The 72,089-nt window shown below is 42.6% G+C and overlaps 1 protein-coding gene across 1 annotated transcript; it reads left to right on the top strand.

Moving 5' to 3' along the window:
- Window positions 1–33,786: 33,786 nt before the first annotated feature.
- AQP1 (aquaporin 1 (Colton blood group)) lies at window positions 33,787–53,552 on the top strand. Its single transcript, XM_054389927.1, has 4 exons — window positions 33,787–34,257; window positions 51,028–51,192; window positions 51,531–51,611; window positions 53,356–53,552. Exons 1-4 carry the CDS (start codon window positions 33,868–33,870, stop codon window positions 53,533–53,535), a joined length of 816 nt encoding a protein of 271 aa, XP_054245902.1. The 5' UTR covers window positions 33,787–33,867; the 3' UTR covers window positions 53,536–53,552.
- The last annotated feature ends 18,537 nt before the right edge of the window (window positions 53,553–72,089 follow it).

A 72,089-nucleotide genomic window follows, 5' to 3' on the forward strand; every position in this document is an offset into this window, starting at 1 on the left:
TTGTTTAAACAAATCGATAGAGGATGGACTCCAGGTTGTGCTGGGTGTGGTTGCTGCCCAAAACAGGGGAGGTTGCAAATATATGTGACTTTATTAATAGCAATGTCCTGATTATTTCCTGTGTTTCTGCATTGCTGATTTTTGGAACATCCCAACAATACCAAACTTCAGGTTTTGTTGTTGTTGTTGTTAAAAGAAATTATTCAAGTTAAGAAATTAGTTTGAGAAATTATCTGTATGAAGTTGTGGCCTTGTGGGTAAAAACCCAATCAATCACTTCACTCTGTTGCAGTGACTGCTGAAGGTTCTCCTGATACCACCAAAAAAAGGACTACTTGTATCACAAACCAGCAACAGCACAAGTAGTGATGTTTTTTATAGCTGAAGTTTAATGAGGCAAACACATAAGGACACAGCATGTGAATACTTCATATCGATAATCACAGAATCAACCAGGTTGGAAAAGACCTCAGAGATCATCAAGTCCAACCTATTACCTAATACCTAACACCTGCTGACAACTAAACCATGGCTCCAAGTGCCACGTCCAAACCTTTTTTGCACACCTCCAGGGATGGTGACTCCACCACCTCCCTGGGCAGCACATCCCAATGGCAGATCACTCTTTCTGGGAAGAACTTTCTCCTCACCTCCAGCCTAAACTTACCCCTGGTGCAGCTTGAGACTGTGTCCTCTTTTCTGGTGCTGCTGGGAGAAGAGACCAAACCCCTCCTGGCTACAACCTCCCTTCAGGTAGTTGTAGACAGCAATGAGGTCTCCCCTGAGCCTCCTCTTCTCCAGGCTAAACACCCCCAGCTCCCTCAGCCTCTCCTCACAGGGCTGTGCTCCAGACCTCTCCCCAGCCTCGTTGCCCTTCTCTGGACATGTTCAAGTGTCTCAATGTCCTTCTTAAACTGAGGAGCCCAGAACTGGACACAGCACTCAAGGTGTGGTCTACCCAGTGCTGAGTACAGGGCAGGATGACTTCCCTGCTCCTGCTGGCCATATTATTTCTGATGCAGGCCAGGATTCCATTGGCCTTCTTGGCCACCTGGGCACACTGCTGGCTCATGTTCAGTATTTTCCACTCACAGCTTATGGGTTTAACAGGTTTCACACCAGGCTGTTTTCTGGAACAAATGTCCCTTCCAGTAGATTGACTGAATGGCAAAAGGAAGTGAAAGGAAAAGTTGTCAGCCTGGAGTTTCTCACACACATAAACTGCACAAGGAACACAAGTAGTTCATCCTCCATTTTGCCCTGAGAATTTATTACATAATTCATATTTATTTACAAAATTAAGAAAAATAATAGAATCATAGAATTGTTTGGATTGGGAAAGACCTATAAGATTATCAAGACTAATCTTCATCCCAGCACTTCCAGGTCACCACTAAATCATGTCTCTCAGTACCACATGTACACAGGTTTTAAACACCTCCAGGGATGGGGACACCACCATTGCCCTGGGCAGCCTGTTCCAGGGCTTGACAATCCTTTCTGTGGAGAATTTTTTCCTAATGTCCAATCTAAAGCTCTCCTGGCACAAGCTGAGGCTGTTTCCTCTTGTCCTATTGTTTATTACTTGGGAGAGGAGAGCAAACCTCACCTCACTACAGTCTCCTTTCAGGTAGTTATAGAGCCAGAAGGTCTCTCCTGGGCCACCTTTTCTCCAGGCTAAACAATCCTAGCTCCCTGAGCTGTTTCTCATAAGACTTGTGCTCTACACCCATCATCATTTTGTCTGGAATAAATCATTGTGGTAGCTACATGAGGGCTGGTTATTCAGGTTGTGGTGCTGTGACTAGGTTGTGTCCATGTGAAACCTGGATTGAAAGAAGTTTTACTGACCAAAACCTTCCCTTTCTTTGACCTATGTTTAATGCATCTGTTCCTGTGCCTGTGATAATGTCCTGACATCCCCAATAATTTTCCTTCTTTCTACTTCCTCTGGCAAAAAAAATATTTAGTCTCTCAAGTAACAGTTCTGTCTTTAGCTATCCAGTAGGAGTGGCTTCCTTTGAGATTTAACTCCCTCCACATCTGCCTCAGTGACCACTGCAGTCCCACCTAGCCAGGAGTCTTGCCTAACTCACAGTGAAGCCAACAGGATCCATTTCACAGTCTTCAGTGGCCAGCTTTGATTAGCCTCTGAAGACTAGAAGACAAACATAAATAAAAATGTCAAAGTATCACCCCATTAGCAACACAGAGTAAAGCATCAGGAAGGCATTTATTTCACATTAAGGATAAAACTGTCAGGGAGGCCAGAATCATTAAATCTGACAGAACACTAACAGCTAGAAATGATTTGGAGGAGGTTGTCAGGGAAATCCCAAGACTGAAATATAAATTGTGTTGAAACGTTGCCGAGTCAGTGATAAGTCAGTGCTCAGACACAAAACAGCTGTGTGCTTTCCTCAGCCTGATAAGTCCTGAAGCAATCCCACATGAAATTCCAGCTGCTTATATCGAGCCATCTTTCGTCTGATGTCCATCCCACCCTTGGAAGGGTTTTTAATCAATGCACAGAGAGAACTGGAACAACATCAGAAGGAGACTTGAGGGCAAAATCCACATGTAGTGGGGACAGAAGCTTGTTTGGGCCCTTGGCAGTCTGGTGGCAGACCAGAGGCTGGAGATAGATGGGTCAATGTGGGTGCACTAGAAAGAAAGCCTGGAAAGAAGACAAATATTGTTCCTCTGCCTCATGACTTTTGATTGTCTTCATCCCTCTTTTACTGATTTTTCCTCCTGAACTTAGTGAGGAATTAATAAACAATGTCTTTGTTAATGACAGGGCCCAGATCTTACCAGCAAACCACTATGGGTAGCATAGAATCATAGAATCATAGAATCATAGAAGCCAGAAGGTTGGAAAAGACCTCAGAGATCATCAAGTCCAATCTATCACCCTAAACCTCATGACTATCTAAACCCTGGCTTCAAGTGCCACGTCCAAACCTTTTTTGAACACCTCCAGGGATGGTGACTCCACCACCTCCCTGGGCAGCACATCCCAATGGCAGATCATTCTTTCTGGGAAGAACTTGCGCCTCACCTCGAGCCTAAACTTCCCCTGATGCAACTTGAGACTGTGTCCTCTTGTTCTGCTGCTGGGTGCCTGGGAGAAGAGACCAACCCCCTCCTGGCTACAACCTCCCTTCAGGTAGTTGTAGACAGCAATGAGGTCACCCCTGAGCCTCCTCTTCTCCAGGCTAAACAGTCCCAGCTCCCTCAGCCTCTCCTCACAGGTCCGTGCTCCAGACCTCTCCCCAGCCTCGCTGTCCTTCTCTGGACTTGTTCAAGTGTCTCAATGTCCTTCTTAAATTGAGGAGCCCAGAGCTGGACACAGTACTCAAGGTGTGGTCTAACCAAGGCTGGGTACAGGGTATTAATTACTTCCACTCTTGGATCTCTCATGGTGAGAGGTGAAAAGTTTCTTGGTCTCACTGGGTTTGGGAAATTTCACAAACTGCTATAGTCACTCCCCAGCTGTTTTCTCATTTATGACTGTTAATAAACTACTCTGAAAAAGCTCAAGTTCAGTATTTCAAGGAATTGTGTTCACTGCTTCCCCAAGGGAATGGCTCCCTTGGGGAGGTCTTGTGAGTAACACAGACCACAAGTTCACAATGGGTGCTATGGATAAGGCCACTTTGGGGAGCTGAAGGATGATGAAGGTTTTAGCTAGGTGGCTTAAAAGTTTGGCCATGTCTTCTGCTGCAAATGGTCTCTAACCTCTCTGTTATTCACTGGTGTGGATGTGACCAGTGAAGGCTTGCAGGATCCATATAAAGTCATGGGCAGAGTCCATGTTTGCAGATTAGAGAGGGGCATACCGAGAAAAGTTTAAAATAATGTGATACAAATAAATTCCTGATTGTGTTTTTTAACATATTGTTAAGCCACACACCCCCCAAGGCCCTGCATAGCTTGGATAAATAATTGGCTCTCACAAGAACCTTATTAATATTCAGTCATTTCTCCATCTTTCTTCTAGTAAGTCACCACAGGCCCACCATGGCTACAAAAATAACCAGGTCTGAGAGGACCTAAATTCAGTTTCTTGCTCTGCCATATTCTTTCCAACAGAAGCTGAATATTCATCTTTAGTGCTCTTCATTCCTTGTCAGTGCAAATGTTTTGGAGGCTTTCCCACCCCCCTTTAGCTGTCTCAGCTTTATTGAGATTGAATCTTTGTGTTACCTTCCTGTCTCTTTTCTTGCCCCTGTTTAGAGAAAATCCTTCCTGACTTTACTTTTTTGTGTTGGTAGACTTTCCCTGAGCAGCCTCCCTGAGCAGCAGCTTTTAAAGGCTCCCATTTGCTTTTGCCTCTTTGACTTTCCCGCATGAAGTTTATCCTCAGCAAACACTGACAGTTCTGGCCAAAAAGCTGCTCTTCTAGAAGGGAGCAAATCTTTCTTGTCTTTATTTGTAGCATGTTTTTGGTACAGGAAACACTTTATTCCCTCACTCCTGATCTGATTCATCCAGTGGCTTGAAAGAAAAGAACAGCAGCTGATTGGAAAGGAATGATGGCAATTTCTGCCTGGTGTGCTGCAGAAATTTTGCACTACCTTTCCTTTCCTTTTGACAAAAACTCTGAAGGTTTCTGTGTGGGGAGATACTGGCAGGTTGTTTTTGTGGTCAAGCTGAGACAGCAGTGTGTGGGTGGAAGAGGATTTGATTCAGTGCTGGGAGGTGGAGGTGGGGGGAGTGCTTAATCTTTACTCCAATATACTGCTTCTCTGCTCGTTGGGAAACACTTGCTCCAAGTGAACAGCTAAAAGTCTCTGAGGGCAGCAAGGGGCTTAAAAATCTTGGTCAGCTTCCAAGGACAATGCCCACAGTGTGTCAAAAACTATATTCTATGCCTGAAAGCCAAGGAGAGAAAAATGTCTGAAAGCTCTAGCTGCAGAGATAAGCTTTGCATTTCCATTATTAAACTATCTGAATCAACATGTAAATAGTGATATTTTAACTAGAGGACCATTGGTTGGTCATCAACTTCCACTTTATCCTGCCCAATATGCTTAGACTGGGCAGGTCCCAAATCCCTCAGCTGGCTCAAACTAACCAGGGGGAATCTGATTCTGCATTCTCCTGTCTCATTCATATTAGACACATGGAAGTGAATGGAATTCTTCATCTCAATAAGCAGTACCAGGTTTGACCTGATTCAGGATACCTAAGTTTTTTTTTTAGTTTGTGACCAGAAAAGATTCTGATGATACTTCTGTTCAAGTGCCTCTTGGCTTCAGAGAAGAGAGTGTAAGAACTTGACTAAAAGTAATGACTGAGAAAAGTTGTGACTGTTCTTTGTAATTACTTTGAGGGAAGGTGAAGGAGAGAAAGAGAAGAAATATTTGAGGTGAAGCATGGCCATGAGAATAATGAGGATTATTTGAAAATAACACCTTGTAACAGTGTGAGAACTGAAATCCCCGTCCCACATTGACAATGACCAGGCTAGCTCAGTCTGGAAGCAAATGCAAGCTGTATTTACAAGCAGATATACAATCTATGCTATCTATATGATGAAATGCAATGGATCTGTACAAATAGACACAATTCACAACATTTACAAATATATACAATCAACAGAAAAGCACAACCAAGCTCCCTTTGCTTCCCCCAAGGGGCCTCCCTCCCAGCCAGAAGGAATCCCCCCAGACCCCCTCTGATAGAAGGCGGAGAGTCAAGAAGCAGAGAGGCTGTTATACTTATCTTGTCAAGGTCAGTGTGTTAGCTTCAGCCAGAAAAGAATAAGAAGCAGCCAGACAGAAGCCCAGCAAGCCAAGAACTCATACTCTGACTGCCACAACTTTGTTTTGAGTAGTGGTTCTTAAACATTTCTCTCTCTCCAATGGAAGTGTGTAGAACAATCATTATTTTGCTTTCTTACACCCAACAGTGACTTATTTACATTCTTTCGCTTTCTCTGCTTGAACTTTGAGAAGAAAAAAGACAGTTTTAAACCATCTCACACCTGGAATACTGTGTCCAGTTTTGGGCTCCCCAGTTAAGAGACAGAGACCTGCTGGAGAGAATCCAATGGAGAGCCATGAGGATGATTTGGGGACTTGAGCACCTCCTCTATGAAGAGAGACTGAGAGACCTGGGGCTGTTTAGTGTTGAGAAGACTGAGAAGGGATCTATGCATTTTGAAAGCAGGTGTTCCTAGCCATGATTTAACTAAAGTTTGGGGACAGCACTGTAATGGGAGAGAGACCTGCCTGCTTGTAAGATGTGTCGTTAGGTATTTATTGAAGCAGGAATATGGTATGGATTCTTTTTAACAGTGGGGAATTGAGTTTGCTGATAGAAGAAGTCATGCAGCTAACCTTACTTCCAAGAAACAAATGCTGACAAAACCACACATCCTCTGTGCATATGGGCTAGCCAAGATCTTGTGAATGCTGTTCACATCCAAGCAGAGGAAGCACACGGAATGAAAAACTATCATCTCCTTGATTTTCTCTAATATTGGTGCTCCAGGGGTGAGATGGCTTAGCAGATTAGGGACAGGATATGGAAGATTTCAGCAGAAGACAGCTTCTCAAATCAGGCTGTAGTTCTCATCAAAGGAAGAGGCTGGTTTATGTGCAATAAAATGATATAGTTATTTCAGTCCAATTTATGGGGATGCATAGCTAAGACAATTCCTTCCTGTTTATTGCTTTCAGCAAAGTCAGAGCCCTTTATTCAGTTACATCATGAATTCGAATTAGTGGAGTCAAAACTGGAAGCAAGTTATAGTTTATCCCATTGCAAAATCACACTACTCCTCTCTGTACTAGTGACTACTGGCCAGTGCCAAGAATGGTGCCTTTTAAGTCCAATTTAATACAGCAATTCCTCTTAGGGTCTTCATTTGCTTTGCCTGAGGGATTCCAAGCTGCATTTGATTTCATTGGCTTCCAAGGCCAGAAAAGACTCTAAGATCATTTATTCCTGTCTCTGCATGATACAAACCCTTTGATGTCACCATGGGAATTTTTCTGGTGCTTGCTGATTGCATTTCTACTTTTAACTGGCAGGCTTCTAGTATATACTATATTCTACTATATGGTAGTATACTTCTAGTATATACTATATTCTACTATACTACTACTGCTACATTAATCCACCATCGGAAAAAAAGTCAAAAGAAGTGATATTTTGTCTGCATTTTACAGTGTGAAAACACTTTTGATTTGTGATTTTGAGCACAGAATACAACAGGAAGATAAAAAACCTGGAAATAATATTTCATGCCCATCCCACTCTCTTTTTGCCTGTCTCCCTCTAATGCTCCACTTTGACTATCTCAGTTAACAAGTCTAAGTGATGAATCAGCCAGGCATCAAGCCACTTGATCTTACTACCTGATACTTCTGTTACATAAAAGTAAACCAAAAAAATGCAGAAGTCTTGTGGCCAAGCCAGTGAACGGAAATGGAAAAACACAGCAGGCTACTAGGAAAGATGAGAAATTATTACAGTGCAGTACAGCATAGCTTCTTCCTAGGAGCAGTTAGGAGTAAGCCTTTGGGGCAGGAGTCACATCATCTACCCTCAACTGCAGAAGTCATGAGAATCCTTTAAATCAAATGTCTGCCCTGAAGATGCTCATTCATCTCTTCTGCTGCTGATGCCATCTTGGTCTTCTCACTGTGGCACAAATGCTAAAATGGGGAATATTTCATATCCTAATGCCTGTGCAGGTGAACTAAAAGCAATCCTACTGAAAGTCCACTGAGGAGTTCCAGGTACCTACTGCACCACCTCACCTCCTGTAACAGTATCTTTTGGACCCAAGTGACTGAAGTTGTCTGTGTTTGTACTAAAATCCTGACAGGGTCCAGGGGCAGGGTATACCTCCAGCACACAACCATTTATCATGGAATCATAGAATGGGTTAGGTTGGAAGAAACCTTTAAAGGTCATCTAGTCCAACTCCTCTGCAGTCAGCAGTGACATCTTCAACTAGACCAGATCCTCATCCAACTGGACTTTGAATGTTTCCAGCCCTGCATATAAACAACAGAAAATAACAATGTATTGTCTATTGTGTTTTCTCTTCATGTTGTCAATTAGTGTATGAAAAGCTCGTCTGTATGGTCATTACTATGTGTCAGCACATGGTATCTGTTCATTGGCACTGATAACTCAAGCAAGATCCACACTTTAATGTCTTTTTTCATTTTTCCCCCTCTAATTTACATTAAATGATTCTATCTTGAAGAATTTTCAGGCTTTACTTCTCTGTACTGAATCAATGTATTATTCATCAGTCTAGAAAACAGCACTTGAATTGTCGTTTTATTTTAGCGTATCTGACTTGTGCTTTTGTTGACTTAGCATGCTCAAAATATGAACAGAGTTTCTGAATGCTTTTGCAGGAAAAATACATGTTCAGAGCAGTGAAGATTGAAGTCTTGGCCATTGGATCACCCAGGAGAAGCTCTAAGAGATCTGTGGTTCCATGAATTGCTTTTATAAGAAAGCCTTGACCCAAGACACAAGGACACAAGGCCTGGCACACTGCAAAGTCCCATCCAGACCAAAGTGAGAAATGTGCCTCTGCTCACCTCTCCCTTCTTTTCCTTGGCTACACAAATTCCCAGGGGTTTCTCAAGCCATTTGTATTTTATTTTAAACACAAAGCTCAATCAGTCAATGACCACTGAAATTCTTCCAAATACCAGTTAAACCCCAGCTTGAAATACGCTATTCTTTTCCTTCTTTGAAACCTTCAAAACAATGCAAGAAATCTGCTTTCACTCTGTATCCTCAACAAGGGCATGGAACACTGATTAATTTCTGCTTCTCATTTTCTAGGACCCTTTTTTTCCCTTCTCACATCCTATTCCCATGCATTGTCATCAGAGAAATTGCTATTGAGACTATTTTGTTCTAATTTAAAGTGCAGAAAAATCAAGGAGTGTTTTTCAATGAGTTGTTAGAGCAGTAATTTAAAATAAATGATATGACACCAGAAAATCAAATTTGTCTTCCTAAACCTGAATTCTTGTGACCTTGCACAAGTGGAGTTCTGCTGTGCTAGGAGACACAAAGCAGAGGGTGGGCTTGCCACATAGCAAGGAATGCCTCAGTGTATTATTTGCATGGTGTGGTGTTGCCCTAAAGAAAGTTTATATGTTATTTAATCTCTCTAAATATAGGCTTTGCTGTAGACCATGTCCTGCTGTGGTTAGTGGCAGAATAAACTAACCCTGAATCTGCAGTTTGTAGTGTACAGGAGAACTGCACTGGGAAGGAGCATCTCTGCAGAGTGCTTCCAGGCTTGAATCAAAGGGTCAGGGCCAACTGCAGGCAGAGTCAAGCTGACAATCACTTGGAAAAGAACCAGCCCTTGGAGTAAGTTGCTGTATAATAACCCATTCATGAATGTTCTGGTTTGTAAAGAATTGATTACAGCATCCCAAATACAATGCAAGAAGGACAGCCTGACAGCTCCAGCTGCTTTCTCCAATGACAATGTGTTTTCTCTGTTATTCTTTCACAGTACCCCAACACAGATAGCTTCATTGTATTCTTCTCTTGGATCATTTCCATTTATTGTACTGGGAAAAATCTGTGCTGGAAAATAATATCACCTGGAGCTCCCAACTTACTATTCTTACATTCTATATGTTCTCACTTTTGACAGCTGTCACTTGTTCACATTTCTTGCTTATTATGTGCAGTTATTGCTTATTATGTGCAGTTATTGCTTATTATTTGCAGTTATTGCTTATTTACAATTGGCTAAACAGGTTCAAAATCGGACCTAGGGCAGTTAGCTTCACATTTTCAGGTGGTAAAGGAAAAATGCAGCCGGAAACTGTAAGTTCACCAAGTTTATATCTAGCCGATTATTTTATTCTAAATTTAACCTGTGGTAAGCAAAAAGAAAATAAAAAAAAATGAAAATAGACCTGGGTATTTTGAGTTCCCTGTGGTTTTGTTCTTATGAATAACTGGCATATTGCTTTGCCAAATGGCACTGTAAATCCATGGTGGAAAACATTATGCAGAGCCTCTCATTTCTCTTCAGAATAGATACAAATCCTCATGGAAGAGAACACTTGGTTGGAAACTGATGCACCTCAGAACTGAGGGCCTTAGACTTAGTGTTTGTCAAATACCGAAAGGTAGGAAGTGAATGGGAAATATCACTCAGGCTTTACTTCCCTGTACTTAATCAATGCATTATTTATCAGTCTAGAAAACAGTTCTTGAATTGGCATTTTATTTAAGCACATCTGACTTGTGCTTTTCTTGACTTAGCATGCTCAAAATATGAACAGAGTTTCTGAATGCTTTTGCAGGAAAAATACACGTTCAGAGCAGTCAAGATTGAAGTCTTGGCCATTGGATCACCCAGGAAAAACTCTAAGAGCTCTGTGGATCTGTGAATTCCTTTTATAAGAAAGCCTTGACCCACAAGGCCTGGCACACTGCAAAATCCCATCCAGACCACAGTGAGAAAGGTGCCTCTGCTCACCTCTCCCTTCTTTTCCTTGGCTACACAAATTCCCAGGGGTTTGTCAAGCCATTTGTATTTTAAAATAGAGACAGTGAACCCACAGAACGATTATTAATATTTTAATACTTAATAGAATCATAGAATCATAGAATCAAGAAGGCTGGAAGAGACCTCAAAGATCATCGAGTCCAACCTGTCACCCTAAACCTCATGACTATCTAAACCATGGTACCAAGTGCCACGTCCAATCCCCTCCTGAACACCTCCAGGGATGGTGACTCCACCATCTCCCTGGGCAGCACATTCCAATGGCCAACCACTCTCTCTGTGAAGAACTTTCTCCTCACCTCCAGCCTAAACCTCCCCTGGCGCAGCTTGAGACTGTGTCCTCTTGTTCTGGTGCTGGGTGCCTGGGAGAAGAGACCAACCCCCACCTAGCTACAACCTCCCTTCAGGTAGTTGTAGACAGCAATGAGGTCTCCCCTGAGCCTCCTCTTCTCCAGGCTAAACAGTCCCAGCTCCCTCAGCCTCTCCTCATAGGACTTGTGCTCAAGGCCTCTCCCCAGCCTCGTTGCCCTTCTCTGGACATGCTCCAGCAATTCAACATCTTTCCTAAACTGAGGGGCCCAGAACTGGACACAGGACTCAAGGTGTGGCCTAACCAGTGCTGTGTACAGGGGTACAATGACCTCCCTGCTCCTGCTGGCCACACTATGCCTGATGCAGGCCAGGATGCCATTGGCTCTCTTGGCCACCTGGGCACACTGCTGGCTCATGTTCAGCTGCTGTCAACCAGTACCCCCAGGTCCCTTTCCACCTGGCTGCTCTCCAGCCACTCTGACCCCAGCCTGTAGCTAGCTCTGCATGGGGTTGTTGTGGCCAAAGTGCAGCACCTGGCACTTGGATTTGTTGAATGCCATCCTGTTGCACTCTGCCCATCTGTCCAGCCTGTCAAGGTCCCTCTGCAGAGCCCTTCTACCTTCTGACAGATCAACATCTGCTCCCAGCTTGGTGTCATCTGCAAATTTACTGATGATGGACTCAATCCCCTCATCCAGATCATCAATAAAGATATTGAACAGGATGGGGCCCAGCACTGATCCCTGGGGGACACCACTAGTGACAGGCTGCCAGCTGGATGTGGCACCATTCACCACCATTCTCTGGGCTCGGCCCTCCAGCCAGTTCCTAACCCAGCACAGAGTGCTGCTGTCCAAGCCACAGGCTGACAGCTTGGCCAGGAGTTTGCTGTGGGGGACAGTGTCAAAGGCCTTGCTGAAGTCCAGGTAGACTACATCCACAGCCTTTCCCACGTCCACCAGGCGGGTCACCTGATCATAGAAGGAGATCAGGTTGGTCAGGCAGGACCTGCCCTTCCTAAATCCATGTTGGCTGGGCCTGATTCCTTGGCTATCCTTCAGGTATGCAGTGATTGCCCCCAAGACAATCTGCTCCATGATTTTCCCTGCAACTGAGGTCAGGCTGACAGGCCTGGAGTTCCCAGGTTCTTCTGCTCGTCCCTTCTTGTGGATGGCTGTCACATTGGCCAGTTTCCAGTCTTCTGGGACCTCTCCAGTGAGCCAGGACTGGTGGAAAATGATGGACAGAGGCTTGGCCAGCTCATCTGCCAGCTCTTTCAGCACCCTAGGATGAATCCCATCAGGTCCCATGGACTTGTGAATATCCAAGTGACTCAACAAGTCTCAAACTAATTCCACATGGATTTCAGGAGTACAACACTGCTCCTTGACCCCATCAACCAGTTCAGGAGGCCAGTTATCCTGAAGTCCTCCTGCCTTACTGTTGAAAATGGAGGCAAAGAAGGTATTTAGAATCTCAGCCTTCTCCTCATCCTTAGTCACAATGTTACCCTCCACGTCCAATAAAGAGTGGAGGCTCCTCCTGCCCCTCTTTTTAGCATTAATATATTTATAAAAATGCTTTTTGTTGTCCTTCACAGAAGCAGCCAGTTTAATTTCTAACTGTGCTTTTGCCTCTCTAATTTTTCTTCTACATGATCTAACAACATCCTTAAACATATCACTAGTTGCCTCCCCCCCTTTCCGAAGGCGATAAACCCTCTTTTTTTCCCTTAAATCCTTCAGGAGCTCCTTGCTCATCCAGGCCGGTCGTCTTCCCCGCCGGCTCGTCTTACGGCATGTGGGAACTGCCAGTTCCTGTGCCTTTAGGAGCTCCTGTTTGAAGTAGGTCCAACCATCCTGGACCCCTTTGTTCTTAAGGGCTGTTACCCAGGGAACTTTCTGAATAAGTTGCCTGAACAACCTGAAGTTTGCCCTCCGAAAGTCCAAAGTTAGGGTTCTGTTACTGCTCCTCCCTATTTCCCTGCATATTGAAAACTCCACTATCTCATGGTCGCTGCACCCTAGACAGCCTCCAACCATCACATCTCCCACCAGCCCTTCTCTATTTGAGAACAGCAGATCAAGCAGAGCCTTGCCCCTGGTAGGTTCACCTAAGAGCTGCATCAGGAAGCTGTCATCCATACACTCTAGGAACCTTCTGGACTGTCTCCTCTCTGCTGAATTAAGTTCCCAGCAGATGTCTGGTAGGTTAAAGTCCCCCACAAGGACAAGGTCTGATGATCTTGAGACAGCTTCCAGCTGCTTATAGAATATCTCATTGGCCTCCTCGTCCTGGTTGGGTGGTCTATAACAGACTCCAACCAGGATGTCAGTTTTGTGTGGCCTCCCTCCGATTTTAACCCACAAGCATTCAACCCTTTCTTCTGCAACCTCAAGTTCTGAGGTATCAAAGGATTCCCTAATATACAGGGCCACCCCTCCTCCTCTTCTCCCTTGCCTGTCTCTCCTAAAGAGCTTATAACCCCCCAGTGCGGTACTCCAATTGGGAGAATATATACTTACATAGAGCACTGTGGATGGAAAAATTATTGTGGACTACATTATTCTAATTGTAAAACATCTAGATGGAGACAGGCTGGAATGAACTCACTGAAACAAGAAATGCTTAACATTTATAAAAGAAAATAAAAAGAAGGAATTTTTACAAATAACCTTATCTGACAATAGCTGAGGGGCCTAAGAATAATTAAAGGAAAAGAAACTTGGTGCCATTAATACAGTGGAATGTAATCAAGAGGATGGAACAAAATGGAAGAAAAAAAGTAATTTAAATGTCATGAAACAAACAACTTTATAATAATGAGATCTGACCAATCCTGGCACCATTTTCCAAGGGTAGGAAATAACAATTAAGAGAGCTATACTCAGGTTGGATAGAGGAGTACAAAAATACTGTAATATGTAAATGTGCAATTGATGTATAAAAATTATGATTAAAATAGTCTTATAAACGGCTGAAGTGAAGGTATGTATTTTCTCCATGCTTGTATCCAGGTATTATTTTTGAGAAGTTTCTTGGAAGCAGAAATAAACTGACCCTTCAAAATGACTCTTTCGGTTTCGTATGTAATTGGAATCCACCTGTAACATCTGGCTGTTGAACAAAACCTAATATATACTGATTGCACTTTCCTTGGAAGGTCTCCAGAACCTTCTGCTTCAAAAAAAAAAAAAAAAAAAAAAAAAGAAGAAATGCTCTCCACAACAATGTGTATTTTTCTTTTCTTTCTGTTACTTGAAACTCAATAAATACGATGGGACACGGACAGCAGAGTTGTCAGGCACTGGAACGGCTGCCCACGGTTGAATTGCCATCCCTGGATGTGTTTGAAAGCCATATAGGTCTGGTGCTTGGGGACATGGTGGAGTGACAGATTTGGTGGAGTGGGTGAAATGGCTGGACTTGATGATCTTGGAGATCCTTTCCAGCCTGGACAGTTCTATGATTCTATGCTGGGTTTCCCCTCTGAAGCTAAGGCACTTATAATTAGATATCTGTGTCCAGTTCTGGGCACTTATAATTAGATAACTGTGTCCAGTTCTGAGCCCCTCAGTTTAGGAAAGATGTTGAACTGCTGGAGCATGTCCAGAGAAGGGAAACGAGGCTGGGGAGAGGCCTTGAGCACAAGCCCTATGAGGAGAGGCTGAAGGAGCTGGGACTGTTTAGACTGGAGAAGAGGAGGCTCAGGGGAGACCTCATTGCTGTCTACAACTACCTGAAGGGAAGTTGTAGCCAGGAGGGGTTTGGTCTCTTCTCCCAGGTACCAGCAGCAGAACAAGAGGACACAGTCTCAAGCTGCACCAGGAGAGGTTTAGGCTTGAGGTGAGGAGAAAGTTCTTCACAGAGAGAGTGGTTGGCCATTGGAATGGGCTGCCCAGGGAGATGGTAGAGTCACCACCCCTGGAGGTGTTCAAGAGGGGATTGGACGTGGCACTTGGTGCCATGGTTTAGATAGTCATGAGGTTTAGGGTGACAGGTTGGACTCGATGATCTTTGAGGTCTCTTCCAGCCTTCTTGATTCTATGATTCTATGATTCTATGATACGCATCTAGATGTCTACATAGAACAGTTCCCCATCTCCCACTGCAATCTCTGGATGTCCAATCAGTACAATCAGTGAAGTCTAGAGAATAAGCCAACTTGTCAGATGGCTCTACTGGTTTTGCAATTTGGTTCAGTTGCCTAAAGATAGAGTCTAGTGTCATCTGGGATGAAGCTACACAGGAGTGGTGGCCCCTAGGGAGAAGCTACAAATTCATGGACTAGTAACAGATTATGAAGTCAGAGAAGGAATCACAAATGACCTTGACACAAAAATGTGTCACCTTGCTGCTTATATTAAGCTAACTGAATTAAATTCTAGATCTCAACTTAATGTAATAGGATCATAGGCATCTAGTTTACATGAACACTGAGTACAAGGTCATACACATGGGTCAGGCTAATCCCAGGCCCGAATGAGATCTGTCCTGTGGATGGACAGAAAACATTTCTAGCAATATATGAACTGAAATAAGGTTGAGTGGCTAATGAAAATGCAGCCTTTCCCAGTAACATAGAAACTTTGAAAATTATGAAACTTTACATTTTATCTCTAGTTGCTCAAAGTGAGGTGAAAAGAAGAAGCCACACCGATCAGGATGAGAATTCAGAGTGAACAGGTCTGTATTCCACCTGCACAGGGGTGGCAGCCGGAAAATGAGACTGTGTGAGTTAAGATGTAGAAGGGGAAACATGAGGTAAGTGTTGATGTGAGTCATTCTGACACACCATTAATTATGTTTCCAACCCTGGAATGAGATTGTGTCAGTCCTGTGTGTTTGTCAAGGTGGAAAGTGCTAGCACAAGCCTCTGTGTGTGTCAGAGAGGCTTCCAAAGGGAATTAAGTGAAGCTGAAGAGATTCCTTATGGCTTAGTTACACTTTATCCTCTCCTGGTAAGAAACTATTGGACAAATGATGACTGAGTGTGATGTAAAGCTTAGGATTCACCTTGCCTTTACCAGTCTGAAAACAAAGGAGCAGGTTCCTCTTCAGGGATCTGGTTCTTAAAGAGAAAGGTTTGTGTCCTCTCTTGAATGTTGTGTTGAGACAGGGTGGATTACCAGCTGACCATGGCACTCTTTGTCTATTGTCAAAGGAGGCCTACACAATCCCTGTACACCTGGGTGTTGATCTTAACTTCCCACATGTGGCAATTAGCCATTTAAGGCAGGAAACTGTTTATCATTGGGTAGCTGAGATAGCCACATCAGGCTGGAAGATACGGCTGAGAGGCAGCACAAGAAGACCCCATCAGTTCTGCCATGGCTGCTGGAGGGCAGGCAAGAGACTGAGGTGCACAGCATGGGGCCAGATAGTAAGTTGAGGCACCATACACTGGTTTGTATTGGTCTAACTCCTCAGTCTCCCATGACAATGATGTCTAAATCCATTGCTCAGTATGAAGATTCCATGCACTGAGTTCCTGATAGAAATCTGCAAATCCACCAGTATTTTTCTATCCCTGCATCCACTCAAGCTGGGATTGCATCACAGTGACTGATGTAGAGGGATTCTATGTTTTTTTTTATAATAACATTACAAAGATAATTGTGTTTCATATCTTGTTCCACACTTATCCTACAGAATTATCTCTCAGAGACTACAAGTGTGGAAGGTGGTCCTAAAGCATCAAAAGTCTTTCACAGGCTTTATGTCCTTGAAAACATTCTCAGCTGTAAAGAGAAATGAGGCAGATCACAACATTTTCAAACCAGAATCAAGGACAGTGCTGGAAAACTTTTGGTTTTCTCTTCACCTCTCTAAACTGGATACAGTGATGCACTTGAGTATGATTTCCCCATCTGCTACTGATGGGAAACATATGTGCAGAAAACAGACTGGAGAAGCAGTTCAAGAACATGTTATTCTAGGAGACACTGTTTATGCAATCTTGCCAAAGATATTAAGACCTCAGGTGATTGGCAATGCATGTGGTCTCTGGGAAATTCAGTACCCACCACTGTGCAAGAGAAAAGTGCTTAAGCATTAAAGATTGCTCTCATTAAGTGCCATTGATCCCCTCTCTCTTAGAGTTTATGGTTAGAATGGGCCACTCACAGCATTTACCCTGAAAAATTCAAATGTGCATTTTCAAACCCAACAGTTTCAGCTGGGCTTCAACTACATTGTAAGACCCTGAGTCCCAACCTCTCATGCCCTCATTCCTGTCCTTACCATGAGTGAAACCCATAACGCTGGAATTGCTGGAAAGTTCTGAAGTGTTGCTGAGCACATGGGAAGAGAGGAGTATGAGCCTTCAACTCCAGCCATTCCCCACCCACTTTCCAGATGATGTGCACACAGTGCAGTAAAGCAGAGAAGTAATTTCACCAGTGGCTTGTTCTGCAAGTCTGGTTTGTAACTACAGCTTCTGGTTTAAAAGCTCATCAAGAAAATTTTGGGAACTTCTGTGTGAGTCAAAGTGTTTCTCTTCACATCCATAACCTTGAGGAAACCAAAGAGTCCAGGTCTCCATGAACTTCTGGCCACCTTGCAAAGAGTATGAAGGGATGGTGTAGAGTTTTTTGGGTTTTCCCAGTATTGCTGCAGACTGCATGAGTCCAAAAATGTCAAGAGATAAAGGAGCCTATGGAATGTACATTAGGAACTTGAGAGTTGGAAAAAACAAAGTATATCTTCAAAATCTGAAGCAATAAATAAAACATTTAAAGAGAACAGTCTGCAAGAACCTGCTGCAGAAAAAGTTACAGACATGGATATAAAGGAGAGCAATGAGAAACTGTTTAGCTTAAACGCAGTAGACATCAGACAAAATGATAAAGGACTCCAGAACTACGAAGGAAAGACAGATTACCCTGGTACTACTAATAAAAATTATGTAATCACAAATGGGAAGGCTGGGCAGAATGCTGTTCAGTGAGTCAAGAGCAGCACAGTTATCTGTTCCCTTGATATGAAAATTAAGGACTCTGCATCAAGAATAAAGAAGATCATATGGTCAGCAAAAGGGACTTTTTTGGAAGAGATTTATCATGTCAGTCAATGACTACATCACCCAGTTTTTCAGGGGGTTTTCAATTTCTCAGGGCTTTAGGGAAGCACTGAAGGGTGAAAAAGCTCAACACAGTCTTGGTCCAATGCTATCTAACACTTAGGGACCACCCCATGTGAATGTATAGCTTTGTGAGTTCAGTGTTCTGGTATCACAGCAATGGTATAATAATAACTAATCAATAGGACATGAATGACTAAATATTCACAGTCCAGACAAATCTGTTTTAATGAAGTCAGTCTGAGGGTAAAACACCTGGGAAGAAAAGACTATAGGTTCTATGTGAGAGAGGAGAGAAATTTATCTGAGAAGTGGACAATGAAGCATCAATAACTGTCTCAACATGCACTACTGGAAAAAAAAATAAGTAAAGAGCAGGGCGACGTTTGGATGCACTCAGAGAACATTCAATAGATGATGGGAAGTAGCCTTGCCTCTAGAAACGACACCATGGCAAACATTTGTTAAACGATGATGTATCCAGCTCTGGAGTACACAGTTCAGAAAAGACAGCCAAACAATGGAGAGAGTTCAAAGGAGAACTGCAAATACAATCCAGAAAAACAAATCTTTCACTATGCACTCTAAGAAGCTTATTTTTATTATTATATTTATTTCTTTTCTTCAACTTGTTGCAAGGAGGGCTAAGGCACAATGCCATCTGATGGAAGCAACTCCTGGTTCATTACCTCAAGCTGTCCCAATGATTTTACTTGGAACTATCATCTACTCTCTCAGGGAAGGCTGGAGAAAGCTCATAGCAGGCTTCATATGTGACTCTGCAGTAGATGAAAACAGAAACAGAAAATAAACCCTGGTATAGAATCATAGAATCAACCAGGTTGGAAAAGACCTCAGAGATCATCAAGTCCAACCTATCACCCAGCACCTCATGACTAACTAAACCATGGCTTCAAGTGCCACATCCAATCTTTTTTTGAACACCTCCAGGGACAGTGACTCCACCATCTCCCTGGGCAGCACATCCCAATGGCAGATCACTCTTTCTGGGACGAACTTTCTCCTCACTTCAAGCCTAAACTTCCCCTGGTGCAGCTTGAGATTGTGTCCTCTTGTTCTGGTGCTGGTTGCCTGGGAGAAGAGACCAACCCCCACCTGGCTACAACCTCCCTTCAGGTAGTTGTAGACAGCAATGAGGTCACTCCTGAGCCTCCTCTTCTCCAGGCTAAACACCCCCAGCTCCCTCAGCCTCTCCTCATAGGGCTGTGCTCCAGACCTCTCCCCAGCCTCGTTGCCCTTCTCTGGACATGTTCAAGTGTCTCAATATCCTTCTTAAATTGAGGAGCCCAGAACTGGTCCCAGTACTCAAGGTAACACTGTGAAGTGTTTGAGTTCAACTATGTTTTGGGATAGTATGAGGCATCAGAAATTTAATTTCAAATCTCACATCTTATTGGAGAGTCAGGCTGTCCAAATGGCAGGAGATATTCTGGAGACAAGCACCTACTCTACTTCTTTCTGTGATCACAATACATCCCTAGCATCCCTTGCTTGTTAGGAGTAGACGTCAAATATAAACACAATAATGCTAACTGCCAGTTCTTCCGAAACCTATCTGGAGGGAAACACTGTAACTAAAGATGAGGAAAAGGCTGAGGTTGTAAATACCTTCTATGCCTCAATTTTCAACAGTAAGGCTGGAGGACATCAGGATAACTGGCCTCCTGAATTGGTAGATGGGGTCAGGGGGCAGTGCTGAGCCACTTGGATCCTCAGAAGTCCATGGGACGGGATGGGATTCATCCTAGGGTGCTGAGAGAGCTGCCAGATGAGCTTACCAAGCCTCTCTCCATCATTTTCTACCAGTCCGGGCTCACTGGAGAGGTCCCAGATGACTGGAAGCTGGCCAAGGTGATGCCCATACACAAGAAGGGCCGGATGGAGGAACCTGGAAACTCCAGGCCTGTCAGCCTGACCTCAGTGCCAGGGAAAATTATGGAGCAGATTGTCTTGGGGGCAATCACTGCATACCTGAAGGATGGCCAAGGAATCAGGCCCAGCCAACATGGATTCAGGAGGGGCAGGTCCTGCCTCACCAACCTGATCTCCTTCTATGATCAGGTGAGTGCCTGGTGGGTGTGGGGCAGGCTGTGGATGTAGTCTACCTGGACTTCATCAAAGCCTTTGACACTGTTCCCCACAGCAAACTCCTGGCCAAGCTGTCAGCCTGTGGCTTGGACAGCAGCACTCTGTGCTGGGTTAGGAACTGGCTGGAGGGCCGAGCCCAGAGAGTGGTGGTGAATGGTGCCACATCCAGCTGGCAGCCTGTCACTAGTGGTGTCCCCCAGGGATCAGTGCTGGGCCCCATCCTGTTCAATATCTTTATTGATGATCTGGATGAGGGGATTGAGTCCATCATCAGTAATTTTGCAGATGACACCAAGCTGGGGCAGGAGTTGATCTGTTGGAGGGTAGGAGGCTCTGCAGAGGGACTTGGACAGGCTGGACAGATGGGCAGAGTGCAACAGGATGGCATTCAACAAGTCCAAGTGCCAGGTGCTGCACTTTGGCCACAACAACCCCAAGCAGTGCTACAGGCTGGGGACAGAGTGGCTGCAGAGCAGCCAGCCCCCAGATCAGGACCTGGGGGTACTGATTGACAGCAGCTGAACATGAGTCAGCAGTGTGCCCAGGTGGCCAAGAAGGCCAATGGTATCCTGGCCTGGAGCAGGAATAGTGTGGCCAGAAGGAGCAGGGAGGTCATTCTGCCCTGTACTCAGCACTGGTTAGGCCACACCTTGAGTACTGTGTCCAGTTCTGGGCTCCTCAATTTAAGAAGGACATTGAGAGACTTGAAGGTGTCCAGAGAAGGGCAATGAGGGGAGAGGCCTCCAACAGAAACCCTACGAGGAGAGGCTGAGGGAGCTGGGGGTGTTTAGCCTGGAGAAGAGGAGGCTCAGGGGAGACCTCATTGCTGTCTACAACTACCTGAAGGGAGGTTGTAGCCAGGAGGGGGTTGGTCTCTTCTCCCAGGCAACGAACAGCAGAACAAGAGGACACAGTCTCAAGCTGTGCCAGAGGAGGTTTAGGCTCGAAGTGAGGAGAAAGTTCTTCACAGAGAGAATTGTTAGCCCTTGGAATGTGCTGCCCAGGGAGGTGGTGGAGTCACCATCCCTGGAGGTGTTCAAGAGGGGATTGGACGTGGCACTTGGTGCCATGGTTTAATAGTCATGAGGTCTTGGATGACAGGTTGGACTTCGATGATCCTTGAGGTCTTTTCCAACCTTATTGATTCTGTGATTCTGTGAAATATTATTGTTGAACCTGCATTTAATTAGTGTGATACAGTTCAATTTGCATATTTACTGCCCAGCACAGTCCTGTTTCAGGCTCCTCATATTGCACAGAGAGAAAGGGAAAAAAGACTGAGAGCTGCATTTGGTGTAACTATTATTTGAAATAACTTGGATCTGTGTCAGTCCCAGCCCCTGTGTTATCTGGGCAAGGGGGCACTGTCCTCGTCAGCTGTTACAAGTTGTTGTTCATAAAAGCCCAAACAATTTTAACAAATTGATGACCTCTGCATGATTACAGAATGCTGGGTACCCAAGCCATGGTTGGGATTGATGGTCTTAGAGGTCTTTCTCAGCTGAAACAATTCTATGATTCCGTATGGCCCTTAAAGGACTGTAGTCAGGAAGGTGTGCTTGGGATTCCCAGAGGGACAGTGCACTGCTGCTTTGGGGAGCAGCTGTTTAGAAAAGACCTGCTGAACTTCTGCTAATGTTTGCCTCTCAGATAATTTGTGCTTCAACAGCACTAGCCAAAACTGTCTCCATAGGCGAGCAACAAAGTCCAGCTGTTCTTTTTTTTTTTAATTAATTAACTTCCCCTGAGGGGAAATAAAACCTGGTATTTCTTTCCATCATATTCAACCCTAGCATTATTCTAATAGGGAGCATACACTGCTGAGCCAAATCTTGCAATGATTGTTTGCCTGGTCATTAGCTTTCTGTTCCTAGCTCTTCATTTGTCTGGCTCGGTGGTGGTGGATAACCAAAGAAAACAGGGTCACACCCTCTTCCAGATCTGCATATGCTTTGCTAATAGAATTGCCACTGCTCTGTGACAATGGCAAGTGTCCCTGACTTATAAGGAATCCATCTAAGGAGCCTGGGAGGCTTTGAATTCCAGCACAATTGATGTAAGAATCCCTCATAGGTACTCTTTACATTCATGCTGTTGACCCTCTTGTCCAAACTATGTGCTTGCTTACTCAAACCTGCCAAATTCTATCTGTGTCAGCTTTCAGAACACAGAACATCGTCTGTGGTGAAGAGGTTTAGACTGAATATTAGGAAAAAATTCTTCACTGAAAGGGCTGTCAAGCCCTGGAACAGGCTGCCCAGGGCAGAGGTGGAGTCACTATGGCTGGAGATATTTAAAAGCTGTGTGGATGTGGCACTGAGGGACATGGTTTAGTGGTGGAATTGTCAGGGAGATCTTCACAGTTAACTCTATAAACAGGTATCCAGAATTTCGATTTATATGCTGACTGCTGACTTGATTTTACTTGGGTGTGCCTTGTGAGCCTTATTAGTCTGGAGAAGAGACGGCTGAGAGGGCATCTGACAATGTTTACAAGTACCTCAAGGGTGGGTGTCAAGGAGATAGGTCCAGTCTTCGTTCAGTGGTGTCTAATGATAGGAAGAAGGTCAGTGGATACAAACTAGAACACAGGGAGTTGCACCTCAATATGAGGAAAAATTTCTTTACTGTAGGGGTGACAGAGCCCTGGAACAGGCTGCCCAGAGAGGTTGTGGAGTCTTCTCTGGTGTCTTCCTAAGCCCACCTTGGATGTGATCCTTTGCAACCTGCTTTGTCAGGGAAATTGAACTAGATGATCTCCAGAGGTCCCTTCCAACCCCTACCACTCTGTGATCCTGTGATTCTGTTCCTCAGAATCTCTTCTTTCCTTCAAAGTAATCTTGTGGCATGTGGCAACATTCCTGTTTTTAATTTACTTCCTGGGAATTTAATAGACCAGTGCAATAATTATGTGTCTATGTGTTGTAATTGGCTAAACAGTAATGAGCACACACAGAGATAACATTTGAACCACTCACAGGTAGCCTCAAAGTCCTACTGGAAGAAAAAGCTTGGAAAACTGCATGGTGCAAACACACAACTTCACAGCAGAATATAAGTACTCAGTCTGGAATTACTGAGAGCTCTGCAAACCCTGATGGGGGGCAGGGGGAGGATGTTGTGTAATTATCACAGCCTTCATTGAACAAAGGGAATGACCACACAAATTAAAGGTGTGGCCAGCTGGCTCCATGCCACATTAGCCATAGTGGGTTCCTCCCTGGCTGTCTCTTACCAGTCTCTAAAGGAAAGTTTCTACCCAGCTAGCTGAGGCACACCACCACACGATGTGCACGTTCATCATTCATTTCTGCCCAAGCTGAAGAGTTTAAGCCACTGCTTTGTGAGCAAGTTTGGATCTCCTCTGACCACAGTTTACATTTGGGATGGGGACTGTCCAGTCCAGGAGTGGCACCTGACGTAAGCATGTACAGGTGTGTACAGGCAAGCTCATTTTATGCCACTTTCTGAAAGTGATTCATGTCATCTTGATGTGTGGCAGAGGGGAGGCAGATCTTCAGGGTGGAGGTCATTGGATTTCCTCTAAATCCACCCTCCTGATGAAAAGTAGCATGAAGAATTTTTTTCATTTGTACATCATGAAGGGATTTGCAGGAGGCCAGATATGTGACAAGTGCCCATGCCTTCTTCTGCCATGGTCCTGCAAGCCCAAATACTACTGAATGCAACTAGTATGAGACTCAGTGTGAAAAAGTAGAGATCTTAGCAAAAGGCTTTGCAGGTGTTTGGCTTCCATGTGCCTGCATACCTGGGCCACAGAGGTCTGCACTCTGCTAAGTAACTTGACAACAACATCCTTGAGGTTCAATAACATACTGGTGTGTGTGTGCTGGTTAATCATGTGGCTAAATATAGAGCTTCCTGCTGAAATACAACTCCCAGGAAACTGATTCAGCCTGTAGTAGTTCATGTCCACACGACCCTAATCCATTCCCAGTTGTTTTTGTTACAATCAGAGCAGACAATACTGAGAGATATTCCTACTGCTTCCCCACTGCCAACCTGCCCTACACTTGATCCTGGAGAAGCATGGTAGGTCTTGATAATAACCTGTGCCACAAACATGAACAGTAGCTTTAGGTATCAAAGTTCACTTTGGAGTAAAGATCTGGTGACATGGTCAGTGATGTCTCTGGTGTCATACATCCAAAGTGGATGTATAAACAGTCAGTGAGTCTAGTGCCAAGACTGCCTGGTTTTTACCACTGACCATGAGGTGCAACTAAAGTGATGAAGTTGGATGAGGTGAAAGCCACTATTGCTAGGGATTCAGCCTTGTTTTAAGGGCCATGCTTAGGTGAGTTGCAATAGATGTTACCTTCTGACCTTAGTCTAACTGATTTTTCTGCTCTTGTAAGCAAATGAGGACAATACTAGCCAGGATTATGAAACTACAGTAAGTTACTGACTGTTGGAAAAGTACAGCTGAGAGTTAGTTAGTTAGCAATGGCTCATGGCTAAAATTGAGGATGCTATTGAGATGGTGGCTTTGCTAGGATCTTGTTCTGGTGTGTTGGTTTCAATTTTATGTCTCCAGTGATGGAGTTCTGAATTGGTGTAATGCTGCAAACATTACTGAGTTAGAAGGGGCATCAACACTGTGGAGGTGGAAAGGTAGAATTTAGGATGAGCCTTGTGAATTTGTAAAATTTTTCTGAAGTACAAAGGAGGTTATCCTATATATAAAAAAAAAATTATCTGTCACAGTCATACAAACACCAGATAAAGAACTGTATTAATAATAGTCAAGAAGACTTAAGGAGGAAAGTTTGTCAGAAAATGAGCTGATAGTCTAGGAAAAAAACATAAATAAAGACTATTAATCTTTGAAAAGCTCACACATTTTGGGAGGTAGGGAATAAATTATGGCCCAATATGTATGTTTTGGGGCTTCAAGTGCAACAATGGAGATTTGGGCAATTTGGAGGTTAAGAAACCTTTCTAATGATAAGCACCAGAATTGATCATCTAAAGGGATACAAGTGTCACCATCCTGGAGGAAGATCTTTAAGACAGTCCACATAAGATGTTGTCAGGAAGATTGTAACTGTAATTGGAGATGAAGCAAAGACTAAGTTCCCAAGATGATCCATGTAGTATGAAGTTCTGGCACAGCATTCTGTAAGGCATGCAAACACTCTGTCTGTGGCTGCTTTTGTTTTATTGCTTAATTTCTGCAGCCTGTGTTCAGCTGATGAGTCCCTTTGCTGCTGCAATGTGATCTCATAGATTTGACAAGTCCAGCTGACACTTCACAGACTGTGGTTTTGTGATAAACCTGACAAAGTTCACCACAACACTTTTTCCTGCTTGGGAAATAGGTCATAAGTTTCACCTCAAGGTCTCTCTGTTATTTTCGTATCAGCTTAACATCCAGTGCCCCCTAACATTTGGCAGTTGAAAGAAATTCACTGCTATAAAGAAGTCTCTGATGTTGAATCAGCACCTCGGACTGTGCCAAAGACAAGCTGTGAGCCTGAGCAGCTGAGCTGTGCTGAAGCACAGCACAGAGCATACAGCAATGAGGAAATCTGGGTAGCAAAACTCATAAAAATTACAGTTAAAAAGCCTCCCTCAAAACAACCAAATAATCAGCATTGCTTCAGTGGAGCTTTGCATCCTTATGGCAGCAGAAGGCTGGACCTGATTTCTCCCACATGTTAAAAAACTAAGCAAACTGTGAGCCATACTGAAAACTTTCCTATAGCAATAACAATGGTTTATTCACCTCCTGTGTTTGTAATGAACTACCAAGGCTTTCATTAGCACAGTCACTGATGTGTCATGCCCAGTATTCCTGGCAGACTTGTTATTTTATGTAACACAATGTGCAGGGTGAAAAAAAAAAAAAAAAAGAAGAAGTAGAAAGAATTGGTCAACCTCCCAGTGATGCACTGGGCACAGGAAACTCAAAAGGACAATTGTTGCTAAATATGTTCACTTAGAAAAAAACAAAAATAATAATTGGGATTTAACCCTTAGTATGGTAGCATTTTCTAGAGCACCAGAGAAGCCAAACGTTTCATGAGGCAACTGCCTTCAAATAACACTTATCTGAGAAGTTTTCTTTGGAGATGGATGGAAGATTTTTCTCCCATTTCATGGGAAGGGATTCATTCCCATTTCTCAGAAAAAAAAAAAACTTGTTCCCAAGGTGCATTCACACTGGTTTGGTTAACATCCTCTGCTAGTAAAAGAGGGACAATGCTTGGTATATTAAATGTTGCTGCAAGTCACCTGCTCCTAAGCAGCAGAGTGTGTGGTTTGTCTCTCTGACATGAGCCTGGGGAGAAGAAATGCCTAATTTGGAAGATGTCTTCAGATAAAAGATGATCCTGGGATGGGATGGGAGCCAGCTTTTCTCTACTCTTTGTCTAGCACTACATGCTGTGTGTCAGGAGAGCAGGCAGTGGTAAAGATTTCCTGGTCCATAAAGCTGCCTCCTTTGGAGAGACACTGTGGACAGCCTGGGGGTGCGAGAGAAGCTGGGTGAAAGAAAAACCTGGGTCCTGATGAAGGCTGATTTAGCAGTAGCCTGGGAAATTCCCTTTTGTACCTCAGTTGGAAGCCAGACATATTTATTATTTCATGTCCTAGAGTGTCAGAAAAAAAGAGTAATAGCAGTCCTTTTGCTGGTGTGGTGGGCAGCTGTGAACCTCTCCTGGCCTCAGAAATAGGATTTCCAAAGGAAGATGAGTGCTGAGTCTGGAACTGGGCAGCCCAGACAGCCTGAAGAGTTGTGTAAACGGAGCCAATGGAGTGTAGATGTCTAAAACCCAGGGCTGTGATCACACTCTGTAAATGCACACACTATGGGTTCACCAAGAGACAAAGGACATTGGCTCAGCTGGAGGCATTTCCATGGTAGATACCTACAATCAGAGGAGAGAAATGCCACCAGCACAGCTTTGTTGTACTTGTGGGGAAAAATTGTGCTGTACTAGCACATTTCTCACTGCATTGTATATGCCTTCAGGAAGTGCAGCAGGGTCTTCTACTCTAAGAAGAAAGAACAATTTCAAATTAAATTTGAAGCAAACTCTCCAAGGACATCCATGAGTGATTTTCTCTTCAGATTTCTCCAAGGTCTCCTTCAATAGACCTTCTCTATCTGGTCTAAATAGGTCATTGATGTAAAGAGATTTGCTTCTACTGACACAGAATTTCATTCATTTAATTGTACTATCACAAATTTTCTCCCACCATATATTCACTAATTAAATTTTCTTTTCTATGGTCTTATTATGATCTAGAGGGGGAAAAAATAAAAGAAAAAGAAAAATGAAGAGCAGAAAGAGGGAAGTGCTGTAGCAAGAAGGCTCATGTGTCCAGATGTAGTGAAAGTGTTTTTAAAAGGAGAAAACCCATCTAAAGAGAATTATGATAACTAAGTAAACAAGGAAGAAGGTAGAGATAATTTTTTTTGGTCCTAAGAAAAGGAAAAATTTGGTGAGTCTTTAGAACCTGCTTTGGTATTACTGAATCCTGAAATAACCAAATGAAAATTGATCATATGAACTTTATGCCCTTGGATCTTGTTCATGAGAGGGTGACACACCATCTTGGCTGTTAGCACAGCAGATGATTCATGGTTGATAAATAACTACTGATCCTCCCAGATGATTTTCTGGGAATTCAGGTCCAGGCTCACAAAGGGATTTAAGTTTCCAGATTTGTGAAAGCATATTACAGGCTTTGAGTTTACCATACAGGGACCAAGTCAGCTCAGCAGCTAAGGAGGGAATTTTCAGCAGTTGGCATATGGAGCAAGTGGGTGCTTAGACTGGCTGAAAGCAAATGCTACAGAGGGGGATGTGTCAGAAATCTCCCACTTTTTCCTGGATTTAGGACTGTTAAGTCAGGGATTCAGTCTGAAACCCCTCCCAGGTCTTGGACATCTTACTGATGCTGTCAGGCACCTTTCTTTCAGAGAAATTGCCAAGTGTCTTTACATTGACAAAACTGTCACCTTATACTTTTTATATCAGCAAAATGGGACAGGTTTTCCTGCTAGCCAGAAAGTGAGGGGATCCCAGGAAATACTGTTATGAAGTGTAAATTCTCGCCGGAAATAAGCGGCGGAGATATTTATAAAGGTCTAATAAATATTTATTAACACTATATTACAAGTGATATAGAATTGGTATTTACAGGTTCTAGTATTCAGTCGGAAAGAATCAACTCTGCAGAATGTATATAAATAGGCACTTTGAATAGTTTAAGGAATCTATATGTTTAGAAAGTGAAACTAAATTGAAGTGAGTTAGAGAGAGAGACCGGGGGGGGGGGCGGGGGGGGGAGGGGGTAAGTGCTTGCGCTAATCGGCAAGCCCACAAACAGGCAGTTTGCACAAACTGCCCCAGAAACTCTATGAAGAAATGTTCAGTTTACTCACTAACTGAAGAAAGTTCTCGAGGTTCTTTTCTTGATACTGTTTTATAGTCCCGGAAATGGTAGCACGGATGTATCGTAATAACATGATACAAATGGCGCCAGCCGCGTGGTGCCGTGCCGCGTGGTAGCGGCTTCTCTCGGAACAAAGGGTCCTGGAAGATTACCGGGGATTCCCGGAGGCTTTGCAAGTCAGTTCGCCGTTGCGCTGTATAAACAAGCTTGCCGCCCCAGGGGAAAACCCTTGTCGATGCGGCCGCAGGATACGGCCAAAAGCGGCTCCTCTGCGAAGCTGGAGCGACCCTTTCCGCGATCCTAGGGAGATCGGCTGGGCAGGGTGCCGGTCCTTTGGGCAGAAGCGGCGACTTGCGGCAATGCACTCGAACGCTGCCGGCTCGAGTCCCGGACAAGGCGGATCTCTCGGCGGCAGAAGGCACGAGGCAAACACGGGCACGCACACGGGAACAGGCGCGGGTATTAACGCGGAGCACCGAACACGGATACCGGGCACGGAACACGGAGCACGAGTTTACCGAAACAATCCCTATTTAACATTTGCCGCACGGACACTGGTCCAGTGAGCATCCTTGTTAAACAGAGCAATTGACCAATGAACTGATGTTTCACCCAAATATAATGTGAACATAACTTGTGAACAAAGGGCAATGGGCATGTCGTCGGAGTGCCATTGTCCCAAATGACCCAGGAGATGGTCTACTCAGACAGAGTGGCGCCCAGCCTTCCCCCCCGCCACACTCCAGAGGGGAGAGGGGGTTCCAGCTGAACACGTAGGCCATGTCCCACCACTTTAAGGATATAGCCTTGGACATAGGCTTCTTTCACCACAAACAGCCCCTGAATACTGGTGTAAATCTGTTTAAGTCAGTGGCATTTATTCTCATAGGAAACCCCACCTCTGGATTCCAACATTCTGTATGGACAGCACTGGACAGCTGGCAGTGCTGGACTCCTTTCCTTTTCTGAGATGCTGGGGCAAGAACACATGGGTTCACTAGTTCTTCCTTTCTTCATGGCTTTGCTTTTCCCCATGGTGGTGAGAATAAGTGGTGCCTCAAAGGGATGAAAGTTCATGGTCAGAAAATAGGAATTCTGTTGTCTCAGAAACTGTGAGCAATACCATTTTTTTCTGGTAATTGCTGCTTGTCTGCTAAAAGACTTGTCTGGGTCACAGGATAACTAAATCTTCTCAAGAGAATAACTGCAGCTTGATGAATTTACCCTGGATCTTCCAACCATTTTACCACTGCCATTCAGCTTTTACTCTTCCTTCACCTAAGCAGAAAATTCCCAGAGAAATCACATTAGCTGAGTCTGAATTTGGAGTCACTGATATTTGTTTCTTGACTGAACAGTACACAGATCCTGAGCAATATGACATGTGGGAGCAGAGAACAAAGCCTACCACTAAACAACAAAGAACATTTGTTTTCTGACTGAAATACTAAGTGAGGACTGTGCTACAGCCCTTCAAAACCTGTTTTGTTGCAGACAGAAAAAAATGAGTTGATCCTGAGATCTTGGCAAATAAATATCCAGTACTGTGAACTTAATTCTTCACTCAGCTGTCTCTAGTGCAACAAAATTAGAGAGCTGTTGAGAGCAGACTGATTTAAATCATCTGTGAAGAATCACAGCTAAAAGCTCAGCTAAAGAACTACTTTCCCCCTCTCATTCCCATCAGATATGTTCTTCATTGCTTGTCCCAAACACCTACATAAGGTTGACAGTCATCTCTCTCTCTCTCTGTTTCTGGAAACATAATTCCAGATAAAACCCCAAATCCTACCTTCAAATGTGATTTGGCATGCAAGCTAAAACCCTGCCAAGAACATCTCTCTGCATGAACTTCAGCTCCTCTGACATGCAAGACAATGGATTTTGGTCTTTTTTGGTTCCTGGTGGTCTATAGGGAGTATATAGGCCTCTGGTTTCTTGGCCAAGTGGTGGTGGGGGGCTTTGCTGTCATCCTGAGTAAGATAGTGGAGCTACTTCTGTGGAAAAGTGACAGAATGAGTTTGGTACCAGTTGGATCAGTGTTGTGGTGGACATTTCTGAAGCGGTTCAACTGACAATGAGGGCAGTGAGGCTGCTGAGGGGTCTGGAGCATAAGTCTTGTGAGGAGGATCTGAGGGAACTGGGATTGCTCAGCCTGGAGAAAAGGCAGCCTAGGGGAGACCTTCCTGCCCTCTACAACTACATGAAAGGATGTCATAGTGAGGTGGGAGTCAATTTGTTCTCCCAAATAGCAAGTGATAAGACAGAAGGAAACAGCCTCAAGTTGTGCCAGAGAGGTTTGGATTGGACATTAGGAAAAATTTCTTCCCTGGCAGGATTGCTGAGTACTACAACAGGCTGTCCAGGGCAGTGGTGGAGTGATGAAGATGCTTGAAAGACAGGTAGGCATGGTGCTTATTGACAGGGGAAGTGGTGGGCTTGGCTCTGCTATGTTCACAGTTGGACTCAATTACCTTATAGTTCCTTTCCAACCTAAACAATTCTATGATTCTGTGATGCAAATTGTCCACTCTGCCAATTCCCTCAACTGCTTGTGCAGAATATTTGTTCTTTTGTTGACACCTCCTTCTGTGTCCCCCCTTGGTAGCTCTACACGCAGAAGAAGCTGTCTCTGCTCTTTCTCTTTATACAGCACTGAATGCAAAGACAACCTGGCTATCATCACCAGGCAGCAATTAGTAACACCACAGTGTGTGTGAGATCATGATTTTTTTTTCACATGAGAGTGTAGATGGGTAAGATGGGCTGATAGCACCACACATCACTTTTGGATGTGTATTTTCCCTGTTTGTGTGTCTTCAATTTATTTCAGGTGATTCCCCCCCACCCCCCGTCTGAATGACAACTTTATTGAATTTCAAGATGAAATGGGAGGTGAATTGTAGTTATGGAGAGACCAATGGAGAGTCACAGGGAGAGTATATAACTAACTCTCAATTGATTGGAGCAACCTGCTGCTCTCAAGGTACATTTAATTTGTGTGTAGTTCACTATTCCACAGATCAGACTGAAGATCTTGCTTGCCTGGTACCTTGGCTCTGCCACAGGCCAGTCAGAGATAATTAGAAGAGGCTGCAGAAATCGGGGAATCATTTTGCAATGCTTTCCCAGCCCATTTTCCTGGCTTCTAGAATTTTTTCCTTTGAGGTATTCCTTCTCACCTTATCAGTACTGGTACAGAGGTTGTTTAGTCTTCCAGATCCTAATTTTAGGAAGAAGTTAGTAAAGAGGGAATTTCCTGTGGACACAGATGAAGATCTAGGCAGCTCCATCCCACAGGTGCCAATTTAGGACACAAGGAAACTCCTGTAAACTGTTATAGAGTCCTGGTTTCCCTGGTTCTCTGAGGTGCATGATATCTGCCCTGTGTCTTGGACTTCTGCTTGGTAGGACCAGAGAAGATGGTGACTTCAGATCTTCAAGTCCCAGAGACTGTTTGCAGCAAATAAAAAGCTTCATTGAAGAGGACACCACTAACATCACTTATATCTTATATTAAAATTCTACCATGTACCATGGTTAGATAAATTTGAAATTTGCTTTGCCTGTCACATGGCTCCTGACTGAAGTCAGAACTGTAATTAGACTGAAGGGTAACCCCAGTAATTAATTTGTTCCTACTTCTTTGCTTTTCCTTCTTATTTGTTTTTATATTTTTTTTAACCTGGTACAGTTTATAGTTTAATTAGTTATATGGAAAATGAAGAACATCTGATGGCTGGAGAAAATAAGAACTTAAGGCTGCATACATCTGGATTTTTATTTCAGCTATCTTCAGCATTGTACCCAAATCATCTTTTGACAGCCAGACACATTTTAAAGCCCCTTATTGACTGCCTAATACTCTCCAGGTGTGTATTTGATTTTATCTTCACACTGACATATTGTCAAAGTGAAAAAGCCTTGAATTAATTTAAGTACAATTTAGAAGTTGACACCAGTGCATTAAAGTAAAAAGAAGGGGAAAAAGGAGGAGGCAGAAAAAGCAGGCTGATTTTAAACACCCATCTTTCAAGACTTGTGCTTGGGGAGTTATTTTCTGACTCAGGATTGGATTTTGTCTAGTTTGAAGTCAGAGCAAAGCCCTTGATTATCAGATGAAAGTACCACCAGGCAGAGATCTGATAACAGAGGGGTTAATCTCAGGCATGCCTGCAAGTCCTGCTGTGATAAAACCAGAGGCAGTTAGACCTTTTGCTCCCAAGGACACTCTGGCACTGCCAGGAGATTCATTCTGTCTGCAAAACCAAGCATGTAATTTCCCTTCTCCCTTGCTCTCCCCTTCTGTCTGTCTCTGGCCAGCCCTGTGGCTCAGCAGCAGCAGCCAATCTCCCTGGTGACAACTGGGACAGCTGACCTTCAGCAGGGTGGAGTGAGATATGCTTTCACTGCAGGATGTGGGCTAGGAAGCCCCCAAATTGCCTTTTTTTTTCCTGCTGGTCAGGAGAAATACAGGAGAGCAAGCCTGGGGAAACCCTGAGAGACTTCAGCTCTTGGAAAAAAAATAAAGTGGTGAAATGACATAAATAAAAAAAAAATAAAAAAATACACCCCCCCCACCCCCACCCCCCCCCAATGCCCCTCAGCTTCCAGTTTATTTACTGTGTTATGTCAAATTTACAAGGTGGGCACAGAGATTAAAACCAGTCTCTGCCATTCCCCAGGGATGCAGCTGATGTGAGCCTGTCTAACTAAACACAGCTGTTGGGCTGGGCATCAGAAACAAGTCCAAGTCTCCACAAAGCCAGCAGAAGAGACATTCCTACCTGTCTGAAAATGAAACAGGGGTACTTGAGTCTCTAAAATGTGGATATAGTTGTCAGTCTTGTTTCCTACTCTGGGATGCCTACTCTTATTTCCTACTCAGTGCTGCTGCTGAAGCTGAGCGTGAGTGATTTACCAGCCTGCACAGATAACTTTTGCCTTCTGCTTCAGTCCAGTTCTAGACAGAAATCCAATAAAAACCTCCTTTCCAAGCTGTGTGCTGGATAATGACACAGGAGTTAAAGAAGTGAAGGTGAAATTCCTGAGGCACTCCTAAAGACTTTTCCAAGAATTTCAAAAAGCCTCTTAAAAGTGGCAGCAGAGATCGACTGTGGTTAAGGGGGGGGGGGGGGGAAGGGGGGGAGGAAAGAAAAAAAAAAGGAAGAAAAAACTTTGGCAGGCATACAGTGTCTTACATCAATCTAGCAGTCAGCATCGATGTAGATGTTCTTTCCTCCTTTTGTGCAACACCCCTTCCCTCCTACAGACCACCCAAAGCCCTATAAATAATCCAAGGACTGTATTTTTTCTCCAGATTTCACTTCAGTCCTCGAAGGAAAAATATCAGGCAAAGGAAAGGAGAGAGGGAGAAAGGAAAGTGAGAAGGAAAGAGAGAGCCAGAGGAAAGATGGCTAGTGAATTCAAAAAGAAAATGTTCTGGAGGGCAGTGGTAGCTGAGTTTCTCGCTATGAGCCTTTTTATTTTCATCAGCATTGGCTCAGCTCTGGGATTTAGCTTCCCAGTGGTGGGCAACAAAACATCAACAAGGTCTCAGGACAACGTGAAGGTTTCGCTGGCTTTTGGGTTATCCATCGCTACCATGGCACAAAGTGTGGGCCACATCAGTGGTGCACACCTGAACCCGGCTGTGACCCTGGGCCTCCTGCTGAGCTGCCAGATCAGCATCCTCAAGGCCATCATGTACATCATTGCCCAGTGCCTGGGGGCAGTGGTGGCCACAGCTATTCTGTCAGGAGTCACCTCTTCTCTCCCAAACAATCTCCTGGGGCTCAACTCGGTAAGTAGAAACTTTTAATTCCTCCTAAGTAGAAACTTTTAATTCCTCCTTCATGTTTGGGGTTTTTTGTTTTTGTTTTTAAGTAGAAACATAACACCTGTAACCTGCTAAAGAGGTGTCAAGGAGGAGTGTGGTGGTGACGGTAGTTGTGATGGTGATCTCATGCAGCCAGCTGATTATTGTAGCAGGGCATCCAGTCCTGACTGATAAGAATGTATCTATACCATAGAGATGGTCCTTCCTCCCCATTCACTTTAGGAGACTTTATGGTAATGAGCTTTAGGACATTATGGTCATGATCAGTTTTTCTTACGTTCAGTTTGTACATCCAAGTTGCCAGAAGGCTTTTAGAGATCAGTTTAACATTGAAATCCCTGGCAGTTGCAAGCTCGAGTCCTGTTTGGGGTTCTGAAGGTCTCAGGTAACTTGCTGATTTCTGTGCACACATCGATGCTGTTTTCACTTCTGTGAGTGTGGCTCTTTATCAATAATCACTTGCGTAAGGGTTTGTGTAACCTGCTGTGACTGCAGTTAAAACCTATGGGAATAGCAAGAGAGGGGTAGGAAGAGAAATGGTATCACCAAAGGCATGAGCATTACCTGTTGCTTTAGGCAGGGTGCTCAGATCCTGCCTGACACATAATTCCAGCTGCACTTTCTCTGTGTTCCTCCTTTTGCTGTGCAAAAATGGGGAAAACTCTGAATTCTCAGGTGTAAAATGGAGGAAGATGTGAGGCAGCTGCATTTAATGGGGGGACAGGCTGCAGTCTTCTCCCAGGCAGATACTCACATCATGCTGCCTAGAAACTGTCTAGCCACAACTCCTTCTTCTCCAAATGTTCTACTGTTGTTATGCCACAGCAGGATGAAAAGGAATAGATACACTTGGGAGGGGAGGATAGATAAGGTAAACCTTGTAGATAAGGTAGATAGATAAACCTGAAACCATCCCACTGTCAGAGGCAGTGCTATAGCCACTGCAGTACCCAGGATACTAAATGCAAAATCTACTTATTTGTTTCAGTTGGTTCTGTTAAGGACAAGTATTTTACATCTTTTCTATGGCCCCTTTCTTGCAGAGTATTCCTGACTGTCGTTTGAAACTTGAGCTAATTGGAAGTCCTTTACCAATTTGAAGTCACAAGGATATTTGGGATATAAAGTTGGAACTGAAATATCTCTTCAGAAATCATTGGGGGGGGGGGGGGGGGAAAGGATAAAAACTATTAATTTAACTAGTGAAGTAATGTTTTTGCATGCTGTGACATTGCAGCTAATACAGAATGAGCCAGTTTTTGAAAACACAATAAAATCTGTTGTTAAGAAGATGATTCCTGAGCAGCTTAGTATCATCCACACTTGTGTTGCTCTATAGGTTGGCAGCTTACCTCCTTGGGCTTGGTGCCTGCAGGTATTCCATCCTCCCACTCTTTTGGAAAATTTGATAGGTTTTCCCAAAACATTTTGGGGAAGGAGAGTGAACCACTCTATTAACTCCAGAAAACTCTGTCTCTCTTGGTGACACACGATCTTTTCCTCTGAAAAAAACACTGGCAGAGGGAACTGCTGGACCGCATGGGGCAAGGTATCTGCCCAAGTGGTTTCCTCCAGAGGCCCAGCTGCCATTAAACACGGGAGGTCTGCTTTCAGTAGCACTCATGTTTGCTCTTCTCCTTTTGCTTGCCAGTAAATTCTGACAGCTGACTCCCTCTATCCAAAATCTCAGAGACTGTCCATTTGTAAAGGGGGTGTAGATGATTGCTCCAAAACCTTCTTGCTCCTCAGTTAGTAAGTGTCCCAGCTACAGAGATGTAACTCAGAGCTCTGCACAAGGACATCTCAGAAGAGTCTTTGAGGACAGGGGGAAAGAACAGGAGTGATCAGGGCAGTCACTGATTTTAGTAAGCTTAGGAGAATAGTTCATGAAGCTCAAAAACTGCATGTTAGGGTGGAAGCCTTGTTCCCCCCACAAGGAACACCCTTGGAATACAACCAAATACATTGTTTTCAAGGCCACTGTATGCCAAATCAGACAGTGTAAGTACAAAACTGCCAACAGTTTCTGTGCATGAATGAATGGATAAAGGAGTTCCTAAAAGCCCCAGGCTCAATGCTTTTCGTTGCCAAATACTCAGAATTTCTATTTTTTTATGCTCTCTTTCATAATATAAATATTCTGGCTAGAGGGGCAGTGGGGAGACTTCCCAGAGCATGGGGAGGGGAGCAGCTGTTCTCCCTTGCAAGAAAGAGCTAGAGAGGAAAGCAAAGCCATTAATTTACAGCTGATGAGCTTGGACTGTCTAGGGAGGGGTGGTGAGGATTGGCAGGCGGTAAGGGCAGGGTGGGAGGGGAGGAGGCATCAGGTCTGAGCCCAGCGAGGGGAGAAAAGCAAAACTGCTGTCCCTTGCAGAGCTGATCACAGGGAGGCATACGCTGAAATCACAGTCCAGCACCAGGCATGCTGCCACTTCAGTGAGCAGATAAGGAGAAACCCCGGGGATTTGCTTGTCTGTTGTGCTTTTTAACCTGAGGACAAGGAGAGGAAGGACACAGCTTGCATCTCTGCCAGCTGCTTTGTCTTCCTGCCCTTGCTGTGGAAAGAGAGACACAGATTCACTACCGAGAAAAAGAGCAGGAGAGAAACGGAGTGCTGTTTGTCTGACAAAACCGGGGAGGGAGAGGGCTGGGATGTACATGACTGTGTCCTCTGATCTTAGGTTTATCTTGCCCAGCTGTAGGTCTTGCACTGAGGGGCCAAGCAAGGAATCAATTTCCTTCTGTTCTTTAGTTCACAGAGAAGGAGAGACAAAGATTCAGATTAGTTGAATTGTCCTTCAGAGAAAGGTTTGGCATGATGAGTCTTAAGGCTTGGGAGTCTCTGCTAAGAATCCAAAGTATAGTGGGGTGAATTTGTGCCTTTCTCACTGACTAAAGAGGAAAGGGGAAACACAAACAAATGAACCACAAAAAGCCAACCATGGAAGGTGCAAGGTTGAAGAGAAGGAAAGGAGAATGAAAATGCAGGATGTGCCTTTAACATGTTCAATATTAAGGTCTGTTATATACTAAGACAAGCAAAACAGTCACATATGAAGGGTTTGATCCAAACCTTACTGAAGTCAGTTGAGATATTTTTAGTGACTGGCTGGTTCCAAATAAGATGTTCTGGAAAACACTCAGAGGTATTTAGATTACTGAATCCTTTTAAGACATTTAACCTCCCATATATTTTAGTAGTGTTGTGGGTGCCAAAGTGGAAACTTGAAGAACTGGAAAAAGTAAAAAGAGGGATATGCAGTGTGTTCCTGGTCCTAAAAATTTAAATCTTTTTCCTTACATGGCAGAATCACAGAATCACAGAATGGCAGGGTTGGGACTGACCTCTGGAGATCATCTAGTCCAAACCCCCTGCTACAGCAGGGTCACTAAGAGCAGGTTGCCCAGAATCATGATGTCCAGACAGGGTTGGAATCTCTCCAAAGGACACTCCACAACCTCTTTGGGCAACCTGCTCAAGGGCTCTGCCATCCTCAGATGAAAGAAGCTTTTCCTTATGTTTGTGAGAAACTTCCTGTGTTCTAGTTTGTGCCTGTTGCCCCTTGTCCTGAGCATCATTGAAATGAGACAGGCCCCACCCTTTAGCTCTTGCTGAGCATTAAGAAATCACCCTTTCAGATTGTTCTTCTCCAGGTCAAACACCTCCAGGTCTCTCAGCTTTTCCTCCTCACAGAGATGCTCCAGTACCCTCAGCATCCTCGTAGCCTTCCCTGGACTTTCTCCAATAGTTCTCTGTCACTCTTGAACTGGGGAGCCCAGAACTGGACACACTACTCCAGATGTGGCCTCCTTGGGGCAGAGTAGGGAGGAAGGAGAAACTCCCTCAACTTGCTGGTCACACTCTTGTATCATTTTTTTGGCTGTTGGATTACTACATGTCAGAAATTTCCATTGGGTAGAGAATGTCTGGTCCAAAATGTACTCATCTGCCAGCATAGCTGGCTATTGTCTGGTGAGGACAGATCTGGAGGTTGGATCATGGAAGGAACAATTCATCATGGGCAGTTAATAACCAAGAAAGAGCTCAAGCAGGAAAGGCGGGGAGGAGACTCCTATGCTCTAAGGTAACACAATATTTGTGGTTCAGCGGTGATTAGCTCAGGAACTTTTATCAAGCTTTTCAAAACATGTTGAGAAAATTTATCTCCTTGTTTTGGGGGTTTTGGTGATTTTTTTTTTTCTTGGTTGGTTGGTTTGGTTTGGGTTTTTTTGTTTTGTTTCATTGAGTTGGGTTTTGTTGGTTGGTTTTTTTGGGGGCCATTTTTGTTGTTGTTTTGTTTTGTTTGCTTTTTTGTTTGCTTTTTTGTTTTTGTGTATGAAAATAATCAGAATTTGCGAAAAATGCAGATACTACTTTAGAATTTCATCATTTCTATATTTTGGCATGCTGATCAGAGTGCCAAGCAAAGTGCCCCCTAAGTCTTAGGCCTACAATTTTGAAACTAATTGTCCACTTTGCCTTGAAGTTTATGATGGAAAATGTTATTTTTAAAGTTATAAGTGGATCAAAAATCCTAGGAAAGGAAAACAGACCTGAAGGTAGCGTTGCTCAGGGTAGATAAAGAGAAAAGAAAAACAACCAAGAATAACAATGGAAAAGCTTGGTTTTAAAAAACATTTGGTGGACAGATAAATGTTGTTTGTGCAACTGAAGAGCTTTCTGGAAAAGCCAGAAGAGAGCTGTGGTTAGTGAATACAGAGGTCTGGAGTGTATTCTTAACACAAGTGAATAGTCATATAGATACTGCTCCTGGAAAGTTGTTTGCTGCTGGAGCACCCATTGGAGCAGTGTGTCTACGCTGCTGCTGCTCAGCAGAGTGTCCTCAAATTTCCATCACCTGTGGCAGAGGTCTTGCAGATAAGGTTGCAATGCTCTTTGGTGATAAGCATACAGTGGCCAACTCCAAATCCTTTCTCAAAGACAGGGAGAAAGGAGCCTTTTGCTACCCTTGATTCTTCATACCAGGGCAGTATCTGCTGCTGCTAGACACATTCCACCTCACCAAAGTCACCCTTCAGAATGAATATCCCTTATCATAAGTAATCCCAGTTAACTGGATTGTGGTGGAGCAGCAACAGGGCAGATTTGGATTCCTATACTGGAGCTGGTGGGTTTTTTTCTCTGCTGTCTATGTGTCCTTCATCTCCAGTCTTATTCTGCTGCTTGGGAAACTATGTCTGGAAAATCTCTTGCCTTCAGGAGACTGGAGTACAGGATGAGGTTTACAGCATGTGCGTCCTCAGCTTCTGCATATGTATCATCTTATCTCTAGGGCATCAATGGTGGTGATTTTTCTCCCAAATAATTTCCAAGGTTGAGAGACCTCTAGTGCAAACATGTAATTGCCCCTACACTGGAAGATCCCCTTCATAAAGTTGAGACCTCCCCCACCTTTTAATGGGGGTGGGGGGGTGGGGTGTCTGTGTGGATTATTAATGGTATTTGTATCCTGATAGTCCTCACTGAATCTTCCCAATCTTTTAGAATGTTACCTCAGAGGGGATTGTGGACAGGAATCACCAGATTCCCCAGGAAGCACCAGACTCCCCAGGTCTACACCAGTGTACCAGTGGTGGCCCACTGACCATTTGGAGAGACTTTCATGGCTGGCTTTGATGACTCAGTGTTTACTTTGTGATTTCCCTCTCTCTTTGTGCCCGCACCCTATGACTCTGTTCTCCTTCAACCTCAAATTAAACAAAGTTGGGTTGAGTTGGAAGAACTTCCAAAATAAACTGAGAGCTTGACAGTGTGAGTGGGCAATTGAGTAAAGTGATGCTGCTTTTCCTCTGAGTCAGGATGGAAAAATTGCAGTTCCAGAGGTGCTGCTGGATGGATGAGACATGTAGCTGAGTTCTCGACCTCTAGCGCTTATTAAAAATCCTTGGATGGCTGTTCTCAGCACAGATTATATACTGTGCCTGTCTCCAGTTTCAACACAGTGAGCTTCAGTTCTTCCTACCACTGCTCTCTGTCCTCCCTGTTTTCAGCTTCTCCTGCCAACCTTGTCTGTGATGGGACATTTGCCTGCTTAAGCACTCAAGGGGTTAGAAGTTGCTGCTTTTTAGAGTGAGCAAAATGGTTCCCGTAGATGAGATCAGTCCGGGATTTTGATTTTGTAACAAAGAGCACCACAACAATAGCTCATTATTCAATGTCAGTTTTGCAGCAGCAGTCTTTTATGGCATGCCAGCATTGTATTGAAACACATCAGGCCGGGGAGGTGGAACACAGGAAAGGCACCTGCTCAAAACTGGCCATAGTCCTGGATGCTTTCTGATGTGTTCACACAGTGACAGCAGAAACATCTGGGCTGAGATGTAAACCTGATGGTTATCACCCATCCTCTGGAGCATTTGGGGATATCAGGGGTTATAGCTCTAGTCCTTATCTCAGATCTCAGAAGTTATCTCTCATTTCCACTTCTGTGAAGGTTTGCTTAGTGTCTCTGCTCCATAATCTTGGAGCTGTGCCCTGAGCTTTTGGTGGAGAGCACTGAAGGCTGCAACAGCTTGGCCATTTCTGGCCCAAGCAAGACCCTCAATGATCATCCACCTGCAGGCCAGTCTTTTGGTGCTGGAATAGAGTGATCTGAGTGGGATTTATGTCATAAACTGGAGCCATGTCCAGAGGATTCAAGGATGTATTGTCTGAAAAATGCTCTGCAAGCCTCAAATGAAAGGTCCTCTTAAAAGAGAAATTACAGAAATTGATGGGAGGGGTGCACAGAGGGTTGTAAAATACTGAGCTGCAATAGCCCTGCAGTCATTATTTTGATAGATTGGTTAATATTGTAATTCAAATGGAGTCACACTGGGATTTTTTGGAGAACCAATTTATTCTATGTTTGACTAGGTGTCAAACTAAATCAGATTAAGTGTGAAATATAAGGAAATTCATTTTGCCACCACCCTTCCTGACAGGTGAATAAACAGTTAAAATAGTTTTATTTGCCTTAGTATTCCGTATTTTATGCATATTTTGTGCACATGTGTTTACACATCTCCACATGTATGCCCAAGACAGATTGATAGATTCTTCAGATGAGGTAACCTCAAATTTCATTTCCTAATCTAAATTAACTATAATTAAAAAAAAAATAATTAGTGGATGTCAATTCCAAACCAAGATCTGACATGGCAGGAGCCACAGCCTGAGAATGAACATTATGGTCAATAATAATAATAATAATAATATTCCTCTGGTTAAACTGAAGTAATGGTAAAAACAACATAAGTCATTGTAGCAAGGCTCCTGTTGTTCTTCAGCAGGTGATGTGAACTTTCAGGTGAGTTGAGAGTAGCATTTTTTTAATCAGGGAATCCTAAAAATTGTCATTATCTTGGCTGCATATAACTACCTTTTATTAGAAGCATTTTAAAAGCAAGGATACTAAACCACATCACAAGTATTGAGGGAAGAAAAAAATAGGCTTTGAATATTTTCCTGTTTATCTCAAGAGGAAATTTTCCTGTTTTCTTTATAGCAGTAGTATGTTTTTGCTTATTTGTCCATTCTCTAGCTTACTAGAGAGAATTCAATAACATAGCTCCACCTGGTATCACAATTGAAAATTGAAAATGTTGAAGAAATCTTCCCTCTTGGAAAAATCTCCACTCCAGAGTCAGAGAAAACAGGCTAAACTATTGTGTTTGCATCTTATGTGTTTGGGTTTCTCAGGGTTTGCATTTCCCTCTCTTCAAGCAATTTTATTACAAATATGCAGAGGCAGAGGCAGCCTTCTCACCATGAGTTGATATGGTACCTAGAATCATATAATCATTAAGGTTGGAAAAGTCCTACAAGATCCTCAAGTCCAACCAGCAACTCAACACCACCATGCCCACTAAACCGTGTCAGGCAGTGCCATGTCTAAGTGTTGTTTTTTTTTTTTTTAACACCTGCAGGGATGCTGGTGTCACCACCTCCCTGGGCAGCCTGTTCCAGTTACTGACCACTCTTTCAGCAAAGAATTTTTTTTTTTTTGTGTTATCTAATCTAAACCTTCCTTGGTGCAACTTGAAGCCAAGGCCTCTCCTCTGCCTGGTACAATGAGACATCATGGTCTGTGGCTGTGCTCCTCCAAAATGATATTAATACCAATGCCATGGAGGAACTGACTTGTCTCCTGTAGGTTTCTCTGTCCTGGCTGGGAGCAGTATGTGACACATGGTTAATGTACAGCCTCATGGAAAAGTGCTGCTCTCTCTGGCATCTGGAGCAGAAGCTACTGCTGGTATTTAACTGCTGCAACTCCACTGAAGTCACTGTGATCGAAGACTAAGGCATAGAATTATTCTGTTAAATCAAATACTTATGTCCTGGCAGGCATCCTTGATCAAGCTCTACAAATAGTGGGAGGACAAGAGTGGGCTCTGAAATTTCTGTCAAGGGGTTGTGTCTCTTTTGGCATTTGATGACCAGAAAGAAGGAAAGAAATCATCTGTGTACTTTCCTGGTAGAGCATCCGTTCGCCAGGAACTGCTGAGAAGTACTACAGAGAACCAAACTTTTCCAGGTTCTTGCCACTAATTCTGTGCCAAGTGAAGACAATGAATGCTTTGAAAGCAGAACTGTGGCACATGTCTCCTTACACATTTACACACAACTTTTGAAGGCTATATTCAGGCTAAGGAATGAATGAAGTAAAGTTTGGCCCTCTTGCTACTTCTTTCTTGAGGAACAAGGTGGAGAAATGAAGGAGTTGGAGTTGTTCCCCTAATTCCTGAAATCCATGGCACATATTCAGAGCTGTTTTTTAACATCATGGAAATGCCAAAGCTTCAACACTCTGCACAGGACTGACTGTATGAACTACCTCAGACTTGGAAAGTTTGAGAACTTTTCAGGTTTGCTGGAGTGTTTTCTGGAAGTAGAAAATGACTTATCACTTTGGTGCAATTGCTAACCACCATAACTGTGAGGCTTATGCAAATCCAGGTAGTTATTCCAGTAACAACATAGAAAGGATGGTTTTACTAGGCTCAAAATTCAGATATGCCCAAAATTCTCCCACTGAAAGGCAATCTTCTTCTGTGCTGATGATAAGGGAGGACATAAATAGCTTCATGTTATAAATGAGTGCTTCAAAAGTGTTCCTGACAATGAAATATTTACTTGGGTTTTGTTGGGTGGGTAAGGAAAAAAAAAAAAAGAACCAAAAAATCTCCAACAACTCATAGAATTTGTTTATGTCTCAGCAGCAAGATTAAAAAAAAAAAAAAAAAAGTTTCCCCAAAGCAACTTTCCCAGAGGCACATCAAAAACTAGAGTGTGAATGAGACACATGAGCTGTCTCTAACTGGCTGTAGTAAATGGAAGTGCTAGAGAGGAATTGACTTTTATTGTCTGTTACTGGCCTTGAATGTAAACTTTCTGTACTCTGGTTTAATATAAATGAAACCATCACCCTTCTCTTTATGACCTATCAGGCTGCTGCAACACAAGGCCCTGGCTGGTTTCTCATCAGCCTGAAGATAGGGTGGGAGGAGGGAGGTTAGTTCCTGGAGGGTGTCTGCTGTCTAAAGAATGGAAAATATGATTTCTGCTTTGGGAATTGAATGAGTCCCCTTTAGAGCTCTTAAGGCTGTATTTATAGGAAGGATAATCTAGCAGAGGACAATATGTTTTGTCCCTAGGTTCTGCTGAATGCTTCTATTGTTGATTTAGGACACGATCCAAAGCTAATTCTTTGCCTCATAAGCAGCTTCTTCTAAGTGCTCCTGTAGTATAAATTGAAGTGAACCTCTTTAGATCTTTGCCTTTAGATCTACTTACCAAAAAATTGAGACTTTTTGTATTCTCTGAATCCCTAGCACTCAAAGAATGGCTATAGAAACATCCACTTCAGAGTGATACTCTTAAATAGCAAAAAAGGAGAGGATAACTGTAGCTAAACAGCTGGGGGAAAATTATCTGAATATATTTTGACTGTGAGTTAAAGGAAAATTAATAGCTGTGGAGATCTGGGAGAGAGATCCAGCAGAAGAAGGCTGTGTTATCAAGACAGAACGATCATATTATTTTCATGACAGATTTGGAGATGAAAGAATGAGGAGAGTCAGACAAAATGACAGGCTGTAAAGTGGAAGATGGTTTTGAGGGAAATAGAGATATTAATGTCTGAGATTACATTTGAAGAACATTGCATTGAAGAACTTTGCCCAACTAAACATTTAAATGTAGCTGTTATAAAGCAGCATAATTAATACTTCCAGTGCAGATGATAGAGAGAGCACAAACCTTTGAAACTAAACTAAGGAGTTTCCATTATTAAGAAAAATAAGGAAAATCAAAGAAGAAAAAGTTTAAACTGCAGGAAAAAAATACAGTAAACCAGTAAGAATTTGCTTGAATAAAATAGCAGAAGATTTTAATTTAGGAAAAAATCTGCCATTGCTTAAACATATTGATAATTTCAAATGCTGAATACATCAGTTCTGACACAAGTTGTTAGCTGTTTATTTCAGGACACAAGAAAAGAGATCTGCCTGATAGATATTATTTATTGCAATTGTAACAGTGTGAGAGCTGAAATCCCCGTCCCACACCAACAATAACCAGGCTAGCTCAGTCTGGAAGCAAATGCAAGCTGTATTTACAAGCAAATCTGCAATCTCTGAAGAAATGCAATGAATATGTTCAAATAGACACAATTCACAACATTTGCAAATATATACAATCAACAGAAAAGCACAACCAAGCCCCCTTAGCTTTCCGCAACGGGCCTCTGCCCCAAACCAGAAAGAATCCCCCCAAACCCCCCTGACAGAAGGCAGAGAGTCAAGAAGCAGAGAGGCTGTTAGAGTTAGCTTGTCAAGGTCAGTGTGGTATCTTCAGACAGAAAACAAGAAGAAGCAGCCAGACAGACAGAAGCCCAGCAAGCAAGCCAAGAACTGCCCCAACTTCCCAAACCTTATTTTGAGTAGTGGTTCTTAAACATTCCTCTCTCTCCAATGGAAGTGTTTAGAACAATCATTATTTTGCTTTCTTACACCTAATAGTGACTTATTTACATTCCTTCACCTTCTCTGCTTGAACTTTGTGAAGAAAAATTTTAAAAGACTGCTTGAACTTTGTGAAGAAAAATTTTAAAAGACAGTTTTAAAACCATTACAGCAATGCAGCTCCTTAAAATTGTAGATTTGTGTGGACAGAAGAACAAAATGATCCCCCCAATATGAATATTGAAACCACTTCAATAAAACCTGCTATGTTTTTAGTCAGTCCATAACATGCCACTTGTTATGTGCCAGCCATGCTCTGCTTGGAGTTCTGCAACAGCTGCCTTACGTAGGAGATGGCTGGGATACACAAAAAAGAGGACTTAAATGATCTTAAAGATCTTTTCCAACCCAAATAATTCTATGATTCAAAATCTCCAGCCATCAATGATGTTTTATGTGTCACTAAATTGCTGTGACTTAACTTCTCTCTCTCTGAAAAACATCAGCCCATAGCTCACACTGCAGTGTTTCATAAGAATAGAGAACACTGACATTCCCCAACTGAAAAATGGATTTCTACATCTCCAGAGGCCTATTATTTCTCAGGAACAATGAGAAACTAATCTCTGTTATATAAAAGTAAGCTGGACCCTAGGAGATACAATTCATGGCTACAGATTAGTTGGATGGGACAGAGCATAGCACCACGTGATGAAAGCACCTTGCATAACAAACTGTTGGATCCATATGACGGGAAACAGGTCCTGAACTCGAGATACTGTTACTCATAATGAGAAAAATATGAAGCTACTACAGTTGGGTTTACCTTGGGCCAGTTTAATTTCCTGTCCCCATTCCTCTTCTGAAGGCACACGACTAATAAATATCCTGCTCTAAAAAGAAAAAAAAAAAAACAAAAAAACAAAACACCCCAAAAACCCAAAGCAAACATGCCATTAGTCTGCCCACAGCATTGCTTGAAGCTTTGGAAGTCAGTGAGCTAAACGTGGCTTGAAAGATACTCCTGAGAATATGCTTCTATAGTTCCCATCTCTTGTCTGATGTTGTGGAGAAATGGAAGCACCCATTTCCTAAGAAGGAAAAGCAGGTGTTCATCTCAACTAGCTGCACTCAAGGTCTGGTGGGTTGAAAATTCCAACACACACACACCCTCCCCAACATTAACTTTGCCAGACTAGCTCAGTTTGGAAGCAAAGGGAAGCTGTATGTACAGGCAAAACTACAGTCTACAATGGAATGCAATGAATATGTAAAAATATAGAGTATTTACAATATTTACAGGTATTTACAATTAACAAAACAGCACAAAGAACCCTATGGCCAGAAGACCGGGGAAGCTGCCTCCCTGCCTCTCCTTTACTCCCCCTTGTACAAAAGGGAAGAGAGAGAGAAGCAGAGAGGTGTATTAGACTTAACCTAAATAAAAGCAATGCAGCCAAGGTCAGCAAAGCCTGTTAGCATCTCTCCAGAGGAGAAGCAAGAAGAGAAGACAAAAGATTGTTTTGGGAACCAAACCTTATGGGAGGTATCCCTCCAATGGAATTGTTTAGCATAATCATTATTTTCCTTTTTACATCCAATAGTGATTTATTTACATTTTTACTACTTTCTGCTCAAAATCTGTGGCAAATTTTAAAGGCATGGTTTAAAATTGCCACACAAGGTCATGACCACATGATGATTTTCTCTTTATCTTGCCCATCATTTTAACCACCTTCATTTCATTATGGTACTTAATTCTTGACACACTGACACACTAGATTACATCTGTGCAGAGCCTTCACAGTGACTGGTCTATCAACTGGGACTCCACTATCTGCCTATGTCACCAGCTGTTTCTAGACATTAATTCAGCCAATCCACAACAACATTAAGGCAATACCATCCTGATCCCTCTCACAGAGGAATTGTTCCAAAGAACAGGGGTCTTTTAAATGGTAACTTAGGCTGCAAGAGACCTCAGGTGCTCTCTAGTCCAACCTCTTTGCTCAAAGCAGAGTCAGACCTGAATTCAAACTAGATTGCTCAGGAGCAGCAGTAGTATTACCAGAGAAAGCTAATCTCTGAACGTGGAATGAGTATTGTACCTCATCCCACATCCATTAATGGAAAGCAGAGGGCTTCAGCATGACCTAAGTTCTTCCTAAACATCCGACTACTTGCAGCTCAGAAGCTTTCTGAATGAGATGTGATTTTTATAATTTTACTGAATTCCAGAGGATTTTTCTTCAGATTCACAGTGAGCTCAGATAAAAGTATTAATCATAGAGTCCTAGAATCATAGAATGGTCTGGGTTGGAAAGGACCTCTGAAGGTCGTCTAGTCCAAACCCCTCTGCAGTAAGCAGGGACATCTTCAACTAGATCAGGTTGCCCAGAGCATTAAGCTCACAGAAGGACATACCTCACTTGGGAGATAAGCTTCTGCTTGCTGTCTCGGTGCTGCTAAAGTCAGTCACAGAATCAGAGCATCACAGAATGACAGGGGTTGGGAGGGACCTCCTAAGATCATTTAGTCTACCCCCCTACTGAAGCAGGACCACCCAGAGTAAATCAGTCAAAGGAGAGTTACTCAGTGCAAGCTAATGCAGCCAGGACTGATCAGATGTATGTGTGTACCTAGAGCTCTCTGATCTTGAGAATGATGTAACCCCTTTCTTGTGCTTCCCCTGGCATAATTGTGGCTTAGAAATGAAGCTTAATGGAACATTTTAACTTGGTACTAGGAAATGCACCTTCTTGCTAGTTGTTCTTTGGCTGGCATGTGGTTTGGATGGTGAAAATTCCTGCTGTTCCATGTGTGTTACCTTGGATAGTCCAGGCTGCTGTCATAGTAACATTATCTCTCTGACAAGCAGATAAATAATGAATGTCTTTGATACTAAACTTATATACTGCAGATCCACAGACCATAGCAAGGCAGGACATCCAAGATTTACATCAATTTCCCTCATTTTGAACCATGGCCCAGAGTCCTTGCTCTCACAGTGGAATCTGATGTCCCTGGCAGGCTACATAAAATTGCATGCTAGAGGAAAGCAAAAGATTTCCTATGATATTTCCAGGTTTTCTTTGATTCCACAGAGCCCATCAATAAGTGTTGATTAGCAGGGAGAATGACCTCAAGTCACGTCAGCTCTATGATGTGTTTTCCTGAAGGGAAAGGAAGAATATGATTTCCTACTCTCAAAGATAAGGATTATCACAGGTTTGAAAAAACATAGTTTTGCTCTTATTGTCTTTTTTTCTTCTGTAGAAGGCCTTCAAACAAAGGCAAAGACTAATGATAGGTCAGTGTTTGACTGTCTAAAATGCCAAGGCTTTGTCAAACACCAACACCAGTGTGTCAGATTTCAGAGCTAGGTTCTCTGGGGTTTCACAGTTGTATTATGACAGAAGAGAATTTGGTTCCATATCCACTTTTGGGCACCTGCATGTCACTCATTTATTTGCCAATACACTGCCTTTTTAAATTTGGCCTTCCAAATGTGAGATAGGATTTTACAGATTCTCTAGACCTGATTCTGAAAGTGCTATTATTGCTTTTGGTATCAATGGGGTGCATTTGAAGCCTTGTTTGTTGAGATTCACAAATCCCACTGCTTCTGAAGTGAAAAAAAATGTGTTATTTTTCAATAGAAAATTAATTTAGTGATGAATCAGGCATTCAGCACCAATTTCTGGATCATGTCATTCCATGTCTAGCTCATCTGTTTGTATTTCTGTCAGACTTGTATTTCTGTCAGACTTGTATTTCTCACATGTAATTGCTACTAATGCTGAAGATTTTTTTTTCACTTTCAGTGTCTACTGTATGGATGCTGAAGGAAACAAAATTCCCACCATTTCAACCCTAATTCGCTTCTATCTATGAACAAATTGCATCTACCTCAAACAGTATCAGTCCTGTATATTGAAGAACAAGATATAAAAATGTATTATTAATGCTTCAGATCTGCAGGTCTTAGAAACAGATATATATTCACTCTTTATAAAGGAGATGATCAGATTTATGCTGGCTGGAGACTTAGATGATTTTTTCCCCCCAATTGGGAATTTCCCCCCCCACTTGGGAATTTTATATTCTGCTTTGTTACAAAGCAGAAACAAGGGAAGTGAACGGCAAAGGAGTGAAGGAGTTCAGCTAAACATTTTTAAGTTTCAAACTTATTGAAGTATTAATTTTTGGGGGAAATTACGGCATAAAACTACAAAACTAAAACATTATTTAAACCATAGTTTCCCATAGTTTCTGGACAGGTCATAGTAACATGTAATTATTTTTTTTTGCCATGTGTGCCCTAGAAATTTTTAATGCAGAGGCTATGATAGCTGGGATAATCTACTGATAACACTGTTCCTGAGCACAAGGGTTGCAGAGTTTGCTTCCTTCTCTGGGTCACTCACATTCACAGTTTCTTTGGCCTCTGTCCAAGCTCATGCTTCATCCTATCTGTGCAATGAGGTTTTTTTCTGCTTACCACCAAGTTATTTAGCTCAGACACAGGCTTGTCTGACTTAACTAAGACCCACTGACAGTAGCAATTAGAAGCAGAATTCAAGACTTGTGATAGGATGGAATGATTTAGATCCATGTTGTCTTGTTGAACACGAGTTTCTAACAGCACACCTGCAATATGACAGCGTTTCTGCTGTTAATTTAGGTGAATTACTTGGTTTCAACATGCTCTGCAGCACTTGCAGTAATAAGCAAAGCTATTGACTTCATGATTTATAATACAATTGGAATATCTATATCTGCCAGTGTCAGTTGCTTTACTTCACCAGGAAATTCAAATACTTCTCCCTAAACTGTGGATAATTTTTTTTCTGACTTAGTTTCAGGGATTTGGTTCAGTCTAAGACACCTAAAATTAGAATAGACATGAGTTAATTGTCTAAGCTCTTATTGTAGTTGAATGAGACCCAGTCCATGCAAAATAAAGGACAGAGATATTCAGTTGACTCTCAATTTATCATCTATATTTCATCATCTGAGCAGATCTCATCTCCATTTACTAATGAACACATTACTTGTCCAAATTTGAGATACACTACAAAACCATTGGCAGCTAGAACCATTTTAGATAGCTTTGATCTTCTGTAGGACATGTGTCACATCTCTCAGTCCCACAGGAACACTGTGGATGTCTCAGGGTATTTCAGATGGCAGTAGAGGCACGCTTTCAGGCACCTGATTCACATTTAGGGGTGTCTTAATATTCTAGCAGAAATCTGCCCATGGGGAAAGCATTTTGTAGGACATTGTCCCCATGAAGTCCTTGTTTTGAAGTGTTCTTTCTGAATTACAGAAAATAAATAGGTATGAGAGAAGACTAATGTGACTTGTCAGTAACAGAGAGAGAAATTGTCAAGCTACCCAGAGCTAGGCACTGTTCTTGCTGTTTGTCTCTTCCTCCTCCTGCTATTATTTGCTTAGCAATCGCTGCTGAAGGCAAGCAAAACAGTGTTTAACATGCCCATGACATCCTCATTCTCAGAAGCAATGAATCTCAAGGCAGCACAGTTCACTTCTGTAGGTGAACTATTGAAGGCAAATCCCTGGTTCATTTCTCACACACGGACCAGCTATGTTCTCATCTTTGTCTAGTGGTTGAGTGTTCACTTTGGCTGGATTTGTTTTTCTTGTTTGTTTGTTTGTTAAGCAAAAGCAACCTGCAAAACTTTGTCATACTGGTTGAAGGCAGGAATATTAAATGGCATTTCCCTTCTTGTCTCCATGCAGCTTTCAGAGGGAATCAATGCAGGGCAAGGACTAGGTATCGAAATCATTGCCACCTTCCAGCTGGTGTTGTGTGTCCTTGCCACCACAGACCGGAGAAGGAACGATGTCTCAGGGTCAGCACCTCTGGCCATTGGTCTCTCTGTTGCCTTGGGACATCTTCTTGCTGTAAGTTTTGTCCCTCACACTTGATACCTGCAATATCCCACTTTAGGATAGGCTGGTGAAGGCATGAAGATGATGGGCAGATGATAGTTTCATTCTCCTCATCAGAGACTGACCTTGTTTCTGCAGCATTCGTGGCTGTGGCAAGAAGTGCTGAGGTTGCGCTCCTGGGAGGAGTGACCTGGTGGGACAGGAGAGGCACGTGGCAGTCTTTCTCCCTTTTTTCTGAAGAAGAGTGGGTGGGATGGATGAAGCTGGTGTGAGGATCAGAGGCATGCTGCAGGCTGCATTTGCCACATGTGTTCCAGTGTCTCACCATTGGTTCTCTTCCAACCTCCCAGATTGATTACACCGGTTGTGGAATTAACCCAGCCAGATCTTTTGGCTCAGCGCTGATTGCCAACAACTTTGAAAACCATTGGGTGAGTTGAATACATTTGTTTAGCTTACAAGAGGCTCTGTCTATGCATAATCTACAATGTTAGAAACATTTAAGCATGTATCATTAGCACCAAGACAGTTGGGTTGCCACTTCTATTTAATTTAGCTCCTTACCAGCCTCAGGAGATCAAGAAATCATCAAGTTGAGTGTCTGTGTTCAAAGCAATGCAGTAGATTTTCTTTGACTATTTCCTTTATGCTTACTTATTTCAAATATTTTCATAAAATCACAGATTTGTTTAGGTTGGAAAAGACCTTTAAGATCATTGAATCCAGCTGTTAAACCAACACTGCCAAGTCCACCACTAAACCATGTTATGCTCCTCAGCACCATGTCAACACATCTTTTAAATTCCTCTAGGGATGGTGACTCCATCACTTCCTCGGGCAGTCTGTTCCAGTGCTTTGACAACCCTCTCAGTGAAGAAATTTCTTCCAACATAAAATCTAAATTACTAAATTTTAAAGCCCCATTGAACAGAATCCTGCTTTGGGTATTCACTGTTTAAACTGCATTTGTAAAGTGCTACTGCTTAATCTGGTAAAACCTAATTTAGGAAGGTTCTTGGGCAGGTTTGTAAACTGAAATAGGTCATACAGCATTTGGAAGCTAATATAACTCTCATATTCTTCAAATTCAGTGTCTTGTAAGTTCTCTGGAAACACTATAAATTTTAGATTAATCACTGAGGTTAAAATGAGGAACTTCACACGATTTTACTTATTTCACTGAAGGCTAATATAAAAAGCCCTAAATGAGCATGTGTTCTTCAATATTTAAAGTATAGCTTAGTCCAAATCTCTCACTCAGGATTTTGGCAGCTTGTTGCATGGACACTCATGGAATTTTAGTCACTGAGGTAACTCTACCAGTGTCTCCCACTTAACCACTTCTCTTGGGATAGTAAGTTAATGTAACTAAGCTACCAGCTTGTGTTTTCAGAGTGTCATAGAAACAGTGCTTTCCTGTGTACTTAGAGAAGGAGATAGAAGTAAAAATTGATATTAAACCACTGCTACTGATGAATAAAAGAAAACGTGTTTTCAGACTCAGGAACTCTTTGGCCAGGCAGATCCTTAACAATCAGCATTTTTTTTCCTATTAAAATCAACCTGTCTATTAAAACACTTTGATTACACTCTCCTGGCAAGCTTGGCTGGCTGTAAAGGATTAGACCAGCACCATTACAGCAATATCAGAAGCTAAATAGGAGCTAATAGCAAATTAAACCCCTAATTAGGTCCTCATAATTATGACTCTCTAAATCACTATTACTGAAAGTTAGTGGGAGAATGGAATAGAATGTCCTTGCTGCTTTCAGAAATTGTGTCCCCTTTGCCAAATTGATCTGGAGTAACAGAGTTGTTTGACCAGTAGATATCCAAGTTTAAATATCAAAACATGGCAGCATACTCACAGTTATTAATCCCTGGGCCTGTTGCCAATTCGTGGTGAGAAATTAATGGTTTCTTGCCACAGGGTTAAATAAATATTCAGGTGACAGACTATTGAATATATATTATACTTGATATTTTATATCCATATATTTTTATTTTATGACTATGATGAAGGCGATGAAATATTTTCATTTCATCCTGTGATGAATATTATATTTTGATTATATGATGAATTTTGACTGGTAAAAATCCTCAGAGGAGATTTTCACTAGAGCTTCCAATGCAGTAATACCTCATGTATTAACCAGATTTGGAATTGTGTTTTAGATCTTCTGGGTTGGCCCAATCATTGGAGGAGCAAGTGCTGCCCTGATTTATGACTTCATCCTGGCTCCCAGAAGCAGCGACCTGACTGACCGCATGAAGGTGTGGACCAGTGGCCAAGTAGAAGAGTATGATCTGGAAGGAGATGATATGAACTCCCGGGTTGAAATGAAGCCAAAATAAAGCAGCACAAGGGAGATTAAAAAAAAAAAAAAAAGGTGAACAAAAAAAAAAGAAAAAGAAAAAAAGAAAAAAAAAAAGGCACATTGGTTTCCGAAGATTTTATCAGTGTTATAGACTCTTTGTAAACCAGCAAGCAGTACTTTATTTTTTAATTCAATATGGTTTTATACTTGTTTGCCCCCAATCTTAATAACATTTTTATATCCTTGTTATTTTTTGTTCTTGGTTTTTTGTTTTCTTTTTTTTTCCGTTACAAAGCCCCCAGGCGAAGAAGTCAGTAGATACTTCTGAGCTAGCTAAATAAGTTGGGCTGAAATTTATCCTCTCCCTCACTAACATGAAAATTTCTGGTGTGTTTTCTGTGGGTGGTTCTCCCAGCACATCACTCAGTAATGATAAGTAGTTCAAAGGATCAGTCTGTTTGCTGCAAGAACAAAGGACAGAGAACCATCTGTGTCAATAACGGGGGGCTCACACCGGAAAAAGGATTCATACTGGTATCCAGTGCCAGCAGTGCACATGAAATACCATCTCAAATCATAGCCCAGGTGCATATCTTGGAAGGAAAGGACACTAAAATTTACTTGTTATGTAGAATTAACTCTAATTTTTGAAATGATAGATAACCCCTGAGGTCAAGAGCCAGAAAAACTAAGCTTGACAAGAATCTCCAGGGTCCCAGGATCCACAGATTTTTCTGGCGTTTCATTCTCCCTGAACCTCATTTTGAGGAGGGAGAATATATGACAAAAAATGATTAGGCATATTAATTCCTGGGAAATAATAACTAGGAGTCAAACTGGAGAGTAGTAATAGCAATGGCAGCAAGAATAGCATGGTGCCAAGAAATAAGAAAGATGTGATGTATGCATTAGATACATCTGGTCCTGTGGCTCCTCTTCTTTTGCTCATCTTACCTAATTTACCTGTGTGGTTTTAAAGCAAACCAGGAACTAAAAATAAAGCCCCTATCTTCCTGACTCCATGATAATAGCCAGTGTTGTGACATTCAAGGACAATAAACAGATATACACACAGGATATTTTCTAATGAGGGACAGATACACACCTGTGTATAAGTAAGTCCATTTAGGAGGAAAGGGGGGTGGTGGTGTTGCTTTTCTTTTATATATATATATATATGTTTATATAAATGTTTTATACAGAAAGCCTAGTACACCCTTTTGTAAGAAAATAAGAGCATAAGACAAGTGGAAGGAATTGCAGCAGTGCTCAGAAAAATAAATGACACTGGAAATGTAAAGAAAATTAACACTCAAAATGAAGAACGTTTTCTGGTTTCATTTTTGTGTGTGTGCTACTCATGATTTCCTGAGTAACTCCAAGCATTAGCTGGTCTTACCTACTAACTGTAGAATATAGTTAGAGCAGATACATACTGACATACTTGGTCTGCACTGAACAGTCTGAAGTGAGAAATGAGGCCCAGAAGAACCTACCTAAAAAAGCTGCATGCTTTGCCATTTAGACAAGCACCCCAGAGGTCGTATCATAGATACCTCTTGTTGGAGAGACAATATGGACACAGGAATTGAGAGAGGTTTAACGTGGGAATTGATACAGATTGGATCATTTCATTGAGTCGAGCAGGTGGACAATAAAAACAAAACAAAACAATCAGCAGCAAATTAAAGCAGAATGCATTTTATCTTTCCTGTCTACGTTTGATGTGCTATCCTGTGTATTGTTTATGTACATACAGCATGATTGGGTTTGGGGGGGGGTTAAAAATAAACAAAATCAATTGTGCTAACAGAAGAAATGTTCCTGATTTTTGACTCATGATTTGCCTTGCAGTGCAACACAAGTTAATTTTCTTTCCCAGTCTTCAGGTGCCAGCTTGTAAGACTGAGATAGTCTCTGCTTTTCCACTCTTGACTGTTTCTTTAATTTAGTGTTAGCTTTTTGGAAAAGGAAGCTTCTTTCTTTGTATAGCAGGCAAACTAGACCCTCATATGGAAATAAGGTCTGTCTAAATTATACTTAGAAATAAAGTAGGATACCACAGCCTTGTTCTTACTTTCCTGAATCTTTTCTCAACTTCATTTGTGCTTATTCTAGTGCAGTCCTTGGCCTCAGACTAACCTTTTTTTTTTTTTTCCTACACAGAATCCTAGGCTCTTAGAATGTTTTGGGTTAGAAAGCAACCAAAGGTTAGATGTTTCCATAAATTAACCAGAGACCACCTGCCATGGTCTCAGTAGCTACCCTGGGATACCAAATACCCTGAGAGTGGTATTCAGATGCTAGTCAGCAAAAAAGCATAGAGGAATATTCCCAAGCACAGGAATGCAGTTGTAGATGCCTGTGTGGGCCACCCCAAATATGTCACCCCTAGTCAGAGCTGAGCAATGCAAGCATGATCCTCTTTGTTTTGTCCAAGGGTGAGTTATCATCCCAGGGACAGACAGCACCAGCAGTGCAGATGTGCTTACTCTGTGATGTAGACAGCTGACAAAGTACCATCTGGTTTTCACATGCACCAGCACCAGAAAACTTAGCAGAAACTTGAGCAAGGCATTTTGAATTCATCCCAGGAGAAATCCCTGCCTCTCCATTGATTCTATAGATCATCTGAGGAGATGGGTCCTAACTTTAGCCACCTATCTTTAGAAATCAACACAATCTCTGTTTCCCCATTGTAACTGTGGCAATTTAATTTTAGGTTTCATGTTGCTGGACTCTACACCGACTTTTAACATGTGCAAGTAAAGAAAGGCAATTGAAACATAACATAATGACAGCCAATAAGCCAGGAAGCTGCCATTGTATTTCCATATCCACCAGCTGCACCACTCACAATCCACAGCTTCATGTTTTTAGAAATTAAAGTAACACAATAATACTAATAAAGAATTTCTCAGAGTATTTCAGTGTTTTCCCTCCTATTACCCGGCTGAAGCTTGGACGTGCCAAGAGTCACACAATAAAATTATCTTAAGAATATGACTGCTGTAAATCAGTTGAAGCCTGGGCTCTAGTAAACATTGGTGTGAAGAAAGGTCTTGGGTTTCATTTTCCTCAAGCCTGATGTCCTTGAAAGGAACATCTTTTTTTGGTATACAAGTTGTCTGATATTTCAGAAATTATTTAGGCCAGAATTTCTTTTGGGGGCAAATGCATAATTTTCTAGACTTCTTAGAACTAGAATTATGAAATCAGACCTCTTTCTGAATGGACTCACTGAGAATTGGACATTAAGCATCTATGAGATGGAAAAAGACCTGAGAGTCATGGTGGACCACAGGATGATCATGAGCCAGGTGAAAACCTAAGTTGCCACCAGATCAAGTCTTTGTTGTTGTGTGGTTTTTCTTCTGAGTAAAACTTTACAGGGACCTTTGCTAACTGCTTCCACATAACTATGGATGCCTGCCCGTGGCCATTGCTGTTCTTCTACACCCTGTCTAATCCTTTGGGGTGAGACTGGCAGGGAACAGCGACTGGCAGGGAATAGCGACTGGCAGGGAATAGCGACTGGCAGAACCAGTTAGCTACCACAGCCATAATGGTCATCAGATGTGTAGGTCAGCCCTGTTGCCTGTGATATTGGGATAAATTATTGTGTACTTCAGAATTTGGTAAAGAGACTGAGCACAAAATAATCACAGGAACAAAGAATGGATGGAGGGAAGTTCAAAAAAGGTGGAACATGGTTTAGCATGCCTGATGAGGTTGAGTTGATGGTTGGAATTTATGAACTCAGAGGTCTTTCTCAGCCTTAATGGTTTTAGGACACACTGCATAAAGGTCAGCTGATTTGTGGATTTGATTAGCATGCAAAAGATTCATTCTCCTTTCACCTTGGCTGAACTATACACCCTTGAGCCATGAACAAGCATCCCTGTTTGTGTTAGAAGATTTATAGATCTTGATAAAAAAGAACCCTAGAAACTCAGTACACTTCCACTTTTCATAATCTCCTGAACTTCCTCATCTGTCATGCTCTACAATTTGCCATGAACTGCCTTCATTGTGCCATTTCCTCTGTTTTGTTTCTATTCTTGCCTTAGGGCAGCAGTTAAGGAGCTGGTGCAATATTATCAAAATAATGACACTATTTGGCCTTTTTGGTGGCATTTCTAGAAATTCCTTTGTCCTTCCTCTTCTTTGCATTTAATTTTCAAGCTCCTGAGAAGCACTACTAGCAGGTTAAGGTGACCCCTCCATTTAATCTTTTCTCTCTTAATGTGTGGTCAGTTCCTTTTTCTAAAGGGTGTATCCTTACTCTTGCATGAAATCCTGGAGGGACCAACTGTTAACTCTTTTCCTTTTTTTTTTTTTTTTTTTTGGCCATTGAAAACAAACAAAATAATGTTCCCTGGAAGTATGGGAGCCAAACAGCAACTCTTGGAAAAAGTGACTATGAAGTGCAATTGCTGGAAACAGTCTTTTTCCCACCTTCCTTTTCTTTTTTATTTTTCTTTTCCTTTTTTCCCCTTTTTAAATTTTTCTTTTTTCCCTTTTTTTCCTTCTTTTTCTTTTTTTTTCTTTTTTCCTTTTTTTCTCTTTATTTTCTTTTTTTTTTTTTTTCCTGAAAAGTAACTGGAGCACTTTCATGTAGCAATCTGTCCAAGCACTGATGTGACTATAGAACAACAAGCTGCAGAACATGCTCAGTTTCCTTTGAGGACCTCCAGTCTTTTCTTGATTCATCATCTCATGTTATTACATAATGAAGGAGAATTTCCCAGGAATTAAAGGGGAAAGAGGAAAGTGATGAGCCTGCCCAATTTTATAACCTATCTCTGCTGTGCAGGAAGAGAGGTCACTTAGTACATACTGTGACTGCATTTTCTGTCTTGGAGCCAGATCTGATTTACTCAGAAATGTTTTAGCATTTTTTGAGGAATGAAATAGTAGCTAAGTTATGTTCCTATCTGGCTTTACAGTGCTCTGCATTGTTGTAGTAGTGTGATTTTTTTTTTTTTTTTTTTTTTTTTTTGTGATAGCAGGGAGTAGATGCTAGACTTTGGTGTCTGCTATAAGAGATCTGGTCTCAACTCTTGCTGGTCATTATCCAGGCATGGAAGTGAATCTCAATTACTTATTTTAGTCTATGAGAACCAGAAAGGTCTACAATTTGCCAATTTGACACCCTAGGTTTATGTACCAGCAGTACTGACATGTCTGCTGCTGGTGGAGAATCCTGGAAGGTCCTGCCAGAAGCGTGCATTACACAATGAGACTTCAGTTTTTGTAGGTCTTATTCCTTCCTAATTCCTTTTAGGCCACTTCTGTTAATCTTCAAAGTGTACTTGAAAGAGCCCTTTTGTGTGTAGGTTATTGATGAAGGAGGCATGAACTGACAGATTGAGTTTGTTTTTTTTTTTTTGCCACAGATTGGTATTTTGACTCTAGGGTAAACTTTGTTTTAATTTTTGTCTTTGCTGAGACTGACATATTTACATCTTTTTGCATTAACCTTTGTCTATTGAATGCAGCAAAAATGCTTTATGAACCTAGGTTCACATGTCAATTTACATGGCTTGTAGGTAGAAGGAATGAAAGAAAGAAGGAATAATCTATTCTGGTGATTGTTGAGAAATTTCTTGCCTTATGTTAGCCAAAGATGACTACGGTGCATTGTCCTTGGAATAAAACCTTTTTCTCTTTGCTGTTCCTTAAAACAAAATGCAATTAAACACTTCAAAACACACTACTCCAGATACGGCATTCAGAGCCCAGAATGAGATCCTTCCCCTTCACCAGTTTAACAGGGTGTGCCACGACTCAGGCTGGAACCACCTGCATGACAGCAACTTTCTAGACTTTGACAACCTCTGGAACACTGCCCATCACCCACTGGTGATCATCACCCAAGTCAAGACTGCCCTAGATGCTCCCTTTCTGATACAGATCTACACTTGTTCTTCTAGACTATGTCTACCCTACAAACTAAGCACAGTGAGTGCATTCCAGCATTGTTCTGCTACTTCTAGGACTCTTAATTCCTAGCAGGCACAACGTGGCCCTGTTCTGTACAGTGCTGGTCAGAAGGGAGAATGTGCCTAGGTTGTTCCAAATGTGCAGTTTGGATGAAGCCACCTTGAGCTGGGAGGAGAGAGTTTAACTGTATTGTGCCAAACCAGAGCATGCCGCTTGATCTTGGACCTAGCAGAGAGGAACTGGCCAATTTTATTTAGAAATACAAACATATCCTGAAATAATGGAATCTATCTTAGTGACATTTTTAGGATGGAATTACTTACTCTCAGTTGTCATCTCTCTTGGCCCATTGGATATCAAGAGGACTGACAACTTTGGTATGAGCCTTGGTCCTCTTAATATGGATCAAGTAGAATCTGGAAATGTGTTTTCAGAGAACTTGGAGAAATGACTGGTTTCTGCCTCCTGGCTGACCATTGTCAGGAGTGAAACTGTGGATCTGTTCAGAACTTGAACTTCAGGCTTTGAGGGACCTTAAAGACAACCCAGGCTCTATGTAGAGTTAAGCACTTCAGATGTACATGTTTGAGGTCTGTTCATGTCCTCTTTGAAGTACTGTCGCTTGTAACACGGGGATTTTTCAAGCACTTTGCACTTCTATTGAATCTGACCTTTTGTCAAAACATTCAGGGTGGTTAATTATTATGCTACAGTTTTCACTGTATGAACAATAACCTCTCTCTTTCCTTAAAGAATTGTTTGTCCAATTAGTCAGTTTTGTCCAATATTGTTAAGAAGCCTTGACTTTGGCTTCTGGATAAATAATAGCTGTTTCCTGAGCCCATTCAAACGTTGAGATCATTGTTAAATATTAATAGTGGCCTCAGAGAAACTATAGGGTTTCACCAGTGCAGACCTATTCCAAATATAATCAGCATAAAGGATCTAAATGGTGCCCAGTCCTAAGGGTTTAGCTTAGTAAATCCACTTGAATGTTTTGCAGGCATAAAGAAAACCAAATAGAAATGGATGAGCTGCAAGATTTAATTAATTGTCAGTGTATGGGATTTAGTGGCAGCTGAGGTGTGGAAAGGAGCAGGATCACACACTGTGGTGGTAGGCACACAGTGCCCCCTCTACTGAGCTCTGGTGAGACCCCACCTGGAGTACTGCATCCAGTTCTGGATCCTCTATTACAAGAGGGATATGGACATGCTGGAAGGTGTCCAGAGAAGGGCCACCAGGATGAGCAGAGGGCTGGAGCTGCTCTCCTATGAGAACAGACTGAGAGAGTTGGGGCTGTTCAGTCTGGAGAAGAGAAGGCTCTGAGGTGACCTTCTTGTGGCCTTCCAGTATCTGAAGGGAGCTACAAGAAAGCTGGGGAGGGACTTTTTAGGCTATCAGGTAGTGATAGGACTGGGGGGGATGGAATAGAGCTGGAAGTGGGGAGATTCAGACTGGACATGAGGAAGAAGTTCTTCACCATGAGGGTGGTGAGAGCCTGGAATGGGTTGTCCAGGGAGGTGGTTGAGGTCACATCCCTGGAGGTGTTTAAGGCCAGGCTGGATGAGGCTCTGGCCAGCCTGATGCAGTGTGAGGTGTCCCTGCCCATGGCAGTGGGGTTGGAACTGGATGATCCTTGTGGTCCCTTCCACTCCTGACTAATTCTGTGATTCTATGGATTCTCAGAGTAGTGTACGGCTTTCATGTGACTCAGTAAAAAAATGTGTGGGACTATAAAGTTCAGTGCATGTAGATTTTACATATGGAAAAGCACCTATGTAGGCCAGAGTTCTGGAAAATGACTAAGGAGTCCGTGTGGAAAACACTTTCCCAACTCCTGTTATCCCAGCAAAGATGGAACACAGTTCCTGGGGGAGTTTTGACGAAGACTGAGTTTCAGTTGATATTCTATTCATAGGTACCACTTGGACAGATCTGCTTTACTGCTTTCTTTTGCTTTTGTTTCTTTTTAATTCTTGAGCTTTTATGGGCCAGGGAAAAATTATCATTTCATACAGCATTCTGCAAATGTTTTGAATCAGATTATTATTGTCAATAATACTGAGATGCAGTGTGAGTCTGGTGTTCCAGAGAAGATATGCTTTGACTTGCAAACCAAACCATCTAAATTTAGGTGTTGGTGAGGTAGGACTCCACATGTGAGGAAAGGTTCCAATCACTCATTAAAGTCTTCTGAATTCAATCAGTGAAAAAGGAAGAGCTATTCAGATGACAAAAGTAGGGTTGGCTAAATAACTGGCAACTTTCAAGACAATATTGATGAGGTCTTGATCAACTCTGATACAGACATATCTCCCTTGTCTATGCACATATATATCTATATATATGAATATATATATATATGAGCAAACAGAACACCAAGACATATGGTTTAAAATAAAATATTTAAAAACTCATTAAATTTTCAACAAAAATAAAAGTATTTGCAATCGCTGACATTGATCTTTACTCTCCAGTTTTGAACTTATAGCTCAGTTTAGCATCTAAAGGGAAACCACATAAATTATCAAAAATAAAACATAATTCTTTGCCAGTGTGAATGTCAAGCATCAGTCTTGTCAAGAAAGTCTGTCTGGTGAGAAAGGATTGGATATGCAAATGTGTCCACTGCCTCCCATTCACATCTAGATTTAGATCAAAATTATCTGCCTGTACTGTGATAGAAATCCAGAAGAACACTAATATTTTAGAACCCTGGAATCATATTTCAGTACATAGTTGTTTGATTAATCTGTCCTTAAGGCTGTTGGAAGAGTTTGACTGTTCTGTAAAGATTTTCAGGACCTTGGTCTTTTGTAAGATACAGGACAGGACAGTCAAGGCAAACTTGAGGCATTCCCTTGAAACGCTTAGAGCTAAAATCTGCTCTAATGGAAATTCAGGTAACAAGGACAAACTGTGGGCTGCTAGGCTGGAGGAGAAACCTTGAACTTGATTATATGAACTAATATTTCTAACAGGAGGCTTTCTCTGTCCACCTGCATGGTCTTCAACACCAGCCTTAAGCCAAGAATTTTCTCTCAAAGTGAAAAAAAAATATATTTCCACATGTTCCTTAGCCAAGATTTTTACCCAAGGTCACTTAGTTGGCCTATCTACTGCCATGAACCCTCCCAGTCCAACCAAACCTGAGATTTCATAGGAATGGATCTTCCATGAAATATTCTTATTTGCACAAAATGAGTCCTGCCTCCTGCTCCACTGCACTTCCACCAGGATCTCAGGGCTGCTAACTGGGCGCTGAGCTGCTTTGTGCAGTTCTGTTAGGGCAATCCCCAAAGGACTAGGAACTAAAGAAAACTGTCTGCAACCTGGGGTGTTAAAAATAGAAGTGGATGGCTGGAACACTGCAAGCAGCTGGGCTGCAGTTAGCAAAAGCTTGTGAAAGATTTGAAGGTCAGTCCTGCACTGTGGGAACAAACAGGCCATGGTGTGCTTGAACTGGAGTCTGAAAAATGAGCCACAGCAGGAATTGTTCTCTGATTTTTTTCCAGATGCTTTCAGAAAGGTTGTTCTTCTTTGTTCCCTTCTAGCCAAGCAGACTGGAGATGGGACTGAGTTTCCTGCACTGAGAACAAGCCTTGTCAAAATGTTGCATCTCTTTTGCATCTCTTTCCCCCCCAGATCTCATAATATTTCCACCGTTATATTTCAGATCTTCCTTGTTAACATTTTCCTCAACATGATTTGCCTCTCCTCTGCTTTATACTGAAATATGTCATTGAACCAATCCCATTTTTGGGTAGTACCTGCCCCTGCTGAGGTGTATTTCACACCTTAATTTGATCTCCCAGTTCTGCAGCATCTTTCCTCAGTGGCTTTCAGAGATGATGCTCACCACCACACAAACAGGAACTGAGCTACTCCATTCCTATCCTTCTCACAGGGCTTCTGGCTTCTCTTGCATTTCAGGACATAGTATCTCCCCTGCACACTCTTGTATGCTCTGGATTTACTCCATCCTGCATCAAACACCTTTCTGACACTGAAGATTCTTCTTCCCCTTCCTTCTCTTTTTGACCCCAATCAAAAAACCCAAACCAAACAAACAAAAATCCAAAGCAAATCAAAATGAAACAAAACAAACAAAACCATCAAAAAGAACCCCCAAATTTCAGATCATTGCTGAGGCTGAATGTCCTGAATAATTTCTTGCTTTTACTCAGCTATCTCATTAGAAATTGGAGTGCCTCTGAAAATTAGGTTGATAAACAAATAGGGGCATAGCATAAGATTAACTACCTGAAGGCAAAGCTTGCATCTTCTCCAACAAGTGACAGATGTTGAGTGAAATTGCAGTGGTGAAGGATGTTCAAGTGATCCTTTTGATGATGGAGGTCTGCAGGACATTTGTTTAACATATGGGACATGATTCTGCCATGATTCTGCCACCTTGGTCTGCTCTGGTGAGATCCCACCTGGAGTGCAGTATCTAGCTTAGGAGCTCTCAGCACAAGAAGGACATGAATCTGTTGGAGAAGGCCACAAAGATGGTCAGAGGGTTGGAGCACAACTACTATGTAGAAAGGCTGAGAGAGTCGGGCTTGGTCAGCCCAGGAAGGCTCCAGGAAGACCTTACTGCAGGCTTTCAGTACTTAGAGTGGGCCAATAAGAAAGAGGATGAGAGACTTTTTAGCAGGGACTATTGTGACAGACCAAGGGGTGACAGTCTTAAACTAAAAGAGGAGGGAGATCTGGACTAGATATAAGGAAGAAATTTTTTATGCTGAGGGTGTTGAAAAGCTGACAGAGGTTTCCAAGAGAGGTGGTAGATGACCCCTCCCTGAAAACATTCTGGGTCAAGTTATGTGGGGCTCTGAGCAACCTGATCTAGTTGAAGATATCACTGCTGACTGGAGAGAAGTTGGACTAGATGACCTTTAAATGTCCATTCCAACCCAAACCATTCTAAGATTCTAGGAAGGGGGCTACAAGAAAGCTGGGGAGGGACTTTTTAGGCTATCAGGTAGTGACAGGACTAGGGGGAATGGAATAAAACTGGAAGTGGGGAGATTCAGACTGGATGTGAGGAAAAAGTTCTTCCCCATGAGAGTGGTGAGACCCTGGAATGGGTTGCCCAGGGAGGTGGTGGAAGCCTCACCTCTGGAGGTTTTTAAGGCCAGGCTGGATGTGGCTCTGGGTAACCTGCTGTAGTGTGAGGTGTCACTGCCCATGGCAGGGGGGTTGGAACTGGATGATCCTTGTGGTCCCTTCCAACCCTGACTGATTCTATGATTCTAGGATTCTATGATTCATAATCTGTGAGCCTTCTGCAGGTTGTTAGGATGCACTCTGTGAGCAGCAGCAAGGCACACTCAATGCTGGATGCATTACTCACTCTGTCACTTTGCTGGCATTATGTCACTGGGACCACATCTCCCTGCCTGAGCTAAAAGAAGGACAGGAAATCTAAAACTGGTATTTACTCCAGCAAATGTAATCTGCAAAGTTTGTCACCTTGGATTAAGTCATTTCAAGGCCTTGTGAACCTGATATAGCTTTGTCAGATAGCTTAAAGCCAGAGGTTTTCTGAAATGGGGCCAAAAGTAATGACCACTGCTAGACTAAGTTGCAGTTATGACTGGAAGGTTGACAATGGTTAAGGTGGGAGTGGGAGGCTTGAAGAATGAGACTGACAGGGAAGTCCTGCTGCCCACGCAGTTAAGTCATTTAATGGAAGAGCTTTGCCAAGCAGAGGCTTACTGTAGTGGAAAGGGCATTGTATTCAGAGTCCACAGCTGCTGTGTGTTAGAGCCCTCTGGGACAATTGCTCTCCTTCACCATGGGAATTTGTCACATTTAGTTCCTTTGGATGCTTCTTGCAAAGCGTCCTTTTGACTGCCTGGGAAAGGGGGATGAACAAAACTTACTGTGATTCACTGGAGAAGAAATGCCCTTTGAAAGCAATCAAAAGGCAGCCTGAAGATACTGAAAGGTTATGAGATTAGCAGGGTTTGCCAAAGGAAATTGACACAATTGTTAGCCTACGTGTGTTGGACACAGTGAGGTTTCTCCCAGGAGCTGTCCCTCCCTTCCCTGGATTTTACCGAGGGAAAAGGCTAATTCTTAATGCCCTAGTGCAAGAGAGACAGCCTTGGGATGGAGATTTCCCTCCTCCCTCTTGCAAGGCTGGCTCCAGCGAGGTGCAGAGACTCTTTGAGGACTTGACAAATGGTTTTCAGTTCCACCCAAGAGCATTTCTCAGTCAGGCCCTTCTCCCCCTGAGTGGGGAGGACAGCCAATCTGTTTTACAAAGTGGCTCTGTGCTGTCCTTTTGGCATCCAGAGATACAGCTTGTTACTAAACAGTGTGAAGGGCTCTGATCTTTAAAAGAAATAGGTCCTGCAAACAAGCAGAATAAGGAGACGGTGAGACTCAAGTGACTCACCAGGTCATTCAGATGGGTGGGATGCTCCCTGTGTTTTCTTCACCACTATTCAAGGGTTAGGGCTGGGCCAGCCACTAGACAACTGACTGATGCTATGAACTTCTTTCCCGTAAAGGGAAGGGAGAGACAATAAGGGAAAGAGACAGATGGGGTGGAAAAGAAAACTAAACCTACTTTAATGAATATAATAACAATAAAACGGAATATATACACATATATTCAAACCAATACTGCACCCAACCCCATCATGACAATTATATTATACAATTATCATCATCACTAATGCTGTGGGAAGGCAGGCACTGGAAAAATCCCAGGCTGGGACCTGCAGTAAACAATAACTGGATTCAGAAGCTGGATTCTGAAACAGGATTTAGGAACACATGGATCAGGATCAAAGGCAGAACAGATAGAATCATCCTTGGATTCTGGCCATTGAAGAAGAGAACTTGACCCTCATGATCCCTCAGCTTTATATCAGATATGACATACATGGGATAGAATCCCTTGTTGGTCAGTTTAGGTTCACCTGTCCTGTCTACTCCTCCTCACAGGTGCCACCTCTTTCTTTCTGCACCTCAACAGGGTACAAAAGATTTAGCAGATACCTTGGTTTCTATAGAAGCAAGAGCTTTTCTGCATCCCAATTCTTAGCAGTAAGTTTAACCATCAGCATTACCACTAATAAACGTCTGTGCAGACATGCTCTGAACTTCAGAAAGTACCTTCACTGAGCAGAGCCTGGGCTGAGAAGTCAAATCACTGATCAGAATTACTTCTGTTCCACCTCAAACCAGGACACTTGCAAAGAACTGGAAGGTTGGGCTGCTTGCCTTTAATAAATACAGCCAGCAAAGAAAGCAGCTGGGAAGAAATGAATACCACAAGGGTTGTGGTCAAATAAGAAGAAAAACAATGATTTTTTAAAATTTATTTTAGGATTTGGAGCAACTCTCTTAGATAGACTCAATGCTGGTGTTTGAAAGGCTTCCTGTAACTCACAGCCACCCAGAGTGAAGACTGCTATTTCAGACTGCATTCATGTGGCATCTCAAATACATTTGAAGCTTCCATATGTCTTCTGAAGATTTTGCTGGTGTTCTCTGTCACTGTGATCTCTTAGTGCTTGAAATAGAGGGGGGATGTAAGTGTGCATGTGTCAGTGGGAGCCTTCACATGTGTGCATTTCTACTGATGTAATTTCCCAGCCAAGATCTAGAGTGCAGAGTGCCAGCTCGGTGTGGAGCCAATATTATTGTGTTCTGGGAAAACACACAAGGAGAACTTGCATTTGGGTTATGATAAGAGTTCAATTTAATCACAACAGAAGCCAAGTCATCCCAAATTAAAGCTTAATGCAGCCTGGGATAGCAACGAAGTTGCTGTATGCAGGTTTCAAAGAACATGAGCTAATGTCTAGAAAAAGAGAGCCTTGGATTTTGCTTCTAGACCAGCAACCAATTCCATTCCTGATTATGGACAGCTCATATTAGGCAATATTTGCTATCCTGAAGAAAAAAAATGCAATGTCCAAGTAAGACCTCTTGAAAAATGCAATGAAGATGTTTGCAGAACCTCAGAACACTCTAGCATCAAACCCTAACATGCACCTAGATACAGGTGCAGAGGACCAACACTCAAGTTTGATTTTTGCCCCCTGAGGTGAGATTTTTCAAAGACATTGAGTTGAATTAGGAACTTAAATCTCAACATTGCTTTCTGGGGATTTCTGCTCCTAATTGACTCAGATTTCTGGAAACCTTGCCTGTGATAAGTCACTGCCTCAGTTTCCCTCCCTCTGATGTGAGCAGAACTTCAACCCTGAAGTGAAGGGATGTGTGTGGAAGTTAAAGCCCTGTATTCATGCAGCAATTATGAAACTAGCAGTGAGGTGTCTCTGAATATTTTTATATTAAAATTCCAAAAGTACCTTTTTATTGCTTCACAAAGGTACTGTGAAGTTTAATTCGTTACTTACTCACAGATACTCTGAGGTATAGATTTCAGATCATGTTTGTTCCCCCCTTTCCCATTAAAACTGATTACATGTATTTTGTGAGGCAGAAGAAATCCAAGCTTCAAAATTCATGTTGCACATTCAGCCATCTGGAGACAACTTCTTCCTCTGCAAGTAGTCACATCATGGGAATGTGTGTGATCAGAGGCAAGTGGTGATCTACTAACTATGGTAAGATATCTGCTGTCAAAACTGATGTCTGCAGTTCTGCAGACACTCATTCCACTTGAGGCACTCAAGTGTCCTGTGTCACACATATCCATCTGTTCCTAACATTTCACCCTCTCACCCTCATACAAACCCCAGATCATGAAGTCAGTTTGGTGGGAAAAATAACAACAAGGTGTCAAGAATTATTTCACTACTTAGAGCTTCCAAGGAAACGAGATACACAGAGCCAGTGTCATGGTGAATCAGTTTGGAAGGCAGATTTCTGCCTTTTCCTTACTGTTCCCAAAAGGGGGAAATGTGTGTTTCTTTACACTCATCAAGGAAAACCACAGAATCATCATAGACTCATAGACTGGTTGGGGTTGAAGGGACCTTTAAAGGTCATCTAGTCCAACTCCTCTGCAGTTAGCAGGGACACCTGTGACTAGATCAGGTTGCTCAGAGCCCCAGGCAACCTGACCTGCAATGGGGTTTCTACCACCTCTCTGGGCAACCTGTCCCAGTGCTTCATCACAGAGTGTAAAAAAAGGTCTTCTTTCTACCTAGTCTGAATTTTCCTCCTTTAGCTTAAAACCATCACTGCTTATCTTCTCCTTGTTAAAAAGTCTGTCCCCATCTTTCTTATATGCCCCCTGAAGTACTGAAAGGTCATAGTAAGACCTCCCCAGAGCCTTCTCTTCTCCAGGCTGTCCAACACCAACTATCTTAGCCTTTCTTCATAGAAGCAGTGTTCTAATTCCCTGATCATTTTTGTGGCCTTCCTCTGGACCTGCTCCATCTGGTCCATGTCTCTCCTGTGCTGAGGACTCCAGAGCTGGACATGCAGTGCAAGTGGGGTCTCTCCAGAGTGAAGTGCAGAATTCTTTCTCTTGACCTGCTGGCCATGGTGTTTTTGATGTAGCCCAAGATGCAATTTTCTTTCTGCGCTACAGGTGCACATTTCTGGTTCATATTCAGTTTTTCTTCCACTAATAACAGCAAGCCCTCTCCCCCAGGGCAGTCTCCTTGCCCAGATTGTATTTCTGCTTGCAGTAACAACCCACTTGGATACACCTCACTGAAACTGCCAGCCATTCAAAATGCTGTGCATTGTTATTGCACAATGAATGCTGAAACTTAAATTACAGCATTCATGCTGATCACTGCACCTTATTTCTCTGTGTTGTGGAAGACACAGATAAGAAAGAAAAATTTCAGCCTCCTTTCTCATCCTCTGAGAACATGCCAGAGAAGAATTGCTGTTGCCACAAATTCTGCAATTCCTGTATCCTACAGCATCAGCTTCCCAGAAATGGAGTAGATTTATAAATGCTTTCCTGCTTCTGACAGGACCTCTTCAATAAGTTTACTACTCTGCTTTGTTTGCAGTTTATTTCTTCCTGTACAAGGCTCTGCCCCCACCCTGGTATGGAAGTGGTGTTTTGTTAGCATGTGGGTATTCTGACATAGCAAGAAGGGAATGAGAGAGGGAAATTACTACACTTCCCTCTTTCTGATCAGAGAACAAATTGGAAGTTTGATGACTTTTGCTAATTCAGAAGTCAGCTGGTCATGCTGTCCATTCCCAGTACTATGGTTCAGTCATTCTTTACTCTCTCCTTTTGTCTTTATGAGGAACAAAGCTCGGAAAACTACAAAATCAAGATAATGGCAGCAGTTTAGCTTCCTGCAGGTTTTAATCACATAGGAGAAAATGATGGTAGAGCCACTTCTTTACTGTGGTAAAGGGTGGTGAAACACTGTAACAAGTTGCCCAGGGAGGTAGCTGAGGCCCCATCACTGGAGATACTCAAGGCTGGTCTTCACCACACTGTGAGCAACCTGATCTAGTGGAGGATGTCCCTGCTCACTGTAGGAGGTTTGGCTAGATGAGCTTTGGAGGTCCCTTCCATCCTGAACTCCCTGAAGAGGCTGGAGTGGATGAAGCAGAGGTTTTATTTATTCAGTTAATGTAAATTTTGGTCTTTCTACTGAGCCCTCATTTGAGGATAGTAACTCTGAGCTTTCTAGAAAGACAGTTCAAACCTCTGCATAACAAGGGAATGAATCTGATGGGTCATTGGAAAACAGTCAGAATTTAATCTCCCCCAAAACTTGAAAATGCATCATAATCATCAGAGTTCAGCCCAATACATTTACATTACATTTACATACTCCTGCATACTGTCATAGGTATATATTGTTGTTTTCCACCAGAAGTTATTATTCCACTACTTATCTAAGGTGAAAAAATCGAGCTGAGAACTATTTCTACAGTACTTAGGTTTGTAAGGAGAGATTACTTCCATGTGATTATGTCATTTCCTCAAATAAGGGTCTATGTTGCAAGATAGAGTAGTTAATTATGGTTCCCTTTTCTCTTCAGTCATTCCTGAATTACCACGTTGTGTAATTACTCAGTTACTACTATGTAATCAAAATAATGATATGTTTCTCATTACTATTGTAACCCATGCAACCAGAACCCCTATTTTTTTAGCCCAGCATTTTACAGTGTTAAACCATCTGCAGAATAACCACAGACACAGGCTTATCTTTGGTCCATTGGCCACCAAGAGTGAACACTTATGCTGCTGCTAACACTGTGTAATCAACACCATGACCACCACCAGGATATCCACTGATTTAACCATTTGACTGCTCAGGGCTAGCTCTCCTCCAGTTCAACCTGCTCTGGCAGGGGGGTTGGAATAGATGATCTCCAGAAAACTCTTCCAACCCCTGCCTCTGAGATTCAAGCTACCATTCTGCAAGGGACTGTGTAGGTGTGACTAATAACTTCTAAGTGTCTAGAGATTAAGATCTCAAGAGTAAGCAGAACAGGTCATTGAACTCAACCAAATTTGATCCTTCTGGAAATGAATCCTGTTCCATTAAATTCTACAAGTAGTATATCATAAGCAGGCTTTTAAGTTGATGAATTAGGGGGACCCTGGCTACATTCCAGGTGGTTCCTTTCATGGGATACTGTCATTCAGGAACAGACCACTCCAGAGAGAGTCCCCATGGGGTCACAACCTCTGTCAGCAAACCTGCTCTGGCATGGGCTCCTCACTCCATGGGACCACAGGTTCTTCCAGAGCCTAGCTCTAGTATGGGCATTCCACAGGCTCACAGACTCCTTTGGGCACATCCACCTGGTCCCATGTGGGCATCCATGGGCTGCAGAGGGCCAGCCTGCCACACCAGTCTTCATCAGAGGTTACAGGGGAATCTCTGCTCTATAGCCTGGAACACTTTCCTTCCCTCCTTCTTTACTGACCTTGGTGCCTGCAGAGTTGTTCCTCTCACATCTTCTTACTCCTTGCCCTGACTGAAGTTGCTGAAGTTGTTTTCTTAATGGGCAGCACAAAAAGTAACAGAACCACAGAGTCCTGCCTTCCCAGCAGCCATGGTTAAATAAATCCCTTTTTATATGCATAGTACTCAGGTTTTGCCATTTGTCAGGAGAAGAGGAGAAGGAAAAAAAAGCAGAAATAAAAGTCTTCCAGGTGGTGATCATTGCTCTTTTTATTTTTTTCCCCCCAGCTTCTCACATATTTAGGATAATCAGAGATTTACTTGTTGCCTTAACCTTTGGCCAATGATAAAATTACAAGGTAAAGCCAGGCTGTGCAATGGCTCAAAAGAAAGAAACATTATTTTGCAAAAGATTGGCTTATACCTCTCAGTGTGGCTTTAATTGCCCAAAACTTCTTGGACAGGAGTAATAAGAATCTTTAATAGTGGTTAGAATCTGGTAATTATCCACCTGCTTAATTAAATGCAAATGGTCTTTCCTCAGTGCTTTTTGCTTAATGCCTGGTCAGGAAGGCAGCAGTTTATTACAGCATAGTTGGGGAAAATAACACCTCTCTGCCATCCCATTCAATGAAAACATAAAGGCAACTAATCAGTATTTCAGGGGGGGGAGTTTAAGTTTATTGTTATCATCCTGCTGCTGCACGTGATTCTCTGTATCCCATGTGACAGTGCTAATAACTGCCTTTACTAAGCTTTAACATTCAATACTTAGGACATCTTTTGTTGCATGCTTGTCTGCCTT

The sequence above is a fragment of the Indicator indicator genome, chromosome 20 (genome assembly GCF_027791375.1).
Source record: "Indicator indicator isolate 239-I01 chromosome 20, UM_Iind_1.1, whole genome shotgun sequence".
In the NCBI taxonomy this organism is placed as follows: Eukaryota; Metazoa; Chordata; class Aves; order Piciformes; family Indicatoridae; genus Indicator; species Indicator indicator.

Bases quoted from the DNA above. Each gene is read 5' to 3' on its own strand.
- AQP1 (XM_054389927.1), top strand. From the start codon at position 33,868: ATGGCTAGTGAATTCAAAAAGAAAATGTTCTGGAGGGCAGTGGTAGCT. The intron at 34,258-51,027 runs GTAAGTAGAAAC...GTCTCCATGCAG, and splicing joins ATCTCCTGGGGCTCAACTCG to CTTTCAGAGGGAATCAATGC. The intron at 51,612-53,355 runs GTGAGTTGAATA...ATTGTGTTTTAG, and splicing joins ACAACTTTGAAAACCATTGG to ATCTTCTGGGTTGGCCCAAT.